At 42.0% G+C, this 72089-nt stretch overlaps 1 protein-coding gene and 1 pseudogene across 1 annotated transcript; both read left to right on the forward strand.

Annotated features, from left to right (window-relative positions):
• Positions 1-21879: 21879 nt before the first annotated feature.
• LOC129653641 (pregnancy-associated glycoprotein 1-like) lies at positions 21880-30690 on the forward strand. Its single transcript, XM_055583381.1, has 9 exons — positions 21880-21923; positions 22981-23140; positions 24124-24241; positions 24340-24464; positions 25658-25851; positions 26774-26890; positions 28554-28695; positions 28783-28881; positions 30577-30690. The coding sequence occupies exons 1-9, from the start codon at positions 21880-21882 to the stop codon at positions 30688-30690; spliced, it is 1113 nt and encodes a 370-aa protein (XP_055439356.1).
• Positions 30691-40537: 9847 nt separating this feature from the next.
• LOC129654159 (pregnancy-associated glycoprotein 1-like) lies at positions 40538-54431 on the forward strand (annotated as a pseudogene).
• The last annotated feature ends 17658 nt before the right edge of the window (positions 54432-72089 follow it).

Consider the following 72089-nt stretch of genomic DNA (forward strand, 5'->3'; position numbering starts at 1 on the left):
TATTTGACTTTTTTCTTGTTTCTTGAGGTATGCCTGGATTGCTATGAACCTTCCCCTTAGCTCTGCTTTTACAGTTTCCCACGGGTTTGGGGTTGTTTTGTTTTCATTTTCATTCATTTCTATGCATATTTTGATATCTTTTTTTTATTTCTTTTGTTATTTGTTGGTTATTCAGCAGCATGTTGTTCAGACTTCCTATGTTGGAATTTTTAATAGTTTTTCTCCTGTAATTGACATCTAATCTTACTGCATTGTGGTCAGAAATGATGCTTGGAATGATTTCAATTTTTTGAATTTGCCAAGGCTAGATTTATTGCCCTGACTGTGATCTATCTTGAAGAGGGTTCCGTGTGCACTTGAGAAAAAGGTGAAATTCATTGTTTTGGGGTGAAATGTCCTATAGATATCAATTAGGTCTAATAGGTCTATTGTATCATTTAAGTTTGTGTTTCCTTATTAACTTTCTGTTTAGTTGATCTAGCCATAGATGTGAGTGGGGTATTAAAGTCTCCCACTATTATTGTATTATTGTTAATTTCCCCTTTCTTACTTGTTAGCATTTGTCTTATATATTTTGGTGCTCCTGTGTTGGGTGCATTTATATTTATAATAGTTATATCTTCTTCTTGGATTGATAGCTTGATCATTATGTAGTGTCCTTATTTATCTCTTTTCACAGCCTTTGTGTTAAAGTCTATTTTATCTGATATGAGGATTGCTATTCCTGCTTTCTTTTGGTCTCTATTTGCATGGAATACGTTTTTCCAGCCCTTCACTTTCAGTCTGAATGTGTCCCTTCTTTCTAGGTGGATCTTTTGTAGACAACATATATAGGCATCTTGTTTTTTATCCATTCAGCCAGTTTGTCTTTTCTTTGGGGTGTTCAACTCACTTACGTTTAAGGTAATTATTGATAAGTATGATCCTGTTGTCATTTACTTTATTGTTTTGGGTTTGAATTTATACACCCTTTCTGTGTTTCCTGTCTACAGAATATCCTTTAGCATTTGCTGGAAATCTGGTTTGGTGGTGCTGAATTCTCTCAGCTTTTGCTTGTCTGTAAAGCTTCTGATTTCTCCTTCATATTTGAATGTGATCCTTGCTGGGTACAGTAATCTGGGCTGTAGGTTTTTGTTTTTGTTTTTCATCACTTTAAGTATGCCCTGCCATTTCCTCCTGGCCTGAAGAGTTTCTATTCAAAGATCAGCTGTTATCCTTATGGGAATCCCCTTGTGTGCTATTTGTTGTTTTTCCCTTGCTGCTTTTAATATTTGTTCTTTGTGTTTGATCTTGTTTATTTGATTAATTTGTGTCTTGGGGTGTTTCTCCTAGGGTTTCTCCTTTTTGGGACTCTTTGGGTTTCTTGGACTTGTGTGATTATTTCCTTCCCCAATTTAGGGAATTTTTCAACTATTATCTCAAGTATTTTCTCTTGGTCTTTCTTTCTGTCTTCTTATCTGGGACTCCTATGATTCAAATGTTGGGGCATTTAACATTGTCCCAGAGGTCTCTGACATTTTCCTCATTTCTTTTAATTCATTTTTCTTTTTTCCTCTCTCTTTCATTGATTTCTACCATTCTATCTTCTACCTCCCTTATCCTATCTTCTGCCTCTGTTATTCTACTCTTGGTTCCCTCTAGAGTGTTTTTGATCTCATTTATTGCATTATTCATTATATATTGGCGCTTTTTTAATTTCTTCTTGGTCCTTGTTAAACCTTTCTTGCATTTTCTCAATCCTTGTCTCCAGGCTATTTATCTGTAATTCCTTTTTGTTTTCAAGATTTTGAATCATTTTCACTTTCATTATTCAGAGTTCTTTATCAGGTAGATTCCCTATCTCTTCCTCTTTGTTTGGTTTGGTGGACATTTATCCTGCTCATTTACATGCTGGGTATTTCTCTGCCTCTTCATCTTGTTTATATTGCTGTGTTTGGGGTCGCCTTTCCGTATTCTGGCAGTTTGTGGAGTTATCTTTATTGTGGAGTTTACTTGCTGTGGGTGGGGTTTGACGGGTGGCTTGTCAAGTTTTCCTGGTTAGGGAAACTTGTGTTGGTTTTCTGGAGGGTGGAGCTGGATTTCTTCTCTCTGAAGTGCAATGAAGTGTCCAGCAATGAGTTATGAGATGTCAATGGGTTTGAAGTGACTTTGGGCAGGCTGTATATGGAAGTTCAGGGCTATGTTCCTGTGTTGCTGGAGAATTTGCATGGTATGTCTTGCTCTGGAACTTGTTGGACCTTGGGTGGTGCTTGGTTTCAGTGTAAGGATGGAGGCATTTGATGAACTCCTATCGAGTAATGTTCCCTGGAGTCAGGAGTACCTTGGTGTTCTCCAGATTTGGACTTAAGCCTCCTGCTCCTGGTTTTCAGTTGTATTCTTACAGTAGCCTCAAGACTTCACCATCTGTACAGCACCAATGATAAAACATCTACGTTAAAAATGAAAAGTTTCTCCACAGTGAGAGATACCCAGAGAAGTTCACAGAGTTACATGGAGAAGAGAAGAGGGAGGATGGAGATAGAGGTGACCAGAAGGAGAAAAGAGGAATCAAAAGAGGAGAGAGCGAGCTAGCCAGTAATCACTTCACTATGTGCTCTCCACAGTCTGGATCCCTCAGAGATGTTCAGAGTTACACAGAGAAGAGAAGACAAGAGGGAGGAAGGAGACAGAGGTCTCCAGGGGGATAAAGGGGAGAATCAAAAAGAGAGAGACAGATCCAGCCAGTATTAAGTTCCCTAAGTGTTCTCCACAGTCCAGAACACACAAAGAGATTCAAAGAGTTGAATAGATAAGAGAAGGGGGAGGGAGGAGATAGAGACAACCTGTTGGAGAAAAATGAGAACCCAAAAGGGAGAGAGCAATTAGGCCAGTGATCTCACTCCCATGCAAAAATGGTTACTGAAGATTGGGTTCTTAAAGGTACAAAGTTGATAAGAAATACCAAAAACCAAAGATTAAAAACCTAGAGTAGAATTTGGATTCTCAAAAAAAAAATATTAAAGGAAAAAACCAAGTAACAAAATTATATATCAGATCAGATCAGATCAGTCACTCAGTCGTGTCCGACTCTTTGCGACCCCATGAATTGCAGCACGCCGGGCCTCCCTGTCCATCACCAACTCCCGGAGTTCGAGTCCATCAAGTCAGTGATGCCATCCAGCCATCTCACCCTCTGTCGTCACCTTCTCCTCTTGCTCCCAATCCCTCCCAGGATCAGAGTCTTTTCCAATGAGTCAACTTTTCACATGAGATGACCAAAGTACTGGAGTTTCAGCTTCAGCATCATTCCCTTCAAAGAAATCCCAGGGCTGATCTCCTTCAGAATGGACTGGTTGGATCTCCTTGCAGTCCAAGGGACTCTCAAGAGTCTTCTCCAACACTACAGTTCAAAAGCATCAATTCTTTGGCGCTCAGCCTTCCTCACAGTCCAACTCTCACATCCATACATGACCCTGGAAAAACCATAGCCTAGACTAGACGAACCTTTGTTGGCAAATTAATGTCTCTGCTTTTGAATATGCTATCTAGGTTGGTCATAACTTTCCTTCCAAGGAGTAAGCGTCTTTTAATTTCATGGCTGCAGTCCCCATCTGCAGTAATTTTGAAGCCCCCAAAAATAAAGTCTGACACTGTTTCCCCATATATTTCCCACGAAGTGATGGGACCAGATGCCATGATCCTTGTTTTCTGAATGTTGAGCTTTTAGCCAACTTTTTCACTCTCCATTTTCACTTTCATCAAGAGGCTTTTTAGTTCCTCTTCACTTTCTGCCATAAGGCAATGCCAAAGAATGCTCAAACTATCGCACAATTGCATTCATCTCACATGCTAGTAAAGTAATGCTCAAAATTCTCCAAGCTATATATATTGCTGAAGCCTGGCTTGGAGAATTTTGAGCATTACTTTACTAGCATGTGAGATGAGTGTAATTGTGTGATAGTTTGAGCATTCTTTGGCATTGCCTTTCTTTGTGATTGGAATGAAAACTGACCTTTTCCAGTCCTGTGGCCACTGCTGAATTTTCCAAATTTGCTGGCATATTGAGATCAGCACTTTCAAAGCATCATCTTTCAGGATTTGAAATAGCTTAATTGGAATTTCATCACCTCCACTAGCTTTGTTCGTAGTGATGTTTTCTAAGGCCCACTTGACTTCACATTCCAGGATGTCTGGCTCTAGGTCAGAGATCACACCATCATGATTATCTGGGTCGTGAAGATCTTTTTTGTACAGTTCTTCAGTGTATTCTTGCCACCTCTTCTTAATATCTTGTGCTTCTGTTAGGTCGATACCATTTCTTTCCTTTATCAAGCCCATCTTTACATGAAATGTTCCCTCGATATCTCTAATTTTCTTTCAGAGATCTCTAGTCTTTCCCATTCTGTTGTTTTCCTCTATTTCTTTGCATTGATTGCTGAGGAAGGCTTTCTTATCTCTCCTTGCTATTCTTTGGAACTCTGCATTCAGATGCTTATATCTTTCCTTTTCTCCTTTGCTTTTCACCTCTCTTCTTTTCACAGCTATTTGTAAGGCCTCCTCAGACAGCCATTTTGATTTTTTGCCTTTCTTTTCCATGGGGATGGTCTTGATCTCTGTCTCCTGTACAATGTCACGAACCTCATTCAATAGTTCATCAGGAACTCTACCTATCAGATCTAGGCCCTTAAATCTATTTCTCACTTCCATTGCATAATCATAAGGGATTTGATTTAGGTCATACCTGAATGGTTTTAGAAAAGGCAGAGGAACCAGAGATCAAATTGCCAACATCTGCTGGATCATCAAAAAAGCAAGAGAGTTCCAGAAAAAGATCTATTTCTGCTTTATTGACAATGCAAAAGCCTTTGACTCTGTGGATCACAATAAACTGTGAGAAATTCTGAAAGAGATGGGAATACCAGACCGCCTGACCTGCCTTTTGAGACATCTGCATGCAGGTCAGGAAATAACAGTTAGAACTGGACATGGAACAACAGACTGGCTCCAAATAGGAAAAGGAGCACGTCAAGGCTGTATATTGTCACCTTGCTTATTTAACTTCTATGCAGAGTACATCATGAGAAACGCTGGGCTGGAAGAAGCACAAGCTGGAATCAAGATTGCCAGGAGAAATATCAATAACCTCAGATATGCAGATGACACCACCCTTATGGCAGAAAGTGAAGAGGAACTAAAAAGCCTCTTGATGAAAGTGAAAGAGGAGAGTGAACAATTTGGCTTAAAGCTCAACATTCAGAAAACAAAGATCATGGCATCTGGTCCCATCACTTCATGGGAAATAGATGAGGAAAGAGTGGAAACAGTGTCAGACTTTATTTTTTTGGGCTCCAAAATCACTGCAGATGGTGACTGCAGCCATGAAATTAAAAGACACTTACTCCTTGGAAGGAAAGTTATGACCAACCTAGATAGCATATTCAAAAGCAGAGACATTACTTTGCCAACAAAGTTTCATTTAGTCAAGGCTCTGGTTTTTCCAATGGTCATGTATGGATGTGAGAGTTGGACTGTGAAGAAGGCTGAGTGCCAAAGAACTGATGCTTTTGAACTGTGGTGTTGGAGAAGACTCTTGAGAGTCCCTTGGACTGCAAGGAGATCCAACCAGTCCATTCTGAAGGAGATCAGCCTTGGGATTTCTTTGGAAGGAATGACGCTAAAGCTGAAACTCCAGTACTTTGGCCACCTCATGCTAAGAGTTGACTCATTGGAAAAGTCTCTGATGCTGGGAGGGATTGAGGGTAGGAGGAGAAGGGAATGACAGAGGATGAAATGGCTGGATGGCATCACTGACTCAATGGATGTCAGTCTGAGTGAACTCCGGGAGTTGGTGATGGACAGAGAGGCCTGGTGTGCTGCAATTCATGGGGTCGCAGAGTCGGTCACGGCTGAGCGACTGAACTGAACTGAACTGAGTATATATATATATATATATATATATATATATATATATAGTCTTTTTTTTTCAATGTAATAGTAGGTTATTAAAATGAAAATTAAAGGGGTTGTAGAGGAGTTAAAAATAAAAAAAAACATATTTAAAGAATGAAAATAGTAAAAATATATCTAGACTTTCTATGGTGTTGTGGACAGTGTGGGGTCAGTTCACTTTCAGATAATTCCTTGATCCAGCTTATACTTCCATAAGATCTATAGGCCCCTTACTATGTTCACTTCAGTTCAGTTCAGTCACTTAGTCGTGTCCAACTCTTTGTAACCCCATGAATTGCAGCACACCAGGCTTCCCTGTCCATCACCAACTCCCAGAGTTCACTCAGATTCATGTCCATTGAGTCAGTGATGCCATCCAGCCATCTCATCCTCTGTCGTCCCTTCCTCTTCCTGCCTCCAATCTCTCCCAGCATTAGAGTCTTTTCCAATGAGTCAACTCTTCACATGAGGTGGCCAAAGTACTGGAGTTTCAGCTTCAGCATCATTTCCTTCAAAGAAATCCCAGGGCTGATTTCCTTCAGAATGGACTGGCTGGACCTCCTTGCAGTCCAAGGAACTCTCAAGAGTCTTCTCCAACACCACAGTTCAAAAGCATCAATTCTTCGGGGCTCGCTTTCTTCACAGTCCAACTCTCCCATCCATGCATGACCACTGGAAAACCCATAGCCTTGACTAGACGGACCTTTGTTGGCAAAGTAATGTCTCTGCTTTTGAATATGCTATCTAGGTTGGTCATAACTTTTCTTCCAAGGGGTAAGCACCTTTTAATTTCATGGCTGCAGTTACCATCTGCAGTGATTTTGAAGCCCCAAAATTAAAGTCTGACACTGTTTCCACTCTTTCCCCATCTATTTCCCATGAAGTGATGGGACCAGAATCCTATGTAGTCGGTGCTAATTGCAGGGTTTTAATCTACTGCACCTGTCACTTCCAGGGCGGCCCCCTCTGTTGTAGCTACTTTTCTGGTCTATTCAGTGTCTAATTTCTTCCCTGTCCCAACGGGGTGAGGGTAGACGATTTTTTTAGGCTCACTTTTTCAGTCACACTGTGGGGAGGGAGGAACACTGCAACCAAATATCACTGGCACGTGTGGGGAGTGATCCCAGTGTCTCGGGCACACTGGATTTGTCCCCGCTCATGGCGTGTGTCCTTCCCAGTCTACACTGCTCAGGCTCTAGGTTTCTCTGCTGGGAACTGTCTGAGGCGGGCCCTGGGTTGCATCCGCTTCCCAGGTCTGAGCCACTCAGGTGACCAGGTGTTTGGCAAGCATGGTCGCTCCTAGTTATTGCCTATCCCATCCCTGCCGCTCAGTTTTCTGGGTGTACAACTGGCACGCCTTTTTAGGCTCATATTGACAGTCCAGAATCCCAAGAAATCTTGGTTAGCAACGAAGCCTGCTTGCAGTTTGGTAGATGATGCCTCTCTGGGGCCACGATTGCCCCCTTCCAGCCCTGGCTGCCCTCGCTCCCTGTCTCTGGCAGGAGATGGACCGGTCCGCAACTTGCTACCTCTGCTCAGTCCTTTGTTCTGTGAGCAGACCTGATGGTATCTTAGTTTAGGGGTTTTCACCGGGGTAGCTATCCTAGGGCCTGGTTTGCTATTTCATGTTAGTTCCCTCAGATTGCCCTGGGGGCATTCAGGCCTGGTCCTTACTCTAAACAATGCAGCCTGCACCTTCCTGCCCAGCCCCCTCTTGTTAGGAACGGATGCAGGTGTCTGTGCTGCTTCCCCACTGGGAGTTACCATTGGGCATGTAATCTGTGGGTTTACATTTTTTATTTATTTTTCCTCCTACTTATGTTGTCCTCTGAGGTTTCAAGGCTTGCCACAGACTCGCCAGTGAGAGTGTTTCCTGGTGTTTGGAAACTTCTCTCTTTTTTAAGACTCCCTTCCCAGGACAGATCTTCATCCCTACCTCTTTTGCCACTCTTTTTATCTTTTAAATTTTTTCCTACCTCCTTTTGAAGACAATGGGCTGCTTTTCTGGGTGCCTGATGTCCTCTCCCTGCATACAGAAGTTGTTTTGTGGCATTTACTCAGCGTTCAAATGTTCTTTTGATGAATTTGTTAAGGGAGAAACTGGTCTCCCTGTCCTATTCCTCCACCATCTTAGGACTTCCCCCGAAATTACGTATAATTCACATGAGATCAATAGGGCCTTGAGGACAATATTTCCTTGCTAGTGGGGAATAGTAAACCTGGTCTAAAGGCTGGTTTCATCTCAGCTTAAAAAGCTTTACAGCAAGCCTTCAAAAAATGCAATTGTTTCCAAGAAATTAACAGTGTTTGCAAACAGTGAAAGGAACAATTTAGAAAAATTAAAAAATATCCAGCATCCAAAGGTAAAGTGACCATATCCACAATCCAATTTAAATTTCTATAAAAATTGTGAAAGTATTTGTCCTAGTTTCATCTTAATTTTGTAAGGTAATTTTCCTCTAATTAAGATAAATAAATAAATTTAAAAAGAAAAAAATCCAGATGTGTAAAGAAGCAATAAAATATGCATACCGAGGAAAATCAATTAGTAAAAGCACAAGTAAAATATATATTACATAAATAGCAGGGAAGGACATTAAAATGCTTACTACATCAATAATGCTTTATTCATGAAGCTGAAGAATATTGAGTATGTTAAATAGAGACATGTAATATAGAAATGCAAAGACTGGGAAAAAATTAATTGTGCATCAGTGAGCTTTGAAGTAACTTTAAGAGTGCTTAAATATATGTAAATGGAATCCCACAGGAAGTGAAAGACAGGAGAATAGAGCAAAGAACTTCATAATTACTGGCTAAAAAATTTCCAGATATGATGAAAGCTTTAAACCCATTAACACAGAAGCTCAATTAAGTCAAGGACAAGAAATATGACAACTATACAAAGGCACATCATAATTCATGGTTTAAGACAATCAACCAAAGAAATGTAACCAGAATGAAAAACAGTCACAGTAGAACAAAAAAATTAAGATGACAGCAAATTAGGCAAATGAAACCATATCTTAAATGCTGAGAGAAACATAATTGACTCAGAATTATACACCCAAGAAAAATACATATCAAAAACAAGATAAAATACTTTCTCAGACATACAACAAATGCAAGACTGCATCACTACCAGCAGACCAATGTAATAAATGTTTCTTAAAGGTCTCAAGTGAGAAGGAATTTAAAACAAAGTGAAAATCTGGATCCACAGGGGGAATGAACATTACCCAAAATGATAAACAGGTAATATGTATTAAAAGGTAAATATAGGGACTTCCTTGGTTGTCCAGTGGTTAAGGATCTGCTTTACAATGCAAAGCATGTGCAAATGGCAAAGTTTTGTTCCTTTGCCAGAGAACTGTGATCCCACATGCCACTGAGCAACTAAGCCTGCATGTCTCAAATAGAGTTCACATGCTGCGAATACTGAGCATGCCCTCCTCAAATAAAGAGTTCCTACCACAAGGAAGATCCTGCATGCCACACTAAGACCCAGTACAGGCAAAGAAATGATAAATAAATACATAATTTAATAATTATCATATTTAATAATGATAGACTGGCAAGTTAAAAATGCATACCATGGATCTTAAAACTACTTAAAAAACAGTTACAGTCAATAAAATGACAAAGGATATAAAAGGGAATCAGAAAAACTACTCAGTCACAGAGAAGTCAGGGATAAAAAGAGACATGGAAAGAAAGAACAAGGGACAAACTGAAGATAAAGAGCAAGATGATCGAATTAAACCCAACTAGAGTTAACACCTCAGATGTGAACCCAGACTGAAGATATAACCAAGGGCCCAGACAACAGCAGATCCCCATACACTGCACTCTGAAGCCAAAAAAGAGCCTTCCAGGCCTCATGGCCCCTTGTGCCTGGGCACAGAACAGCACCAAAAGTTTATATGGAACAGTAAATTAGAAGATTTCAATCATACAAAGTACATCCTCTGTTTATAAAGAAATGGCATTAGAAATCAATGTTCACTAGACAGAAGAAGAATAAAGTGCTAGCATAGTGCAGACCTTCCCTCTTTTACAACTCTAATTCTTCTCAGGAGGGAGCAGATAAATTGACAGGACTTACATCTCTTCAATACTAGACATACTTGACATACATAGACAATACTAGACATTCATGTTTGATTTAAATGGTTCAGTCTCCTCTCTCTTCTCCTGTCTTGCTCATTCTGGGCAACAGGGACTGTTCCTTTAAACCACATCTCAATCACTAAACACAAAGCTGGATGATATTTGCCGAGTCTTTCACATAAACCAGTGAAAACTTGTTTCTTCCTATTTTGCACTCTTGGCTCTTTTCAACCAACCACGGCTCTTGTCCTACCTGCTGGGAATCTGGTCCTCTGTCACTTGCAGCCATGTTCCCATACACCAGGCCTCACACCCAGTGAAATTCCTATTAAGAGTGGCCATAATACATGCAAAAAGGGAAAGAACAGGCAGCTCCTTACTCTCCTCTCTTGTTTCCTTCACTACATACATTCACTGAAAACCTGTGTAGCAAGTTTGTTACATACAAACGTTCAAGTTGAAAACTTTCAAGCATGTAAAAGTGCATTTGCATGTGCAATCATATCAGTTAGATCACAGATCTGACACACATTGTCATGGGCAAATCCAAGACAAGTTGGTGTGCATTTATGTACTTTACTGTACAGAACTGTATGGAGTACAATAGTGCAGGACTTTATTTCAAGACTACGCTGTCTGAAAGGAAGCATAAATGCAGTGGTAATGTAGATGGTACTACTATTCTATTTTTAAAGGTGTGCTTAGTTGCTCAGCTGTGTCTGAATTTTCAACATATGGACTGCAGTCTGCCAGGCTCCTCTTGCCATGGGGATTCTCCAGACAAGAATACTGGAGTGGGTTGCCATGTCCTATCTAGGTACTGCAAGATTAAAAATGTTTTCTTTATTGTGTTTGTTTTTTTATGTATTATTTGTGTGAAAAGTATCATACAGCTATTAAACTGCAGTAACATATAGCCACTTGTCTTAGTTGGCTGTCTAAGTAATTTTGCTGGACTTATGAAGAAATTGGAATTTTTGAACAGCCTTTTGAAATGTAATTTGTTCATACTCAGGGGACTTACTGTTCTACTAAGACCTGTGGATCCAAAAGTGAGTGCATCCCCTCCAGGTCCAAGGAAGTCACATTCTTGGTTGGAATTTTAAGAGGACACGTGAGACCTCCATATTTCTAGGCATTATCAGTTCTTCAAAAGACCTTGATCAGGAGAAACTAATATTAAAGTAGAAATAGTCATTGTGTTTCTACCCACTTCTAGAAAGTGTTGCTAAGTTCTCAATACTGGATCTTGTAATGCTGGTAGACTAGATGGAGAAGTGATGTGAACAGAAATAAGGAAGGTCAGAATGTGAGGTAACAAAGACCAGGTATTTAAAAGCTAAAGAATTGAGAGAGATTTGGGACCTGAGTTGGAAAAGCAGTTTTCAAAACAAATTGGGTCATGTGGTATGTATAATCCTCACTTCAGTCGTTAGGAGATCTCTACTGACCAGTCTGCCTCTATTTTCTGGAGCACAGTTCAGATCCATCTAGCTGTTTTTCATTGCTGTTCCTTCCTCCTGGCTCCCACACTGTGGCCAACTGTTCAGCCTATTCCATTCTTTTTTTGTTGTTGTTCTTTAAGGCGGGTGCTGCAGGCTACCTGCAAAATGATCTATTCTTTGATTCTATTTCAAAACTGAAAATAGTTTGTTATATAGCCATGATCCCAGTAGCTATAGGACTGCACTTCCTACTCACCTGTGCTCTTAGTCATTACAGGTGACTTAGAGATGCAAGCAGAACTGTAAGAGAGATTCCTTGGAAGACTGCTTTCAAGGAGCTGATTTAGCTGAGAGATGGGACTCTTCCCTTCCCTACCTACTTCCTAACTGTTGTCTGGGTTTTAGTTGTGATGGCTGGAACTCCCACAGTTATAGTGGACAATCATGTAACCTTGGAGATAGATAGCATCCAAGCTGTGGTTTGCCCACCTCCAGCTTTGTTTCAGTGGGAGAGAAAAATCAAGTTTATCTTGCTAAGGTTATGGTTGTTTTAGTTTTATGCAATATGCATCCAAACTTAATCCTGATATTACTATGTGTTTAATATGATATAGCCTTATTATTTTGTTGGGTTTAGTGAATATATTTATATTTTGCATTTCTCTTTTTTATTTTATAAATTCATTCATCAACCATTATACCTAAATTGTATAAATGCAAAATTATGATTTTAAGCACGTTTTCCTTTTGATTTTGCATTTTTATACTTTTTTTTAAATCTTCTTTCGATTTATATTTTCTCCATATTTGTTTTCTCCAGTAGCCTGGGCCGTGTCCTCTCTTATAACTTCATCCATATCCATATCTACAGGCCAAAACAGACTGAGAGCTGTGTGGGTAGAACCAAAGAAGAATGAATTACAGAGACATAAATGAAGGGTGGTGGCCTTTATTACTCATCATGAATGTTCTTCAGTAGGTTCACATTCCCCTGCCCTTCTGTGTGCCCATCACCCCCAGGTTTGCCATGACCATGGAAGATACTTTGGCCAGTGGAATTTGAGTAGAGGTGATATGTCACTTACAAATGGAAGCATTAATTTCTGCCCCACTAGCTGGAATGCACATGTAATGACAGGAGCTTGAGCAGCCATATTAGACCAGAGGTAAGTAGCACAGGTGGAAGCTGTGACAAGAAAGAAGTGGGCCCTCATCTCTGTGGAGAGACCTGCACTAACACTATATGACAGAGAATTGAAATTGTATTGTATTTAAGACAATATTACTAAGGTTTTGATTACAGTCGTTGAACTTGTAACCTAACACTCATAATAAAATAACTGATCTTTGTGTTAGCCTTGTCTTGACATTAGGGTCTGAATGAGACAATATCTACTGACATATACTTACAAGTGAGTCAAGTGATAGCCCTGCCCTCTGGAAGCTGTGGTCTAGTGTGGGATTCAGAAACTGAAGCAAGAACAAAGCCACATGGCAGGAAAGCTTCAAGATCCTGCAGGAACCCTTGGGAGGGCAACTTCAATCAGTCCTGATCTCAGGAGGTTGCTTGAAGCAGGGACAGTCCTCTATCAGTCTCCTTAAAAATAGGCCATGGTGCCAAGTTTCATGTAAAAGTTATTTATTTCAAATTACTTCCAGAGTGTTTTCCCTTTTGATCCAGTGCTTAAGATATGCGTTTGAGACCTGGTTTGGTAAGACTGAAAATGCCCCAGGGCAACTAAGCCAGTGGGCCACAACTACTGAGCCTGAGTGCCCTAGAGCCTGTGATGTACATCAAGAGAAACACAGGATTGAAAAGCCAGTGCACTGCAATTACAGAGGAGCCCTTGCTCTCTGAAAATAGAGAAGTCCTGAGCAGCAATGAAGACCTGCTGCTGCTGCTGCTAAGTCACTTCAGTCGTGTCCGACTCTGTGCGACCCCATAGACGGCAGCCCATCAGGCTTCCCCACCCATGGGATTCTCCAGGCAAGAACAGTGGAGTGGGTTGCCACTTTCTTCTCCAATGAATGAAAGTGAAAATTGAAAGTGAAGTTGTTCAGTCCTGTCTGACCCTCAGCGACCTTATGGACTGCAGCCTTCCAGGCTCCTCAGTTCATGGGATTTTCCAGGCAAGAGTACTGGAGTGGGTTCCATTGCCTTCTTCACAATGAAGACCTAGTGCTGCCAAAATTTATATATATATATATATTCTCCCAGAGAAACCACTGAGGTCTCAGTGGAAGCAGGGCATTACAAAGGATGAAACCAGTCTGAGTCTGATATCATGCAAGTCATGGAGAGGGAAGCTACAGCCTGTTTTCACAGGAAACTTGGGATATAAGTTGTGCCTCAAATGTGACCCAACACAAGGCTAGAGGGCTGGGATTTCACTCTCCCACTAGCACCTCCCTCTCATCCTTCAACTAACACCCAACTGGTGTCTCCAAGCCCTTGTATTAAATCTTCCAAAGACAAATCAAAGGTGACACTAGAAGCAAAAGACACCACAGCTCAGGAAAATGCAACTTCAGATAATGTCTAGATTTCTGCACCCAACCTGCCATCTCCAACATCATATCTGAAATCCTGTGAGTCTAAAGAACTCCATGGATCTCTACATGTAAACATTAAAAAAAAATCAGGTTTTAAATTTTATAGGAGTGTAGTTGATTTACAGCATTGTATTAATATTAGTTGTATGGGAAATTAATTGCCTGATACATACACATGTACCCTTTGTTTCTTAGATTTTTTTCCCATACAGGATATTACAGACTATTGAGCAGAATTCCTGTGCTGTACAGTAGGTCTTTGTTGATTATCTATTAAATAAAGTAGCATACATATACTAATCTCAAACTCTCAATTTATCCCTCTCCCACCTTTCCACTTTGGTAACTATAATTCTTGTTTTGATGGAGGGAAGTGTCTAGGCACTTTTTGGATGATGTGCTTTTGAGAGTGCGTGGCCAGGGAAAGCAAGCCTGAGAGAGACTCATTTCAGATGGTGCTGAGTGTTGAAAACGACCCGGCAATGCAAAAACTTGGGAGAAAAACATTGTGGATGTGGGAATTAGCCCGTGCTAAGGACCAAGGTAACCAAGCTTAATAAATGTCTACTCTTCCACTGCCATCCTTCTTTCCATGCTTGGAACTTGGCCTACAGGTCAACCACCATGACCTCATCCCATGCTTCAGTTGTGAATTATCAGTAATGAGACATGTCAACCTTCCCAAGAAGGGAGAACCTGGGGCTATCACGAGACTGAATATGCTCTGAATTCAGGGATGTGTCCTCAAACTGGTTATCACCAGGAGCGTCAGATGTCAGGGACATCAACAATGCCTCTGACTATCTCCATGTACTTGTTCTCAGGAGTAGAAATGCCAAGGAACTGATAGAGCAAAGAAACAAGTAATGACTCTTGTTTCATTTTGCCCCATATGATTCCCACGGTCCTTTGACCATACTGCTCTCTGACCAAAAACTCTTTCCTCTATTCCTTCTTCAAAGATGGCTTGTGAATAACGTCAGCACATGACTGTGAAGCCTGGTGGCTGGAACTCAACTCACAGTCAGTTGGGACCCGGAGATGTCCAGCCTTGTCCTGTGTTTCTGTCCTTTTTCTCCAACCAGATTCATAAAGCAAAGTCCCTATAAAATATAAGGGTGATTGTAATTCTCTCAAGGCCTTTGAATCTCGATGTCTTTAGTGCATCAAGGAGGGAACACATCCCATGAATCCAAGCTAGTCTCAGACCCTGAACTTGCTCAGACAGTGGTTCCCTGAGGAAACATAAGACACATATCTAAATTGCCAGAAGGCTGAGAAGAGACGACTTCTCGCTGTGAATGCAGGTTCATGTTACCCAGTCACTCAAGGGTCTGTCTTGTGTGAAGGAGGAGCGGGAGCTCTGGGGATTCTGAGTTGGGAGTGAGTCAGTCACCACCTGCATGACTGCCTCCTAGGGTTACTACAGCTGGGGCTCTCCCACTGTGTCTGGAAGCCAGAAAGCTTGTAGATTCTTCAGCAGAAACCCGAATTAGGCTGATGAATCATCTCTCCTTAAAAAAACTCTGGGAATAATATATGTCAGGACTCTTAGAAATTTTTTTTTTTTATATTTTAAATTCTATTTAAAATAGGTCATCTTTTGGATGACCTGCCATTTGCTCTCTGGCTTGGGATGATACCTGCAGTTAGCATGGAATCAAAGGGCCTCTGGCAGAGGCTGTCCCTCTCCCTGTGACTCATTAGCAGTTAGTACAGTTCTCTCCCCTCCACATCTTCTGCAGGAATGCCAGCAGGAAGGAAGTGACCTCCAAGTTTAATTGGAAGACTCAAGAAATTCTGGAACTCAGGTAGGCACTATTCTTTTCCCAGTGTTTCTTCCTTCCCTCCTGGGTCCTGTGCAAGCTGCCCACTTCCTCGTTACTGGGTTCTGAATTCCTATTCCCTTCACTTGTAGATATCTAGGCAGTCCCATTTGTGGCTCCATCACTATCCAGTCTCAATCCCTCACCTGCAGATGGCACTAAAGAAGGGAAAACCAAGATGGCTCTTCCCAGTTCATTCTTTCTAAAACTGTCTATATTCCTTTTGCTTCCAGACTTTGTCCTGAATCATCAACATCTTCAGCTAGATGACTCAGCTTAAGAGAGGAATGGAGATGAAGATGGGGAAGGGGCATGGTAAGGGTGTCAGGTGTGGGGGATAGTTTTCAGATGACAAGAGATGTGTTGGAGTAAGGAGCATGTAGTCTTCCAACCACTTAGTTATTGGGGACCTGCCTGAATCTGTTATCTTGGGATCCTCAGGGTATCACTAAGACAGAAACTTCAAAATGGACTTTCTATAAACTTCTTGCTGCTGCAAAGTCGCTTCAGTCATGTCTGACTCTATGCGACCCCATAGACGGCAGCCCACGAGGCTCCCCTGTCCCTGGGATTCTCCAGGCAAGAACACTGGAGTGGGATGCCATTTCCTTCTCCAATGCATGAAAGTGAAAAGTGAAAGTGAAGTCGCTCAGTCGTGTCCGACTCTTAGCGACCCCATGGACTACAGCCCACCAGGCTCCTCCATCCATGGGATTCTCCAGGCAAGAGTACTGGAGTGGGGTGCTTCTTACTGCCAAACAATTTCAAACATGACAAATGTAAGAAAGAAGGGTGTCATTAACCCTATATTTCATCATTTGGCATCAAAAACTACAAAACTAACCTCTTAGTCTCACAAGTTGTCATAGACTGGAGACTATGCAACATCAAGGTGGTGGCCAACTGAGTTCCCAGAAGAAACATTCTTGACTTGCATCAGTCTTTCTCTTGTTGGTATGTTCTCACATGTGGTGGTTGAAGGAAAGGAAGAAGAGGAAGAAAAAGAGAGAAAAAGAGGAAAAGGCTAATCCCATCATGAGGGACCACCATCAAAACCCTATGTCAACCTGGGTACCTCCCAAAGGCCCTACTTCCTAATACCATCACATTGGGAATCAAGTGTGGACACAATTCAATCCATAGCAGCTATGCATAGCATAGCATAGCAGCTATCTGTTTTTTAATCAAGACAGACCATCATTTCATTCTCTTTTTACTCCTTATTTATTTTTCCTGAAGTATTTTAGGGACAAGATGAACATTTCAACAAATGTACATAATGAGTATTTTGGGTAGAATGATAAGATATGAAAAAAATGCCCTTTGGTTCCCTCCAAAATGAACATTTTATATCCAGTCCATATGCAAATTTCCCTGATTCTTAAAAAGCAGATGTCTTTTCACAGTTTATTGAAAGAATGTTTTCCTATGTTGCACTTGGTTGTTCTCCTTTAGGAATAAATAAGTGTTCCTCTTCCAATTTTAATGCCATTTATTTGTTCAGAAACGGAGAGGAAGTAGGGTGGTTTGTCTTACAGAATGTCCCACTATTGGTTTTAGAGAAGGAGTCCACAATACCAGCACAGTAGGTCAGGACCAGTACTAGTCCTTGGTCTATTAGGAATCAGACCTCCACAGCAGGAGGTGAGCTGCAGGTCAGTGAGGCTTCATTTCTATTATAGCAGCTCCCTATCACTCTCTCATCATCCCCAGAAGGGACACCCTAGCTTGTTTTCCTGGAACTTTTGTAGTTACATAACCTATGCTTAATAGAAACAAAAATAACATAAACATTGATGATTATTTTCCTTTCTCAGTGCTCAGAATGGTGAGTTGGTGCCATAGCAGTCTATCACAGTGACAAATTAGATGTTTAGATGTTGCCTATTAACATTTGGACACATTTGGCCAGCTTAAAATTAAATATTAAAAAGCTAAGATCATGGGATGCAGCACCATCCTTCATGGCAAATAGAAGGAGAAAATGTGGAAGCAGTCACAGATTTCTTCATCTTAGCTTCAAAAATGACTGTGGATGCTGCCTGCAGCAATGAAATCAGAGGATGTTTGCTTCTTGGCAGGAAAGCTATGACAAATATAAACAGTGTGTTGAGAAGCAGAAACATCATTCTGCACAAAAAACTGGTAGGTATTTGGCCTTTTCATTTGGATTCCTGAACTTTCTGTCCAGTCCCCATTGGTCTTTGAAGTCGCTCAGCTTTCTGGTCCTTCACAATTCCCAAGATCATTTTGTGCATTTCTTTACCCAGTCCTGAAATCAGCCATCTCTTTAGGATCATATAATGGGAAATGTAGTTAGAAGCTACAAGTTAGACCTCAGAACAGTCACTGTTATCAAGCTGTCACTGCTTCTAGGCTTTACAGTGGTTGGAGGAGGAAATACACATTTTCTTTAAAAATTAAAATAAAAAGGAAAATAATCAGTTGGTACAAACTTATACTTTCAGTTCAAGATTTAAGACAGCAGGGTTTGAACTGAACTTCTATATATTATGTGTGAACCTCTTTTTCTAGCCACTGAATGGCTTACTTCAGAACATTAGTTTTAATCATTGTCCTGCTTTTACCTGTTAACATACATATGATTCTGTCACAATAACAGAAACAATATGTGGAACAATAAGTTGTTGAATTATTGCTCGCCTCAGCCTCAGTGGCAATGCAGATGCATGGTGGCTGCCACGTCAGTGCTAAAGCGTGGTGGAGAGGAACTTCCCCACATCCAAATCAGGGACAGCAGCCAAGAGGAGCTACCCTACTACCAAGGTAAGGAGCAGAGGCTGTGCTTTGCTGGAGCAGCTGTGAAGAGATACCCCACATCCAAGGTAAGAGAAACCCAAGTAAGATTGTAGGCACTGGGAGAGGGCATCAGAGGGCAGACAGACTGAAACCACAATCACAGACAACTAGCCAATCTGTCACACGGATCACAGCTTTGTCTAACTCAAGAAACTAAGCCATGCCATGTGCGATCACACAAGATGGACAGGTCATGGTGGAGAGGTCTGACAGAATGTGGTCCACTGGAGAAGGGAATGGCAAGCCACTTCAGTATTCTTGCCTTGAGAACCCCATGAACAGTATGATAAGGCAAAAAGATAGGACACTGAAAGATGAACTCCCCAGGTTGGTAGGTGCCCAATATTTACTGCAGATCAGTAGAGAAATAACTCCAGAATGAATGAAGGGATGGAGCCAAAGCAAAGACAACACCCAGTTGAGGGTGGGACTGGTGATAGAAGGAAGATTCAATGCTGTAGAGAGCAATATTGCATAGGAACCCAGACTGTCAGGTCCATGAATCAAGGCAAATTGGAAGTGGTCAAAGAGGAGATGACAAGAGTGAACATAAATATTCTAGGAATCAGCGAACTAAGGTGGGCTGGAATGGGTGAATTTAACTCAGAGGACCATTATATCTACTACTGTGGGCAGGAATCCTTTAGAAGAAATGGAGTAGACATCATAGTCAACAAAAGAGTTTGAAATGCAGTACTTGGATGCAATCTCAAAAATGACAGTATGATCTCTGTTCGTTTCCAAGGTAAACCATTCAATATCACTGTAATCCAAGTCTATGCCCCAAAAGTAACACTGAAAAAGCTGAACTTGAACAGTTCTATGAAGACTTACAAGACCTTCTAGAACTAACACCCCAAAAATATGTCATTTTCATTATAGGGGACTGGAATGCCAAAGTAGGAGTCAAGAAACACCAGGAGTAACATGCAAATTTGTCCTTCGAGTACAGAATGAAGCAGAGCAAAGGCTGAAAGAGTTCTTCCAAGAGAACACACTGGTCATAGCAAACACCTGCTTCCAACAACACAAGAGAAAACTCTGCACATGGATATCACCAGGTGGTTGGAACCAAAATCATATTGATTATATTCTTTTCAGCCAAGAATGGAGAAGCTCTATACAGTCAGCAAAAACAAGACTGGGAGATGACGATGGCTCAGAACATGAACACCTTATTGCCAAATTCAGACTGAAATTGAAGAAAGTGGAGAAAAGCACTAGACCATTCAGGTATGACCTAAATCAAATCCCTTATGACTATAAAGTGGAAGTGAGAAATAGATTTAAGGGACTAGATCTAACAGACAGAGTGCCTGATGAACTATGGGCATAAGTTCAGGACATTGTACAGGAGACAGGAATCAAGACCATCCCCAAGAAAAAGAAATGCAAAAAAGAAAAATGGCTGTCTGAGGAGGCAGAGCTGTGAAAAGAAGGGAAGCAAAAAGCAAATGAGAAAAGCAAAGCTATACCCATTTGAATGGGTATACCCATTATAGAGTTCCAAAGAATAGCAAGGAGAGATAGGAAAGCCTTCCTCAGCGATCAAAGCAAAGAAATAGAGGAAAACAATAGAATGGGTAAGACTAGAGATTTCTTCAAGAAAATTAGAGATACCAAGGGAATATAGTTGTTGAATATAGTGTCATGTTTCTTTCCTTTTTTTCTTTTGGTTTTCTTTGGTTTTGTTTTTGATGGGCAATATTTTGTTTTTCCTTAGAAGATATTCCACTCTGCATGTAGATTCATAAGTCTGAATTTTAAAGCCACTTAAATAATGTGTTGTTATAGGTAGCTAGTCAACAACTTGATTCAATTAGATTAATTAGTCTTTGTTCTCAATTTGTTCAGTTCAGTCCAGTCCTTCAGTTGTGTCCGTCTCTTTGCAATGCCATAGATTGCACTATGCCAGGCTTCCCTATCCATCACCAACTGCCAGAGCTTGCTGAAGCTCATGTCCATCGACTTGGTGATGCCATCCACCCATCTCATCCTCTGTCTTCCACTTCTCCTCATGCCTTCAATCTTTCCTAATATCAGGATCTTTCCCAATGAGTCAGCATGTTTACTACGAATTCAGTCTCTTTAAAAATCAACCAACATGAACTAAATTCCTCTCTGTCCCCACTGCACTCCCAAGTCTAGGCCAGAAACAAAAATCTGCAGAGACTGAAGGCTGATTCCAACACATCACTGTGGAGATTTCATTCCCACTGTTTTTTTGGGGAAAAAAAATATTAGTTGTTAACATTAAAATCAGTGGATTGTACATAAATATCCAAACTTCTGATTCTCTTGAAAACATAGCCAACTGGCCTGCTTTCCAGCAAGGGTGAAGTGGAGGAAAAGCTGCACCCAGTGGTAAGGCTTGTGCTGCCCCGATTCCAACATGGCCACCTAGTCCTAGGATCAAATCTCCTTTCTCCTGGGGCCATGAATTTGTGAGAACTAGACTTCTAGCTCTCTTGAGCTAAAGACTATTTTTGTCTTGATCAACTTTGACTTTGAATCCTTTAATCCACAACCTAGCACACAGTTCTTCCTTGTACAGTTGTTGGATGATATAAAATATCTTGAGGATGCATATGACATTTCTTCCAATACTGAAACCATGCAATTGAAGTACTGCTCTGCCCTAAATCTTTGATGCAGCCTGGCATCATAGGTGTCCCTGATGTCTGCCATTAGACCCACTACCTAAGCCAGTTGTGTGTCCCTGGGCTGTCCCTGAAGTCTTCACTTTGCCATTCAACAACTTATCCTTCTAGCAATCACCTCTCCAACGAAGACAGCAATGCACATTTCATGAAGTGTCTAGGAAGATGACATGAAATGACGAGTGTCGAGCATTGCCCCTAGTATCCATTTTCATGATGTCCTTAGCTGTTTTTTCTCCAAGTAGGCAAGGTTCTGTCTTCTTAGATGTCTATGCAGATCAGTTTGATTTTCCAGCCAAGATTCAAAGAGGTTACAGTTCAATTCTCTGTATTCTGAAAAGCTTCAAAGGCTACTTGCCAAGGACACTGATGAAGGTAAAGATTTTATCTAGAGTTTTGTGGGGTTTTTTTCAGATCTTTTAGTGGCCTAAAGGGGAAAACTAGGGTAGGTCAGAGCATATATAACTAGGGGTTCCCAGTCACCACTACATACTACAAACCCAAAGTTCCCTGATTACTTGGAGCCAGGAAAGAAACATGAAGTGGCTTGTGCTCCTCAGGCTGGTGGCCTTCTCAGAATGAATAGTCAACTAAGTATGGGGACTGTAAGCCACATCATATTCCTTTCTCGGATTTTTCTTTTCACCTGATTATTCTTCCACCCATCAGGTTTAGAAGGTAATGAAGTATTTCCCTAAGAATCTTAAAGTTCAACTCTTTATTATGGATAAGTAACTTGCTATAGGAACTGTGGATCCCGAGGTCTTGGTGTAGATTTGGGTTGCACAAATCTTGGGGTCCAGTCATATCATGACCTATTGAAAATGCAACTCCTTGCAACTGTTCAGTGCACAGTCTATGAAGATGTCAATGTGGTACTGTGGAATAGCACTTTTCTACATTTTTTTCAACATGTCCTCTTTTTTCCTGGTCTATGTCTGCATCTCTGTATCACTGTCATTTATTTCTCCATCTCTTTGGAAGTCACTGGGAGTGTGTTTCTCTTTGTGTTGTTTTCTTTTAATTTTTCATTTGACTCATGCTTCCTTCTCAAGCCTCTGAATTTCCCTTACTTGTTCTCTATATCTTGGATTCATCTTTCAACTCTCTCTTCTGTTTCAACTTGGAGAAAGATACACTGTTTTACACTGTTTTATATCGTAAAAGCAGTGTGACCACAGCCAACTCAGAAACCTCTTGCATTTCAAATTGCTCCCTTGTAAAAAAGGATAGAATCCCCCTTCTACCTCCTTCCTTGAGGTTCTATAAGAAGGAATGAGTGGGATGGCAACAACAATGCTAATGGCTGTAATTGTTGAGACTTCCTATTTATCAGGCACCTTATATCCACCACTTCACTTATCCCCAAGATATTCTATTTGGAGGGTTTGTATTGTTACAGTCCACCATTTTACCAAAGGGGAGATTGAGACAACACATTGTCATATATCTTACCCAAGATTACAGAACAGAACCTGTATTGAATTCTATGTTTTTGCCATGGTATATGCATAAAAATCTGATAATAATGTGCTTCATAAAAATGATTAGAAAATATACAGGGCCATGAAAATGACAGTTATACCTAAACACTCAGATCTAATTCTAGCATCTTCTTTGTTTTCTTTGTCAAATGCTCGGTGAAAGAATACCTCTAAGGAGAGTGAAGACCATGAGAAATACCGTCAGTGGAAAAAACGTGCTGAACAATTTGCTGAAGGAGCATGCTTACAGACTGTCCCAGATTTTTTTTCGTGGCTCAAATCTAACTACTCTCTCACTAAGGAACATCATGGATGTGAGTATTTTGGGAGGATGGGGGCCACAATGCCCGCTGGTGCTGTAGCCTAGCACTGGGGCTCATCTGGAGATGCCAGGAGGGATGTTGGGGTTGGGGTTCTTGCAGGAGGCAGAGACAATGGAAAACAGGGACCCCACCCAGAGGAGAAGGCACTCTCATCCTCGAATGTTGGTCTTTGTGATTGGGCCCGGCAATTACCAGGTGGCAGGTAAACATCCATTTCTGTGTCAAAGATGTGTCATTAGTTTGAGGGTGATTGTTCCATTTGAACTAAGTGAGCCACTCAGTTATAGATGAAGAGTGAACCATCACTGATAAAAAGGTAGAACCAACTGCAAAGCAAATGTGAATCCCCAGGTAGAGGAATTCAGTTTCCACAATGCAAGAACCACAGCAGGAAAAAGTTACTGAACCTGTATTCTGAGTATGGCTATAAGAATCATTTTGGTTCCTGTTTTTAGATTAGAAAAAGGGCTTATTTTGTTTTCAAGATGTCTTCAAAAATGCCCATGCCAGCCTGAGAGATAGGCAAGGAGTAAATACATGTCAAATGAAAGGGTCATCTGTGTGGTGTTGATTGGATGTGGTCTGAGTTTAGATGGAGTGGCTGGGGTTGACCAAGAAGGACCTCCTGGAGAAGCGGGTGCTAAGGCTGGGTTTGAAGAGACTATAGAGCTTGTTAAATGAAGGCACCAGGACTTCCCTGGGTGTCCAGCTGTCCTGGAGGCCCAGTGGTTATGCCTCTGGGCTTCCCATGCAGAAGGTACCTCTTCAACGCCTGGTGATAGAATCAATACCCTTCATACAATGTAGCACAGGAAAAATATATCAAATGCAGATACATCTGTGACCAAAGTATGTGAGCTGCTCAGTGGTTAGAAAGTGATCTCAAGAGATATGTGACATCTAGAGGGAGGCAGCAGTGTGGGAATAGAGGGTAGCCAGTTCTGCACTAACCCACTACTTCCTTCTCTCTGTAGATGCTCTACGTGGGTAACATCACCATTGGAACACCCCCTCAGGAATTCCAGATTGTCTTTGACACAAGCTCATCTGACTTGTGGGTGCCCTCCATCTTTTGCAACAGCTCAGACTGTTGTGAGTACAGACACCCCCTACCCAGACCATCCTTCACTTGCCCTGCCACCCTGTTTCCACACTTGGCACCTGATGACACTCATGTCTTGTGTCTGCAGCTGCACACGTTAGGTTCAGACATCTTCAGTCTTCCACCTTCCGGCCTACCAATAAGACCTTCAGCATCACCTACGCATCTGGGAGAATTAAAGGAATTGTTGTTCGTGACACAGCTCGGGGAACAGTGTAACAAATGCTGAGTCAGGACTGGCTATGAAGTGACCACTGCTTGCAAAACAGATGTAGGACCATCTGGCAGGACCCTTCCTAGCCTAACTCCAATAGATATTGGCCATCTTATCCACAGGGTCATGTCTCTGGGGAGGCAGGGCCCATGGTATACATGAGAAAACAAGTTAGCTAACCCAGAGTGTGGCTTGAGGTTTGGACTTGTAGCTCCTCTGCCTATGAGCAGTTCAAGGTTCATTTTGCTGGGAGCAAGAAAAAGGGATAAAAGAACCCACTTTTATATTCACAGACTGTTCCAGGCACGTTCAGGTGATAATTGGTTTAATCCTGCAATGACCTCACACAGCAGTTACTCTGATTAGCTCATGAGACATATGAGAAAACTGAGGTGCATACAGCAAGGGCCTTGCTGAGGTCACACATGTGGTAACCAGTGGAGTTAGGCTGGCTTTTCAGGACTGAAGTTACTGTGGGGTGTTTGGGGCACAGGATAAAACTGATCTGTGGACCCTGGAGGCAGTCAAGGGCTTCAGGTATCCAGAGTAGGAAACTGGGGGCCTGAGAAGTCACAGGGCCTGATAAATGAGTTCTCACTCTAGAGGACCCTTGAGAGTCTAATAAACCTATGGCCTGCTTCCCCCAAAATACTTGAATTGCCCCCCTCTCTCTCTTTCTCCCTCATACACACTCACAGAAATATACACATACCCCTAAAAGTGAATTCCCAAGGCAGTAATTTCATAGAACCCTGCAAGCAAGATTGTGTTTGTGGCTTCTGTCTTCCTGGACAGATGCAGAATCCAGAGTACATTACAAAGAATGCAGTCCGTTTCTGTCATTAGGTCACAGTGATGCCAAAGAGAAGGCTCTCTTGCTCTCGATGGTTTTTTTTATAAAGTGGCACCAGTGGGACCTGGCCTGACTCTTGGTCGCACCACCTGCACAGAAGTCACGAGGCCAATTTGACTCATTCAGGTGGTGTTTTTCAGAGGGGCAGATATTTTAAAATTCACAGCCTCTCACAAATGGAACCCAAATTTCCCTCCCAGCTTGATGTAACTGTCTGTGGGCCACCAAGGACAGAGCCCAGCCTCAATTCTTCTCTGAGCATCTAATGGCAATGCACCCCTGCCCAGTCCTAGCCCCTCTTCACGTATCTATAAGTGGGAGCATCCTTCTCTCCCACAGATTGGGGACCTTGTAAGCACTGACCAGCTGTTCAGTCTAAGCCTGGCAGAATATGGGTTTGAGGGTACACCTTTTGCTGGCATCTTGAGCTTGAACTACCCAAACATATCCTCCTCTGGAGCCATCCCCGTCTTTGACAAGCTGAAGAATGAAGGTGCCATTTCTGAGCCTGTTTTTGCCTTCTACTTGAGCAAGTAAGTCTGAGATCAACAGTCCCTTTCTCCAAATTAACTATAAGATGCTTTCAGTTGCACAAAAGTTATAGAACACTTGATAAAGAAGTATCCTGAGTGATAATCTAACACAAATAACTATGGCCCCAGGGTCCAACTGGCTTCACCCCTGGCTTTTATAAATAAAATTTTATTGGAACACAACTCTACTACTGGGTTCAAGACAAATAAAATGGTCTAGGGGAGTGAGTGAGGAGGAAGGCTAATTGAAGGCAACAGGAAACAAGTTGAAGGAAAAGGCAATATGATTTGCTTATGAATTTGATAAGGAAGGAAGGAGAAGGATGGTGGATATCTTTCCTTCCTCATTAGAATTCCACTGGGAGACCAGGACCAGCTACACAATTTGTAGGAGCCAGTGAGAAACAAAAGTGTGGGACACAAAAGTGTAGGACCCATTGTTCAAGAAATATTAGGCATTTCAAGACAGGGAGAGCAGAGGTGGGGTCCCTTCTGAGTGTGGGGCCCTTTGGACAGTATAGGTCACAGGCCAGTGGAGCCAACTCTGGGTGGCCTGAACCCACACCCTTAGAACTCCCAGGCCTTGATTTTCCTGAAAAATGACAAGATGGACAAGGGGAAATCCAAACACTTCAGCAGCCTGTCCTCTGAGGGTGTCTGAGCACTCAGGTCACTGGAGGTCTAGGGAGTCTTCAGAAGACATAGTGGGTGGAGCCCAGCCAAGTGATTCAGCTTCTAACCTCCTCTGTGCCACTCATTAGCCAGTAACAGACCTCACTCTGGATCTCTATCTCTCCTAGACGCTATTTCTGCATCTGTACATGGGGACCTTATTAGGGCCTTGATGGGTGAACAAGCACAGCTCTAAGACAGTGCTGTTGTTATTGTCTCCCAAGGATTCCCCCCTAACTTGTCTCTACAGATACAAGCAGGAGGGCAGTGTGGTGATGTTTGGTGGGGTGGAAGAACACTACTATGAGGTAGAGCTCAACTGGGCACCATTGATCCAAGTGGGCGACTGGATTGTACACATGGACCGGTAAGCCTCTCCCTCTGAGGGTCAGCCCAAGTGATGCTCCCACTTCTGTATGTGGACACAGGCAGACACACACAAATGCATTCTCAGACACACAGTCACACAGGCATATACACTACCCACAATGACACAGACAGATACACAGACACATGGAAACATACAAGCAGATACACATAAACATACACAGAGACACATAAAAATATGCATAGACAGTCAGAGACACACAAGCACACACAGAGAAATATATAAACACACAAGCACATAGATACACAAACAACCCATGGGTTAATAATCCCCAGGCCTTCTGAGCAAGGCTCTGACCGGGGTCCTGAAAGGGTCAAGACAGGTCTGTTCTGCTTGGAGAGTGCTGTACCCACTGCCCTTTGAGGTGGGGAGCATGGTTAGAGGGCTTTACAGTGTGGTGAGCAGAGGATCAGAGAGAATTTCTCCAGCCTGAACAGAGTTATGATAAGATGACCAAATGTCCAGGGCTACATAGGACATAGGAAGTTCTCAGTACAGATAAATGTCAGTTTAAAAAGAGGGACAGTCCTGAGAAAATGGGGAAAACTAGTCTTCTTTGGGAGCAGCTACGCAGCAGTAGAGGGAGTTTGGCTGCAGTCTTAAGACGTGAAAACATCTAATAAAAAAGACACCGCACATTCTTGGGCACACAGTGGGACAGGGGCTATAATAGAGACTCAGGAAGGTGGGATCCAGGAGTGACCTGAGGACAAGAGGCATAATTGACAGGATTCTGTGTGATACCCTCAGACAAAAGCTGACCTGTCCTTTGGAGTTTCTGTGGGCTAGTCATGTATTTCCTGGCCAGGGTCTCAGGGTCTGAGCTGGTTGTAGGAGCAGTGCTGGGAGACACCCTCTCCCAGAGGAGCACCTCTCTCCCCCTACTCTGAGAATCTGCTGCCCCTGCGAATCTCCATCTTCACTCTGTGTGTGACCCGTTATTTGTTCCCCACCAGATACAGCTCTCTGGAGGTTTCTTATTGTTTCTCAGTCTTCATTCACTCATTGAACAGAGAAGCATTGGGCATCCACTGTGTGCCAGGCACTTTAGGGAGGCAAGGAGAATAAAACTTGCCCTCACATTTAAGAAGGCAGATGTACATGAAGTGACTCATCCACATAGTGAATTTTGGCTTTGGTACATACTAGACATGAGGAGGAGAAGGCAATTGCAACCCACTCCAGCACTCTTGCCTGGAAAATCCCAGGGACAGCGGAGCCTGGTGGGCTGCCCTCTATGAAGTTTCACAGAGTCGTAAACGACTGAAGTGAGTTAGCAGCAGCAGCAGCAGCACACATGAGGAAGGGTCTACAGAGAGTGACCAAGACAGGAGACTGATAAGCACCAGGGGAAAGACTTCCCAAAAACAATACAATTAAGGTGTAACCTGGAAGATGAGAAGAAATTTGCTAGTCAAAGTGGAGTGGAGCCTTCTAGGAAGAAAGATCAGCTTGTGTCAAGGTACAAAAGATCCTGGTGTATTCAAGTACTTCATTCGAGGATGTCAAGAAAGGTGCTGTGTCGAGAGCAAAGGAAAAGAGGGCAAGAGAGGAAGCGCTGTTTAGGAGACATATGGGAAGGGGGCAACTCTGGGGAGACTCAGAGTGAACTTGATGCCCGCTTTCTTCCATTGTCTCTCAGCATCTCCATGAAAAGAAAGGTTATTGCTTATTCTGGCGGCTGCCACGCCATTTTTGACACCAGGACATCAGCGATCGAAGGCCCAAGTACACTGGTCAATAACATACAGAAGCTCATTGGTGCCACACCACGGGGTTCCAAGGTGAAGGCTCATGCACCAGGGTCACTCTCAGTCTCCACACACAAGAAGGATCTCCAGGGCCAACCTCTCTCCCTCTGTCTCTAACAGCACTACGTTTCATGTTCTGTGGTCAATACCCTGCCCTCTATTATCTTCGCCATCAATGGCATCAACTACCCGGTGCTAGCTCGAGCCTACATCCTCAAGGTGAGGGGCCAATACTGAGGGTTGGTTCTCAATCTGGAGCTTGCAGGAACCCTTGGCCTCTGCTGGGACGAGGGCGCCCTCTGGAGGCCATGACACACATTTCAGATGCTGCTGAGCCCTGTGGCTGGGCCAGTGCCTCCCACAAAACCAATCACTTGAGAGTCAAGGGCCGTGTGGGACACTGATCTTCCTGAAATAAATGTGGAGACCCTACATCATGCTGGCATGGTGGGAGTCAGGGAGAGCGGAACACTAAGGTTCACAGTCCAATAAGAGCTTCAATTCAATCTGAACCCTTAGGTGCAAGAACATGGAAGTCAGCTCTAGCGGTCCCTGAAATAGGCCATGTTACAAGAAGAATGGCTGGGGACAGTCCCAGTGTGATTTCCCAGCATAAGTTAACAGTCTTCCTTCCCTTCTCACAGTTTTCCTGGTATGGAAGATAAATTACATGGTCAGCCTAGTTCTCGGCTGTATCTTTCCCTCGCTCCTGCCAGGTGCCTCCTTTGTGAGTTGGGGTACCTGACCCCTCTGTGTGATGTTGGATACTAAGGTGAATAAAGGGTGCACAGTGACTGCTCAGCCCCGGCACAGGGTGGAGGCTTCATGTCAGCTCCCTGCGAGAGTTTAGAGCAGGCTGATGGGCTAAAAGAAGGCTTTGAGGAAGAGAGGAAATTTCAGGAATTCTAAAACCACAAACTCATTGAGCCATATGGAGGGTTGCTTGGTGATGGGAAAAACTGCACTGGATTCCATGCAAATGTCATCTCAAGGTGGTCTGCACTGGGGCACTGGGGACTTACTCGGGGTGATGAGGGCTACAGACTGACCAGTGGGGATGGGGAACCAGAGTACTTTACCCACCCAAGCCTGGAGTGGTCAAAGAGGTTGAGTGTGGGCCAAAGGCGGCTTCTCAGATTTCCTGAGTTAAGTCTTCAAGAACGTGTTGTGGGCTCTGCTCTATTTAAGATGGATAACCAACGAGTTGCTGTGTAGCACAGGGAACTCCGCTCAGTTATATGACAGCCTGGATGGGAGGGGTGTCTTTGGGACCAGGATACCTGGATACATAGAGTTGAGTCTCTTTACTTTCCACCTGAAACTCAGAATATTGTTAATCAGCTATACTCCAATACAAAATAAAGGTTTTTAATAAAGTACGGATTGTGCAGACATAGGAGGAGAACTCACATTCTCTGAAGAGAAAAAAAAAAAAAAAAAAAAAGAGCAGTAGCCAGAAGAAAAGAAACAGGGAGTGAGGGGAACTATGGACACACTTGTTCTTTTCTAAATAATTATATTGAAGTGTGGCTACTCTTCAGTGTTGCATTAAGTTCTCCTGCACAGCAATGTTACTCAGCTATACACATAAAAATATATTTTTTTCTTATTCTTTTTCATGTGGTTTATCACTGAATATTGAATATAGTTCCTTATGCTCTACAGTAGGACTTTGTTGGTTTTCATTCCTCTGTTTCCCCAACTCCCAGTCCTCCACTCACCACACCCTTCCTCATGGCAACATGTCTTGGGCCTCTTTGGTTTTGGATAAACTCTCATATCCCCTGCTGCTGAGAAAACCCCTTGATACTTACCAAAAGAGGGAAATAAAACAAAGAATTGTGCTGGGTCTGGATATTGGGGAGAGTCACCGGTAAGGGCTCATGCTGACTGGTGTGTGTTCTGCGCCCCCAGGATTCTAGAGGACACTGCTACACAACCTTTGAACAGAACAAAGTGAGTTCATCTACAGAGACCTGGATCCTGGGTGATGTCTTCCTGAGGCTGTATTTTTCGGTCTTTGATTGAGGAAATGACAGGATTGGCCTGGCATGGGCAGTGTAAATGCTTGGAGTGGTTCAGGTATCAGTAAGGCCACTCCTAAGACACACTCACTCACACTTTGAGCACTACTTCCCAGGATGCTGGTGAACTGTATTTGGTGCTCTGCACACCCTATTCTCAGTAAAGAATAAAGGGTTTCACTCTTAGTGGTGTGGACACAAACGGTTGCCTCTGTTTGTGTCTGGGAGTGAAGGATCTAGAACCAAGTCTGAATCAAAATGGAGAGAAGCCCTACTCCAACTGGCTTCAAGGAAAAGGGAGACTCATTGAAATGATTCTGGGAATCCAGGACAGAAGAATCAGAGCAAAATACAAATATCTCAGTGACTGGACCCAAGAAATCAGAAGTCATCAATTCTCTCTCACCTTCGCTTTTTCCTTTCCCTCTTCTTTGATGGTCTTAGCCTGACCACTTTCTTCCTTAAGGCTTCTACACCTAGTGAGGGAGTCCAAGCTACCTGCCCTAGGGTTTTAAATCCCAAAGGCATCACCTAGTAAGGAAAGAAGATTGCAAATATCAGAGTACAAGGGTGTTCTATGAATGACCCACCTCAGGTCACATATAGAGACAGCCCCAGATCAGCCATCCTGGCAGGGACATGGGGTCTTATGACTGGCTTCACATGGTCTCTGGCCCTGACCCAGCCACACACATGATTGTCAGTTTCCTCCAGAACTACATGACTGAAGCTGGGGAGAGGCAGCCTCAAGGATAATGACTGGCAGATACTCTAGGCCATGGAAGAGTTTGTGATGACCCACAAACTCCACCACCTCCTCATTAAGAGGAATTATAAGGAGTAATGAAATAGACTCTCTTCATTTCATCTAGGATGATCTTATCACTGGGCTTCTCCTCCAGGGAATTATGGGTGAGGTACTTCATGCAGAGATGGTTTCCTCTTGTTCCCACACTGCAGTCACCAGCTCTCTGCCACATATGCCTGCTCTGTCCCTTCCAGTCCCACTTGGTAAGCATTTGCCCCAGTGGATCCCTGAGCCATCCCCCTCCTCCAGGGCCCAGAATGCCCCTTCCTTGGCCTCCAATGCTGCTGGGGAGTATGCAATGCCTGTACCAGGGGACCCAGGGTATGCAGAGAATTCAGCCTTTCTGAGCTTCTTCCAGGGGTGGAGCTACAAACTATTTGCTTGGAGCTGCCATGGTTAGGCACTGTTGCAGTGGAAGCATCCGTTCTTTCCACCTTGACCCCTCAGTAGATGCCTCAGCTAAGACAGCAGGGGTCAAAGGTTGATCTCCTTTCAGATTGACTGGTTTGATCTCCATATTATATAAGGGACTCTCAAGAATCTTCTAAAGCACCACAGTTCAAAAGCTCAATTTTTTGCCATTCACCCTTTCTTATGGTCCAGATCGCACATCTGTACATGATTACTGGCAAAATCATAGCTGTGACACTGCAGACCTCTATAGCAAAGTGAGTCTCTGGTTTTTAATACACTGTCCAGGTTTTTCATAGATTTTCAAGAATCCTTCCAAGGAGCAAGTGTCTTTTAATTTTGTGGCTGCAGTCAAGGTCCATAGTGGTTTTGGAGCCCAAGAAAATAAAATCTGCCACTGTTTCCACTTTTACCTCATCTATATGCCATGAAGCAGTGCGACAGGATGCCATGAATGTTGAATATATTTTTGTGAATAGTTTTTTAAATGTTGAGTTTTAAGTCAGTTTTTGCATCTCCTCTCTTCTTCAAGAGGCTCTTTAGTTCTTTTTGGCTTTCTGCTATTAGGGCAGTGTCATCTTCACATCTGTGGATGTTTATATTTCTCCCAGCAATCTTATTTCCAGCTTGGGATTTATGCAGTCCAGCATATTGAATGATGTATCCTATATAGAAGTTAAATAACCATAGTGAGAATGTAAACGTTGTCACTCTTCTTTCCCAGCTGTAAATCTTTCAGTTGTTCCATGTCTGATTCTAACTGCTGCATTTTGAGCTAAATACAGACTTTTCAGGAGACAGGCAAAGTGATCTGGTACTCCCATTTCCTTAAGAATTTTCTGCAGTTTGTTGTGGTCCACACAGTGAAAGGCTTTAGCATAGTCAGTGAAGCAGATGGATATATTTTATGGGAGTCCCTTTCTTTCTCTGTGATCCAATGAATGTTGGAAATTTGATCTCTGGTTCCTCAAACCAGTTTGTACATCTAGAAGTTTTCAGTTCATGCTGTGTTGAAGCTTACCTTGAAGGATTTTGAACATTACCTTGCTAGCAAGTGAGATGAAAACAATTGTATGATAGTTTGAACATTCTTTGGAACTGCCTTTTTTTTGGATTGGGATGAAAAATGATATTTTCCAGCACTGTGTCCACTGCTGTGTTTTCCAAATTTGCTGAAATATTGAATGCAGCACTTTTATAGCCTTATTCTTTAGGATTTTTAAACAGCTCAGCTGGAATTCCATCACTTCTCCTAACATTGCTTGTAGTGATGCTTCCTATGGCCCACTTGACTTCATACACCAGTATATCTGGCTTTAAATGAGTGACCCAAGCATCATCCCTATCCCGGTCATTATGACCGTTTTTGTACAGTTCTTCTGTGCATTCTTGCTACATCTTCTAAATCTCATCTGCTTCTGTTAGGTCTTTGACTTTTCTGTCCTTTATTGTGCCCATCCTTGCATGAAGTGTTGTTCTGGTAGCTCCAATCAGCTATCTATACTTTTTACAATTCTATTATATTCCTCTAATTCTTGCAGTGTTCACTTATGAAGACTTTCTTATATTCCCTTGCTATTATCTGGAAGTCTGCTTTCCACTGAGTATATCTTTCCCTTTCTCTTTTGCCTTTCACTTCTCTTATTTTCTCAGCTGTTTTTAAGGCCTCCTCAGGCAACCCCTTTTCCTACTCACATTTATTTTTCTTGGGGGTTGTTTCGGTGAGCAACTCCCATACAATGTTACAAACCTCCACCCATAGTTCTTCAGGCTACCAGGCCTATTCCCTTGAACCTATTTTTCATCTTCACTATAAATTGATAAGGGATTTGATTTAGGTCATAGCTGAATGTTCTACTGGTTTTCCTTATTTATTTCAATTTAAGCCTGAATACTGCTTGCTTCTGCCTAAGCATTGTTGCCACATAACCACCCACCACTCCCAGTGGGTGTGGAGCAAAAACACACAACTTGAGGACTATTACCCTGGGTTTGTGCTTGGCTTTTCATGTGCTTAGCTGTGTGACCTGGATCAAGTCCCTTAACCTCAGTTTTCTCATCTGGAAATTGGGCACCAAGATGATAGTCCCACCTTCTAGATTGCATGTGTGCCTGCTAAGAACAAGTGGCCCTGAGAGGGCTTTCTGTGTTCCTGATTCTGGAACAAATATGAATTATTCTGCCACTTTGGGAGAAGGAAATCTTCTGTTTAGAAGTTATGACTGCCATCCCCAAGGCTAACTATTGATTCAAGCCAAATGACATCTATCTCTGAAACATGACACAGAACTCTGAGCTGATGCATCTGTTTTCTGGGGTCCCAGGAAAGCTAATGATTACTGGCTCAGATTACTCCCTTCCTCAGCCTTACCAGTCAGCCTTTCCTTGTCAACTACTTCTCCCCTGAAATCACACTGCAAGGAGAGTTGTAACACTTTTGGTCTCTTTTCAGTTTCCCACATCTCCAGCATAGCAACAAGTAGCTGCGATGGCTTCTTACATTGCAACAACTATGGCAACCGGTACAGTCCAATCTCAGCCTGTTAAATGAAACTGTCCCCGTTTGGCCCCTCATGTTTAAATTACCTACCGTTACCTTAGAAATCTTCCTATGCTTGCTGTTTAAGGACGAAATATGTGTGGAGCTGATCTAGTTTTCTTTCCCAAACATGATTCCAACCATCCAATGAGGTAACCAGACATTTAGCCATCTAACTACCCACAGGAATGGAGAAAAGCAAACCACCCATTCTACATAGCTTGCCCAAAACAACATTGAAGTGATCTGCTGAAACAATGTGATACATTGGCATGCACACTCCAGAAGGGACACTTTTTCTGGATTTGTTTTCCATCTAGTGCAGAATGTCTACCACAAGTCTCATCCTCCAGCAGCTGGTCACCTAGTTTTTGCACACTCAGTCCGCCCCCGATACTTTTCAAATACCTCAGTAAAATTTAGAGAACAAACTCAGTCAAAACTCTTTTTCATGCAGAAAACAGTTTTTTGTTTTTTTAGAAAACAATATTTGGTAACACATTCAAAATCTGTGCTCCTTGCCTTGGATTCAAGGACATACACCAGAGGATGGGAAGCCTCCTCTTCCACCTAAATCTTCCTCCACTCCGACCAGGACCAGAGCCTTCATTGGACTCTGTATCCTCATTGGTATTGTTCAGTTGCTAAGTCATGTCTGACTCTTTGTGATTACATGTTTGGCAACAAAGAAGACTTCCCTGTCTTTCACTATTTCCCAGAGTTTCCTCAAACTCATGTCTTTGAGTCCGTGATGCCATCTCACAAGCTCATCCTTTTATTCCCTCTCCTTCTGCTCACAATCTTTCCCAGCATCAGCACCTCTTTCAATGAGCTGGGACTTCACATCAGATGGCCTAAGTGTTGGAGCTTCAACTTCAGCCTCAGTCCTTCCATTGAATATTGCTCTACCACTTCCAAAACAAAACTCATGTTTCCAAATATCTAACAATATTGAGCATTGATAAAGTTTAGTAGAACAGGGATCTTGTCCTCTGGGAAGTCCCAGCACTGCCACCCTGCCTTTCTCTTACCATTCTCTCCACCTGGCGTAGAATTATTTCCCTACAGTTTCTCCAGCTTGAAACCACTTGCTGACCCATCATTGTCAGCTGTCCAGGAATTGTTCCTTCCTCCTTCCTTAAAGACTTCTGACTGCTCCCTGATTGTCCTCTGTACATCAGGTCAGTTCAGTCTCTCAGTCATGTTCCACTCTTTGCTATATCATGCAGTGCAGCACGCCAGGCTTCCCTGTCCATCACTAACTCCCAGAGCTTGCTCAAACTCATGTTCATCAAGTTGGTGATGCCACCAAACAATTTCATCTTCTATATGCCACCAAACAATTTCATCTTCTATATAACCCTTTGCCTCCTGCCTTTAATCTTTACCAGCATTGGGGTCTTTTATAATGAGTCAGTTCTACCCATCAGTTTGCCAAAGTAATGGAGGTTCAGCTTCAGCATAGGTCCTTCCAATGAATATTCAGGACTGATTTCCTTTAGGATGGACTGGTTGGATCTCCTTGCAGTCCCAGGGACTCTCAAGAATCTTGTCCAACAACACAGTTCAAAAGCATCAATTGTTTGGTGCTCAGCTTTTTTATGGTCCAACTCTCATGTCCTCTCACGACTTTTGGAAAAACCATAGGTTTGACTATACAGACCTTTGCTCATAAAGTAATGTCTCTGCTTCTTAGTATTCGGTCAAGGTTTTCCATAACTTTTATTCCAAGGAGAAAGTGTCTTTTTTTTTTTTTTTTTTTTTCACAGCTGCAGTCACTATCTGCAGTGATTTCGGAGCCCAGGAAAATAAAGTCTGTCACTGTTTTGATTGCTTCTCCATGTACTTGCAATGAAATAAAGGAACTGGATGCAGTGATCTTCGTTTTTTGATTTGTACTAACCTCATTAAGACCATCCTCAAGAAAATGAAATGCAAAAAGGCAAAATGGTTGTCTGAGGATGCCTTAGAAATAACTTAGAAAAGAAGGGAAGCAGAAGGCTTCCAAGAAAAGAAAGATATACCCATCTGAAAGCAGAGCTCCAAAGAACAGCAAGAAGAGATCTTTTAAGAGCCTTCCTATGTGATCAGTGCAAAGAAATAGAGGAAAATAATAGAATGGGAAATACCAGAGATCTGCTCAAGAAAATTAGAGGTAGGGAAGGATCATTTCATGCAAAGATGGGTCAAATAAAAGAAAGAACTGGCATGGACATAAAATAAGTAGAATATATTAAGAAGAGGTTGAAAGAATATATAGAAGAACTATACAATAAAGATATTAATGACCCAGATAACCACGATGGTGTGATCACTCACTTAGGGCTAGACATCCTGAAATGTGAAGTCAAGAGGGCCTTAAGAAGCATAACTATGAGCAAAACTAGTGGGGCCGATGGAATTGCAGTTGAGCTATTTCAAATCCTAAAAGATGATGCTGTTAAAGTGCTGCACTCAATATGCTAGCAAATTTGGAAAACTCAGCAGTGGCCACAGGACTGCAAAGGTCGTTTTCATTGCAATCCCAAAGAAAGGTGATTTCAAAGAATGTTCAACTACCACACAGTTGCACTCATCTCACATGCTACCAAAGTAATTTCTCCAAGCAAGTCTTCAACAGTACATGAACTGTGAAATTCCATATGTTCAAGCTGGATTTAGAAAAGGCAGAAGAACCAGAGATCAAATTGTCATCATCCATTGGATAATAGAAAAAGCAATAGAATTTCAGAAATATACCTCCTTCTGCCTTATTTTACCATGCAAAAGCCTTTGACTGTGTAGATCACAATAAACTGTGGAAATCTTACAGAGATGGGAATACCAGACCATCTTACCTGCATTCTGAGAAATCTGTATGCAGGTCAAGAAGCAACAGTTAAAACTCAATTTGGAACAGCCCACTGGTTCCAAAGTAGCAAAGGAGTACGTAAAGGCTGTATATTGAATGAATGAAGGGTGGTGGCCCTTGTTACTCGTCATGAATGTTCTGAAGTAGGATCACATTCCCCTGCCCTTCTGTGTGCCCACCACCCCAGGTTTGCCATGACCATGAAAGATACTTCAGCCATTGGAATTTGAGTAGAGATGATATGTCACTTCCAAATGGAAGTATTATTTTCTGTCCCACTAACTGGAATGCACATGAAATGACAGGAGCTTGAGCAGACATGTTAGACCAGAGGTAAGTAGCAAAGGCGAAAGATGTGACAAGAAAGAAGTGGGCCCTCATCTCTCTGGAGAGACCTGAGCTAACATTATATGAAAGAGAATTGATATTGTGTTGTATTTAAGACAATGTTATTTAGGGTTTGATTACAGTCATTAAGCCTGTAACCTAACACTCAGAATAACTGATCTTTGTGTTAGCCTTGTCTTGACATTAGGGTCTGAATGAGACAATATCTACTGACATATACTTAGAAGTAAGTCAAGTGACAGCCCTGCCCTCTGGAAGCTGTGCTCTAGTGTGGGATTCAGAAACTGAAGCAAGAACAAAGCCACATGGCAGGAGAGCTTCAAGATCTTGTAAGAACCCTTGGGAGGGGAATCTCAATCATTCCTGATCTCAGGAGGTTGCTTGAAGCAGGGATAATCCTCTATCAGTCTCCTCATAAATAGGCCATGGTGCCAAGTTTCATGTAAAAGTGATTTATTTCAAATTCTTTCTAGAGTGTTTTCCCTTTTGATCAAGTGCTTAAGATATGCGTTGGAGTCCTGGTTTGGGAAGATTGCAAATTGAGAGGGTAACAGGCAGGAAGGCCAGGGGTCTCCAAACTGAGGAAATAGCCTGCAAGTGTCCAACATTTTTATCTCTCTTAAGTGGCAGGAGGAAACAAACTAGCAATATTTTTTCCTTCTCTATATAAATTTAAAAAGAGATTTCTTTTAAAATACTGTGTTGCCATAATGGCACCTGGTTTCACCTAAAGTTAACTATTCTCAAACCTAGAGATAACCAATGCCTTTTTCTTATGGAAATGTTTGTCTTAAGCTATGTTAATGTACTATGCATTTACCCCAAACTCTGTCTTCAAGTTGGTTCCCCCTCCTGTCTCAGAACCTACTTGACAAACCAGTATATTGTACTCAGTTATTGCTACCCTAATCTATGTAAATGAAATTATTTGTATGGTGATCTGGCCTTCTTCAAGATTCAAGTTAATCATTTTATGGCCCAGGATGAACCATCTGGTGCCAAGATTATCCCAAAATGCATCTTATAGGTGAAGGGCCTGGTGCCAATCTGAGTTTTAAGACATTCCTTTCTTTCATTAACAGACTGCTGCTGCTGCTAAGTCCCTTCAGTCATGTCTGACTCTGTGCGACTCCATAGACAGCAGCCCACTAGGCTCCCCCGTCCCTGGGATTCTCCAGGCAAGAACACTGGAGTGGGTTGCCATTTCCTTCTCCAATGCATGAAAGTGAAAAGTGAAAGTGAAGTCGCTCAGTCGTGTCTGACTCTTAGTGACCCCGTGGACTACAGTCCACCAGGCCCTCCGTTTATGGGATTTTCCAGGCAAGAGTACTGGAGTGGAGTACCATTGCCTTCTCCGTTCATTAACAGACTGCTAGTGACTATATAACTTCCAGCTGAAGACTAGCAGGGGGTACTTTTTTGCCTCCTTCTTATGCCTATTGTCTATTTCCTTTATACTTTAATAAAACTTTATTACACAAAAGCTCTGAGTGATCAAGCCTCGTCTCTGGCCCCAGATTGAATTCTTCCTCTCCAGGGGCCAAGAATCCCGGCGTCTTTGCATGATTCAACAACAACCTTTCAGTATGTCCCAGGGCAACTAGCCGGTGGGCCACAACTACTGAGTCTGAGTGCCTAGAGCCTATGATTTACATCAAGAGAAGCACGGGATTGAAAAGCCAGTGCACTGAAATTACAGAGTAGCCCCTGCTTGCTGCAAACAGGGAAGTCCTGAGCAGCAATGAATATCTACTGCAACCAAAAAAAAAAAATTTTTTTTTTTTAAATTATCCCAGAGAATCCAGTGAGGTCTCAGGGGAAGCAGGGCATGAAAAAGAATGAAACCAGTCTGGGTTTGATTTCATGCAAGTCATGGAGAGGGAAGCTACAGCCTGTTTTCACAGGGAACTTGGGATATAAGTTGTGCCTCAAAAGTGCCCCAACCCAAGGCTATGGAGCTGGGATTTCACTCTCCCACTAGTGCCTCCCTCTTTTCCTTCAACTATCACCCAGCTGGTGTCCCCCCCAAAGACAAATCAAAGGTAACAATAGAAGAAAAACACACCAAAGCTCAGGAAAATGCAACCTCAGAAAATGTCTAGATTTCTGCACCCATTCTGCCATATCCAACATAATATCTGAAATCCTGTGAATCTAAAGAAATCCATGGGTCTCTACATGTAAACATTAAAAAAAATCAGCTTTTAATCTATATAGGAATTTATTTCATTTAAAGCATTGTATTAATATTAGTTATATGAGAAATTAATTCCCTAATACATAGACATGTATCCCTTCTTTGCTAGATTATTTTTCCATACAGGATATTACAGACTATTGAGCAGAATTGCTGTAGTCTACAGTAGGTCTTTGTTGATTATCTATTAAATAAAGTAGTATACAGATATTAATCTCAAACTCTCAATTTATCCCTCTCCCACCTTTCGACGTTGGTAACTATTATTATTGTTTTGGTGAAGCAAAGTGTCTAGGCAATTTATGAATCAGGGTCTGTGCTTGAGAGAGTGCAGTGGCCAGGGAAAGCAAGCCTGAGAGAGACTCATTTGAGACAATGCTAAATGTTGAGAAGGACTCGGTCATGCAAAAAGCTGGGAGAAAAACATTCTAGATTTGGGAAGTAGCCCCTGCTAAGGAACAAGGTAACCAAGTTTAATAAATGGCTACCCTTCCACTGCCAATCTTCCTTCCATGCTTGGAACTTGGCCTACAGGTCAACCACCATGAACTCATTCCATGCTTCAGTTGTGAGTTAGCAGCAATGAGCCATGTCAGCCTTTCCAAGAAGGGAGAACCTGGAGCTATCACGAGGCTGAATATGCTCTAGACTCAGGAACATGTCCATAAACTATTTATCACCAGGAGCATCAGGCACAATGGGCACCACCAATGCCTCTGACTATCTCCATGTACTTGTTTTCAGGAGTAGAAATGCCAAGGCACTGATAGAGCAAAGAAACATGTAATGACACTTTTTTCATCTTGCCTTGTGTGATTCCTACAGCCCTTTGACCTCACTACTCTCTGTCCAAAACTCTTTCCTCTTTTGCTTCCTCAAAGGTGGCTTGTGAATTACCCCAGCATCTGACTGTGAAGCCTCGTAGCTGGAACTCAACTCACAGTCATCTGGGACCCAGAGATATCCAGCCTTGTCCTGTATTTCTGTCCTTATTCTCCAACCAGGTTCATAAAGCAAAGTCCCTAAAAAAAAACATACGGGTGATTGTAATTCTCTTAAGGCCTTTGAATCTCCAAGTTCTATTTGGAGCATCAAAGAAGGAACACATTCCCCTGCATCCAAGCTAGTCTCACACCTCAGCCTCCCTCAGCCAGGGGTTACCTGAAGAAACATAAGACACTTATCTAAGTTGCCAGAAGGCTGAGAAGAGAATGTTTCTCACTATGAATGCAGCTTCATGTTATCCAGCCACCCAAAGGTCTATGTTGTCTGAATGAGGAGCGGGAGCTCTGGGATTTTGAGTTGGGTGTGCGTTAGTCACCACCTGCACGACTACTTCCTGGGGTCACTACAGCTGGGACTTCCCCACTGTGCCTAGAATCCAGAAGAAACAGCCTGCAGTCTTGCTTTCCTGATGCTACAAGAAGGCAGGTGTGCTGATAAAATCAGAACCAGACTTGAGGGCCAAAGGGAAAGGAACTTCCCCTCTGGTGTCTGTAGATATCCGAGAGCTGCCAAGTAGTGGATGCAATTCAGTTTTCTCTCATCTTTCCCTTCCTGGAAGTCTCCTAGTCTGAGAACGAGAGTTCCTGGGTCCCAAGTCTTCACTAACTTACCTGCAGCTTTAGAGTGAGTCATACCCCCCAGGGTTCAGTTTCCCACCTCTTGGATGAGGGAGACTAGACTTGCTCCAGAACACTTGTTCCAGACTGAAGCTCAGTGCTAATCAGTGGAAAAGAGGCTCAGAGGTGTGTGTTGCTGCAGATGCTGAGGCTTCCTCTAGTGGTCAGGGGTTGTAACTCTCTGGTGATGTTCATGGATCCTGGGATCAATCTGGGAGTGGTAGACCACTTGGCACACAGCTGCTGTGACACCGAGGACCTTAGAGGCCTCACCTCCTGGAACTTACCATCATCTGGGTTCTGTGGGATGAGATCAGGTACTTAAAAGTCAGAAGTTACCCATGGGGAAGTTTATAGATTCCTCAGCAGAAACCCAAATTAGGATGATGAATCATCTTTGTTAGAAAACTTGGGGAAATAGATATTCCAGGACTCTTAGACAAATTTTGTAGTATTTTAAATACTATTTAAAGTAGGTTATCTTTTGGATGACCTGCCATTTGCTCTAAGGCTTGGGATGATAACCACCATTAGAGTGGAATCAAAGCGCTCTGGGGGAGGTGGTCCTTCATCCTGTGACTCAGTAGGAGTGAGTACAGCTCTCTCCCTTCCACATCTGGAGCAGGAATTCCAGCAGGAAGCATGTGACATCCAAGTTTAACCCGAAGACTCAGGTAGGTCTCGTCCTCAGGTAGGCACTATTCTTTTCCCAGTGCTTCTTCCTTCCCTCCTGGGTCCTGAGCAAGCTGTCCACCTCCTGGTTCCTGGGTTCTGAATTCCTCCTCCCTTCTCTTGCAAATATCCGTTCAGTCCCACTTGTGGCTTCCTCTCTACCGAGACCCAATCCCTCACAGGCAGACGGCACTAAAGAAGGGAAAACCAAGGAGTGGTCTGCCCAGTTCATTCTTTCTAAAAATGTCTGCATTCCTTCTGCTTACAGACCCTGTCCTGAATCATTAACATTTCCAGCCAGGTGACTCAGCTTAACAGGGTAATGGAGTTGCAGAATGGCGGGGGGTGGGGGGTGTAGTAAGGTTGTCAGATGTGTGGAACGGTTTTCAGATGACAAGAGATGAGTTGGAAAAAGGAACATTTTGTCCTCCAACCACTAATTCACTGGGGACCTGCCTGCATGTCCTATCTTGGGCTCCTCAGGGCATCTCTAAGACAGAAATTTCAAAATGGACTTTCTATAAATTTCTTACTACAAAATGATTTCAAACATAACAAATATAATAAAGAAGAGTGTCAAAAATCCTATATTTTATCATTTGGCATCAATAACTATAAAACTAACCTCTTAGGCCCACAGGTTGTCATAGACTGGAGACTATGTAACATCAAGGTGGTGGCCAATTGAGTTCCTGGTGAAAATATTTTTGACTTGCATCAGTATTTCTCTTGTTGGTGTGTTCTCACATGTGGTGGTTGAAGGGAAGGAGGAAGAGGGATAGGCTAATCCCATCATGAGGGACCACCATCAAAACCCCATGTCAACCTGGGTACCTCCAAAAGGCCCTACTTTCTAATACCATCATGTTGGGAGTCAAGGGTAGACACAATTCAGTTCATAGCAGCTATGCAAATCTGTTTTCAAATCAAGACAGACACTCATTTTATTCTCTCTTTTACTTCTTATTCATTTTTCCTGAAGTATTTTAGGGACGAAATGAACAATTCACAAAATATACATAATGAGTATTTTGGGTAATATATTGGGATATTAAAAAATGCTCTTTGTTCCCCAAAATGTTAACATTTAATATCCAGTCCATGTGCAAATTTCCATGATTCTCAAAACACAGATATCTTTTCACAGTTTATTGAAAGAATGTAGTCATATGGTGCACTTGGTTGTTCTCCTTTAGATGAAATAACTGTTACTCTCACAATTTTAATGCCATTCATTTCTTCAGAAACTGGGTGGAAACACATTGGTTTGTCCTACAGAATGTCCCACTATTGGGTTTAGAGCAGGAGTCCACAGTAACAGCACAGTGGGTCAGGACCAGTACCAGTCCTTGGTCTATCAGAACAAGACCTCAACAGCAGGAGGTGAGCTGCAGGCCAGTGAGTGAGGCTTCATCTGTAATATAGCTGCTCCCCATCACTCGCTTATCACCCCCAGTAGAGACAATCTAGCTGGTTTTCCTGGATCTGTTTGTAGTTACATAACCTATGCTTAACAGAAACAAAAATAGCTTAAATATTGATGTTTATTTTCCTTTCTCAGTGCTCAGAATTGTGAGTTGGTGCCCTAGCAATCTATCAGTGACAAATTAGATGTTGCCTGTTAACCTTTGGACACATTCGGTGCACTTAAAATTAAATATTAAACAAAAACTAAGATCATGGGATCCAGCCCCATCCTTCAGGGCAAATAGAAGGAGACAAGGTGGAAGCAGTGATATATTTCTTCATCTGAGCCTCTAAAACCCCTGTGGATGCTGCCTGCAGCCATGAAATCAGAGGACTTTTGCCTCTTGACAGGAAAGCTATGAGAAACATAAACAGTGTGTTGAGAAGCAGAAACATTATTCTGCCCAACAAACTGGTAGATGTTTGGCCTTTTCATTTGGATTCCTAAATTTTCTGTCCAGTCCCCATTGGTCTTTGAAGTCCCTTAGCTTTCTGGTCCTTCACGATTCCCAAGAATATTTTGTGCATTTCTTTACACAGTCCTGAAATCAGCTATCTCTTTAATAATCCATGCATCATCTCATGGGAAATGTTTTTAGAAGCTACATGTTAGACCTCAGAATAGTCACTGTTATCAAGTTGTCATTGTTTGTAAGCTTTACAGTGGTCAGAGTAGGAAGGACACATTTTCCTTAAAAAATAAAATAAAAATGAATATAATTATTAGTTGGTACAAACGTATGCTTTCAGTTCAAGATTTAAGACAGCAGGGTTTTAATAAATGTTCTTTATGTTATGAGTGAAACTCTATTTCTAGCCACTGAAAGGCTTACTTCAGAACATTAGTTTTAATTCTTGTGTTTCTTTTACCTGTTAACATATATGTGATTCTGTCACAATAACAGAAGCAATATGAGGAACAATAAGTTGTTGAATATACGTTCAGATTTCTTTCCTGTATTTGTTTTGATTTACTTTGGTTTTGTTTTGAATGAGCAGTATTTTTGTTTTTCCCTAGAAGATATTACACTCTGAATGTAGTCATAATTCTGAATTTTAAAGCCACTTAAATAATGTGTTGTTATGGGCAGCTATTCACCAACTTGATGCAATTAGATTTATCAGTCTTTGTTCTCAATTTGTTCAGTTCAGTTCAGTCCTTCAGTCATGTTGGTCGCTTTGCAACGCCATGGACTCCAACATGCCAGGCTTCCCTATGCATCACCAATTCCTGGAGCTTACTCAAGCTCATGTTCATTGACTTGGTTATGCCATCAAACCATCTCATCCTGTCTTCCCCTTCTCTTCCTGCCTTCAATCTTTCCTAATATCAGGGTCTTTTCCAATGAGTCAATTCTTCCCATCAAGTGGACAAATAATTGGAGCTTCAACTTCAGCATCAGTTTTTCCAGTGAGTATTCAGGACTGATTTTTTTTTTTTTTTTTTTTTAGGATGGACTGGTTTGATCTGCTTGCAGTCCAAAGGGCTCTCAAGAGTCTTCTCCAACTCCTTAGTTCAAAGGGCATATATGTGTGTCATTTGTCAGTGATGTCATATTCCCCCTGTTGGAATTTAACCACCAAAACTGAATTTAAACAATGTGCAAAAATGAGTGTTAAGACACAGTGCACCATCTACACACATCTGGTGACTAGGAGAGGCTCCTGTTGCATTGAAGGGATAGTCATTAATAGATCTTATGCAGGAATAGGCCCTGGGAATCCTGGATGAGTCTTTAAATATGATTGTCTTTACTTGGCTGCCACAGTTCTTTTGTCTTCTTTGATCGGGAAGACATTTCAAAAAAAAAATTTTTTTTGTATGTTTGGTTTGGCAGACAAAATTTTTCACTGCACAGACCCTATGAAGAAATTATATCAGAAATATATCCATTTATCTTCAGCAGTTAAATTCGTTGGTTTGTATGTCCCCAGTGATATTTCTTTATAAATATAAAGGAAACACACATGTTCAGTATGTATTCAGTCTCTTTGTAAATCAACCAACATGAATTAAATTCCTCTGTCCCCACTGCACTTCCAAATCTAGGAGAGAAATAAAAACCCACATAGACTAAAGGCTGATTCCAGCACATTGCTATGGAGATTTCATTCCCACTGTTTTTTGTTTGTTTGTTTGAAAAAATTAATTAGTTGCTAATAATAAAATCAGTACATTGTACATAAATATCCAACCTCTGACTTCTCTTGAAAACATGGCCAACTTGCCTGCTTTCCAGCATGGTTGAAGTGTAGGAAAGGCTGCTCCCAGTGCTGTGCTGGGAGCGTCCTGTGCTGTCCAGGGTCCAACATGGCAACCTAGTTCTAGTATCATTTCTCTTGCCTCCTGGGGCCATGAGTTTGTGAGAATTAGACTGCTAGCTATCTTAAGATAAGGACTACCTTTGTCTTGATCAACTTTGACTTTGAAACCTTTAACCCAGAACCCAGAACACACTACTTCCTTGTACGTTTTTTGGATGATATAAAATATCTTGTGGATACATATAACACTTCTTCCAATACTTAAAACATACAGCTGAAGTACTGCTCTGCCCTAAATCTTTGATGCAAACTGGCATTATAGGTGCCCATGATATCTGCCATTAGACCTGCTACCTAAAGCCAGTTGTATGTCCCTAGGCTGTCCCTGAAGTCTTCACTTTGCCATTTGACAACTTATCCTCCTAGCAATCTCCTTTCCAATGAAGACAGCAATGCATATCTCATGAAGTGGCTAGGAAGATGACATGAAACCATGAATGTCAAGCATGGCCCTTAGTATCCATTTTCATGATGTTCTTAGCAGTTTTTTTCTCCAAGAAGGCAAGGTTCTCCATCTTCTTAGATGTCCATATAGATCAGTTTGATTTTCCAACCAAGCTTCAAGGAAGAGATTACAGTTCAATTCTCTGTATTCTGAGAAGCTTCAAAGTCCTCTCGCCAAGGACACTGATGAAGGTAAAGATTTTATGGAGACCTTTGTTTTTTTTTTTTCAGACCTCTTATTGGCATAAAGGGCTAAATTAGGGCATGTCAGAGCATATATAACTAGGGGCTCCAAGTCACCACTACATGCTAAGAACCTGAACTTCCCTGAGTACTTGGAACCAGGAAAGAAGCATGAAGTGGCTTGTGCTCCTCGGACTGGTGGCCGTCTCAGATTGCAGAGTCATGTAAGTATGGAGACTCTAAGCCACATTATAATCATTTCTGTGATTTTTCTTTTCATCTGATTTTTCTATTCATCCAGTTTAAATGGGAATGGAATATTTCCCTGACAATCTTAAAGTTCAACACTTATTGATAAGTACATTGCTATAGGAACTGTGGGTCCCAAGTAACTTAGTGTAGATTTGCATAACTGCACAACTCTTTGGGTCCAGTCATGTCATGACTTATTGAAATTTGAACTCCTTGCAATTGTTCAGTGCACAGTCAATGCAGATGTAGGTGTGGTCCTGTGGAATACCACTTTTCTACATTTTATTTAGCATGTTCTTTTCATTCCCTCTCTACTTCAGTATGTATATGTCTATGTCTGCATCTCTGTATCACTATCATTTATCTCTCCATCTCTTTGAAGGCTCTGAGTGTATTTCTCTCTGTGTTGTTTTCTTTTAATTTTTCATTTGACTCATCCTTCCTCTAGAGCCTCTACATTTCCCTAACTTGTTCCTTATCTTCTGGATTCTTTTTTCAACTATCTCTTGTCTTTCAACTTGGATAAAGATTGGGAGAGCTACTTATACACTGTTCTATATCTGACAAGCAGTGTGACCAGAGCCAATTCACAAACCTCTTGCATTTCAAATTCCTCCCTTGTAAAAGAAGAGAGATATCTCCCTTCTACCTCCTTCCCTGAGCTTTTTTGAGAAGGATACAATGGGGTAGCAACAGTAGTGCTAGTGGCTGTCATGTTGAGACTTCCTATTTATCAGGCACCTTATATCCATCACTTCACTTATCCCCAAGATATCCTATTTGGAGGGTTTGAATCATTACATTCACCATATTACTGAGGGGAGACTGAGACCCCACATGGTTATATGGCCTACCCAACGTTACATAACAGAATCTTTATTCAAATCTATGTCTTTGCCATGGTATATGCATAATTCTGAAAATAAGGTGACTCATAAAAATGATTAGAAAATACGCAGTGCCCTTGCAATAACAGTTATACCTTAACACTGGCAGACAATTGTAGCATCTTCTTTGTTTTCTTTGTAAAGTGCTCGATGAAAGAATACCTCTAACAAAAGTGAGGACCGTGAGATAAAACCTCAGTGAAAAAAACATGCTGAACAATTTCCTCAAGGAACATGCTTACAGACTGTCCCAGATTTCTTCTCGTGGCTCAAATATAACCATTCGCCCTCTGAGCAACATCATGGATGTGAAGTTTTGGGAGGATCATGCTCCAAAGCAGCCCCTGATGCTCTAGCCTAGCACTGGGGCTCATCTGGAGGTGACAGGTGGGAAGTTGGGGCTGGGGCTCCTGCAGGAGGCAGAAACTCTGGGTAACAGTGGCTTCACCTAGAGGAGATGCCACTGTTCATGACACAGTTCAGGTAACAGTGTAACAAATGCTGAGTCAGGACTGGCTGTGGAGCTACCACTGCTTGCAAAACAGATGCAGGACCATTTGGCAGGACACTTCCTAGCCTAACTCCCATAGATATTGGCCATCTTACCCACAGGATCCTGTCCATGGGGAGGCAGGGCCCTTGGTGACACACGAGCAAATGGATTAGCCAACCCAGACAGTGGCTTGAGGTGGGGACTTGCAGCTGCTCTGCCCATGAGCAGTTCAAGGTTCATTTTGCTGGTAGTGAGAAGAGGAGACAAAAGCACACACTTTTATATTCACAGACTGTTCCAGGCACTTTCAGGTAATAATTGGTTTAATCCTGCAACAACCCCACACAGCAGGCGGTCAGATTAGCTCATTTGACATATGAGGAAACTGAGGTACAGACAGCAAGGGCCTTGCTAAGTTCACACATGTGGTAAGTAATGAAGCTGGGCTGGCTTTACAGGACTGCAGTTGCTGTGGGGTGTTTGGGACAGGATAAAACTGATCTGGGGACCCTCAGGGCAATCAGGGGCTTCAAGTATTCAGAGTGGGAAACTGGAGGCCAGAGATGTCAGGGGGCCTGATAAATGAGTTCTCACTCTAAGGGGACCTTTGAGAGTCTAATAAAACCTATGGCCTGCCACTCCAAAGTACTTGAGTAGTTCCCCTCTCTTTTTTTCTCTCTCATACACACTCACACAAATACACACATATCCCCATAAGTGAATTTCCCAGGCAGTAATTTCATAGAACTCTGCAATCAAGATTGTGTTTTCAGGTTCTGTTTTCCTGGAAAGTTGCAGAATCCACAGAACCTTACAGAGAATGCAGTCCATTCCTGTCATTAGGTCATGCCAAAGAGAAGGCTATCTTGCTCTCTATCGTTTTGTCCACAACGGTGCACCAATGGGCCCTGGCCTGACTTTTGGTTGCCCCACCTGGACAGAAGCCACAAGGCCAATTTGACTCACTCAGGTGGTGTTTTTCAGAGGGGCAGATGTTTTAAAATTCACAGCCTCTCCCAAATGGAACCCAAATTCCCCTCCCAGCTTGGTCTAACTGTCTGAGGTCCACCAAAGACACAGCCCAGGCTAAATTCTTCTTTGAGGATCTAATGGCAATGCACCCCAGCCCAGTCCTAGCCCCACTTCACGTATCTGTAAGTGGGAACACTCTTCTCTCCCACAGATTGGGGACCTCATAAGTACTGACCAGCCGTTCCATCTAAACATGGCTGGATATGGGTTTGAGTGTATTGCTTTTGACGACATCTTGGGCTGGAACTACCCCAACGTATCCGTCTTTGGAGCCATCCCCATCTTTGACAAGCTGAAGAATCAAGGTGCGATTTCTGAGCCTGTTTTTGCCTTCTACTAGAGCAAGTAAGTCTGAGATAGACAATCCCTTTCTCCAAATTAGCTATAAGATGCTTTCAGTTGCATGAAAATTATAGAACACTTGACAAAGAAGTGTCCTGAGAGATAATTTAACCCAGGATAACTAGGGACCTACCTTGCATCACCACTGGTTTTTATAAATAATGTTTTATTGGAACACATCCCTGGTCCTGGGCTCAAGACCGGTAACTTGGTCTAGGCGGGTGAGGAAGAAGACTAATGGAAGGCAACAGGAAACAAGTTGAAGGAAAAAGCAATACAGTTTGCTTATGAATTTGATAAGCAAGGAAGGAGAAGGCTGGTGGATATGTTTTCTTCTTCATTAGCATTCCACTGAGAGCCCAGGACCAGCTGTACAATTTGTAGGAGTCAGTGAAAAAAAAAGTGTGGGACACAAAACAAAATGGGGATCCCTTGTTCAAGAAATATTAGTCATTTTAAGATAGGGAGAGTAGAGGTGGGGTCCCTTCTGAATTTGGGGCCCTTTGGACAGTAGAGGTCACAGACCAGTGGAGCCAACTCTGGGTGACCTGAACCCACATCCTTAGCACTCCCAGGGTTTGATTTTTCTGAAAAATGACAAGCTGGACAAGGGGAAAGCAAAAACTCTTCAGCACCCTGTCATCTGAGGGTTTCTGAGCACACATGTAGCAGGAGGTCCTGGGCCTCTTCAGAAGACATAGTAGGTGGAGCCCAGCCATGTCCTCCTCTGTGCCACTCATTAGCCAGTTACAGACCTCAGTATGGTTCTGAATTGCTCCTAGCCTTGATTTCTGCATCTATAAATGGAGACCTTATTAGGGCCTTGATGGGTAGACAAGCACAAACACAAGCTCTCCAACAGTGCTGTTGTTACTGTCCTCCAAAGATCTCCCCTTCTTTTCTCTCTACAGATGCAGGGGAAGAGCAGTGTGGTGATGTTTGATGGGGTGGACAAAGCCTACTACCAGGGAGTGCTCAACTGGGTACCATTGATCCAAGCGGGAGACTGGAGTGTACACATGGGCCAGTAAGCCTCTCCCTCTGAGGGTCAGCCCAAGTGATGCCCCACATCTGTACATGAACACAGGCAGATACACACAAATGCATTCTCAGACACATAGTGACACAGACATATACACCATCCACAACAACACAGACAGACACACAGACACATGGAAACACTTAAGCAGACACATATAAATATGCATAGCTAGTCAGAGACAGGAAAGCACAATTAGAGACACATACAAACACATATACAAACAAACACATAAACACATAGGCAAACAACCCATAGATTCATAATCCCCAGGCCTTCTGACCAGGGCTCTGACCAGGGTCTGAAAAGGGTCCAAAGAGGTCTGTGCAGCTGGGAGAGGGCTGTACCCACTGCCCTGTGAGGCGTGGAGCATGGTTAGAAGACTCTCCAGTGTGATAAACAGAGGATCAGGAAGAATTACACCAGCCTGAACACAATTATAAGATGACCAACTGTCCAGGGCTACCTGGGACCAAGGAAGTTCTCAGTACAGATAAATGTGTTTAAAAACAGGGAAAGTCTTGAGCAAATGGGGAAAGCTGGTCTCCTTAGGGAGCAGCTACCCAGCACTGGAGAGAGGTTGGCTGCAGTCCTACGACTTGAAAACAACTAAAAAAAAAAAAAAAGATACCCCACATACCTGGGCACACAGTGGGGTAGGGGCTATAACAGAGAATCAGGAAAGTGGGATCTAGGTGTGACCTGAAGACAAGAATCATAACCGACAGGATTCTGTGTGATACCCTCAGACAAAAGCTGACCTGTCCTTTGGAGTTTCAGTGGGCTAGTCATATTTTTCCTGGCCAGGATCTCAGGGTCTGAGCTGGTTGTAGAAGCAGTGCTGGGAGACACCCTCTCCCAGAGGAACTCCTCTCTCCCACCATTATGAGAATGTGCTGTCCCCGCGAATCTCCATCTTTACTTTGTGCTTGACCCACTGTTTGTTCCCCACCAGATACAGCTCTCTGGACGTTTCTCATTCATTAGTTTCACAGTCTTCATTCACTCACTAAACAGACAAGCATTGGGCATCCACTGTGTGCCAGGCACTTTAGAGAGGCAATGAGAATAAAACTCACCCTCACATCTAAGAAGGCAGATGCACAAGAAATGACACACACACATAGTGAATTGTGATTTTGGTACATGCTAGACCTGAGAAACAGAGAAGGCAATGCCATCCCTACTCCAATACTCTTGCCTGGAGAATCCCAGGGATGGGCGAGACTGGTGGGCTGCCGTCTATGGGGTCATACATAGTCGGACACGACTGAAGTGACTTAGCAGCAGCAGCAGCAGACATTGAAAAGGGTCTACAGAAAGTGACCAAGACAGGACACTGATAAACACCGAGGGAAAGACTTCCCTGAATCAATGACAATTAAGCTGGAATCTGGAAGATAAGAAGAAATTTGCTAGTCAAAGTGAAGGGTCTCTTCTAGTAAGGAAGACCAGCTTGTGTCAAGATACAAAAGATAATGGTGTATTCAAGTACTGCATTCAGGATCTCAAGGAAGGTGCCATATCGAGAGCAAAGAAGTCAGCCCAAAAGATGAAGGGATGTTTATGAGACAATCAGGAAGGAGGCAGCTTTGGGGAATTTCAGAGGAGCCTTGATGCCCACTTTGTCACACTGTCTCTCAGCATCTCCATGAAAAGAAAGGTTATTGCTTGTTCTGGCGGCTGCAAAGCGCTTATGGACTCTAGGATATCACTGATCCTTGGCCCAAGAAGACTCGCCAATAACATCCAGAAGCTCATCAGTGCCACACCACGGGGTTCCGAGGTGAAGGGTCATGCCCCAGGGTCACTCCCAGTCTCCACACACAAGAAGGATCTCCAGGGCCAACCTCTCTCTCTCTCTCTAACAGTACTATGTTTCATGTTTTGCAGTCAATACTCTGCCCTCTATTATCTTCACTATCAATGGCATCAAATACCCAGTGCCAGGTCAAGCCTACATCCTCAAGGTGAGGGGAGAACTCTGAGGGGTGGTTCTCAAATAGGATCTTGCAGGAGCCCTTGGGCTGTGGCTGGAAGGAGGGCGCCCTGTGCAGACCATCTTGAACTATTTCAGATGCTGCTGAGCCCTGTTTCTGGGCCAGAGTCTGTCACAAAAGCAACCTCCTGAGAGTAAAGGGCTGTCTGGGACACTGATCATCCTGAAATAAATGTGGAGACACCACACCATGCTGGCATGGTGGGAGTCACAAGCAGAGGGGAACACTTTGGTCCTCAGTCCTCAAAGAGTTTCAGTTCAATCTGAAACCTCAGATGCATGAACATGAAAGTCAGCTCTAGTGATTACTGAATAGGCCATGTGACAGGGAGAATGACTGGGGACATTCCCAGTGTGCTCTCCCACCATAGGGATTAACAGTCTCCCTTCGCTTCTTGCAGTTTTCCTGGTTTGTATGATAAATTACATGGGCACCCTAGTTGTCAGGTGCATCTTCCCCTTGCTCAGGCCGGGTTCCCCCTTTGTGACTTGGGATACCTGACCCCTCTGGGGGAGGCTGGTTGCTAATGTGAATAAAGGGTGCACAGTGACTGCTCAGCTCCGGAACAGGGTGGAGGCTTCATGTCTGCACCCTGTGGGAGTTCAGAGCTTGCTGATGGGCTGAAATAAGGCTTTGAGGAAGAGAGGGAATTTCAGGAATTCTAAAACTGTAAACTCATGGAGCCATGTAGAGAGTTGCTTGGTTCTAGGCAAAACTGCACTGGGTTCCATGCAAATGGCATCCCAAGGTGCTCTGCATTGGGGCCCTAGGGACTTACTCGGAGTGATGAGGGCTACAGATTGACCAGTGGGGATGGGGGACCAGAGTTCGTTACCCAACCAAGCCTGGAGTGGCCAAAGAGGGTACTCACCTTTTACTCAAGGGCTGAAGGAAGCTTCCCAGAGTTCCTGAGTTAAGTGTCCAAGAATGTGTTGTGGGCCCTGCTCTATTTAAGATGGATAACCAACAACGAGTTACTGTGTAACACAGGGAACCCTATTCTGTTATATGACAACCTGATTGGGAGGGGTATCTTTGGGACCAGGATACCTGGATATATACAGTTGAGTCCATTTACTGTCCAAGTGAAACTCAGAATATTGTTAATCAGCTATGCTCCAATACAAAATAAAGTTTTTTTCAATAATGTTTAGATTGTGGGGACGCAGGCAGAGAACAGGCATTCTCTGAAGAGAAAACAAGGAGCAGGAGTCAGAAGGAAAGAAACGGAGTGAGGAGAACTATGGACACTCTTGTTCTTTTCTAAAAATTTTATTTAAGTATGGCTGATCTTCAGTGTTGCCTTAAGTTCTTCTGCACAGTGACTCAGTTATACACATAAAAACTATACATTCGTTAAAGAATGTATTTTCTTTTTCATGTGGATTATCACTGGATATTGAATACAGTTCCTTATGCTCTACAGTAGGACTTTTTTTTTTTTTTTATCATTTTTCTGTATACCCAACTCCCAGTCCTCCTCTCCCAGATACCTTTCCTCATGGCAAACACATGTCTTGTCCCGTTTTGGTTTTGGATGAACTCTCACATCCTCTGCTGCTCATAAAACACCTTGATACTTACCAAAAGAGGAAAATAAAACCAAGAATTGTGCTGGGTGTGAATATTGGAGGGAGCCGCAGGTAAGAGCTCAGGCTGACTGGTGTGTGTCTCTGACTCCCCCAGGATTCTAGCAGCCACTGCTATACAACATTTAAGAGAACACAGTGAGTATATCTACAGACCTGGATCGTGGGTGACGTCTTCCTGAGGCAGTACTTCTTGGTTTATGATCGAGGAAGTGACAGGATTGGCCTGGCACAGGCAGTGTAAATGCTTGTTGTGGCTCAGGAATCAGTAAGGCTGCTCACTCACACTTAGGGCACTCTTGCCCAGGATGGTGGTGAACTGTATTTGGTAGGCTGCAAACCCTATTCTCATTAAAGAAAAAAGGGTTTCACTCATAAATGTGCTGAAATAAATCGGTTTCTCTGTTTCAGTCTGGGAGGTGTACAATGATTGGAAAGGATCTAGAACAAAGTCTGAATCAAAGTTTAGGGGAGCCCACGTCCAGCTGACTTCAAGGAAAGGGGAGACTCATTGAAATGACTCTGGGAATCCAGAACAGAAGAATCAGAGCAAATATAAAGATCTCAGTGACTGGACACAAGAAATCAGAAGTCATCGATTCTCTCTCACCTTCGCTCTTTCCCTTCCCTCTTCTTTGATGGTCTTAGCCTGACAACTTTTGTCCTTAAGGCTTCTACACCTAGTGAGGGAGTCCTAGCTACCTGTCCTAGGGTTTATATCCTGAAGCCATCTCCTAGTAAGGAAAGAAGCTCAGAGCCATTAGCCTTCAAGGGTGTTCTCTAAAAGACCCAACTCAGTTCACATGTACAGCCCTAGATCAGCTATCGTGGCAGGGTCATGTTGTCCTATGATTGGTATTACATGGTCATTGACCCTGACCCAGAAGTACACATGATTGTCAATTTCCTCCAGAACTACATGACTGAAGCTGGGGAGAGGCAGCCCCAAGGATACCGACTGGGAGATGGTCTAGTCCATGGAAGAATTTGTGATGACCCACCAACTCCACCACCTCCTCATTCATAGGAATTATAAGGGGTAATGAAAAATTCTCTTCATTCTATCTCAGATGATCTTATTACTGGGCTTCTCCTCCAGGGGAGTTTGGGTGAGATACTTCATGCACAGCTGGTTCCCTTTTGTTCCCACACCCTAGTCAACAGCTCTCTGCCACATATGCTTGCTCTGTCCTTTCCAGTCTTACTTGGTAAGTGGTGGCACCAATGGATCCCTGAGCCATTTCCCTCCTCCAGGGCCCAGAATTCTCCTTCCTTGGCCTCCATTGCTGCTGGGGAAAGTGCAACACATGTATTGGGAGACTCAGGATACACTGAGACTTCAGCCTTTCTCAGCTTCCTCCAGGGATGGAACTACAAACTATTTGCTTGGAGCTGTCATGGTTAGGCACCTTTGCAGTGGAAGCATCCATTCTTTCCACATGGAGACCCTCAGTAGATGCTTCAGCTAAGACAGCAGGGGTCAGATGTTGATTTCCTTTCAGATTGACTGGTTTGATCTCCTTGTTAAATAAAGGACTCTCAAGAATCTTCTCAAGCATCGCAGTTCAAAAGCTCAATTCTTTGGCATTCACCATTTCAGATGGTACAGATCTCAAATTTGTACATGATTACTGGAAATATCATAGCTTTGACACTACAGACCTCTGTACCAAAGTGAGTCTTTGGTTTTAAAAACACTGTGCAGGTTTTTCATAGCCTTTCTTCCTTCCAAGAAGCAAGTGTGTTTTAATTTTGTGGCTGCAGTCAAGGTCCATAGCGATTTTGGAGCCCAAGAAAACAAAATCTGCCACTGTTTCCACTTTTCCCTCATCTATATGGCATGAAGTGGTGAGACTGGATGCCATGAATGTTGAGTGTCTTTTTGTGAATAGTTTATTTGAATGTTCAGTTTTAAGCCAGCTTTTTTCATCTCGTCTCCTTATCAATTGGTCTTTAGTTCTTTGCTTTCTGCTATTTTTAGTGTAGTGTCATCTTCATATCTGTGGATGTTGATATTTCTCCCAGCAATCTTGATTCCATCTTGGGATTTATGCAGTCCAGCATATCAAATGATCTTTCCTACATACAAGTTCAATAACCACAGTGACAATATATACCTTGTCATGCTCCTTTACCAATTTTAAATCTTTTAGTTTCTCCATGTCCGATTCTAACTGCCACTTTTTGACCTACATACAGACTTTCAGGAGACAGGTAATTCTTTTAATAATTTTGTTGTGGTCCACACAGTGAAAGGCTTTAGCATAGTCAGTGAAGCAGATGTCGATGTTTTTTCTGGAATTTCCTTGATTTCTCTATGGTCCAATGGATATTGACAATTTGATCTCTGTTTCCTCAAACCAGTTTGTACATCTGGAAGTTCTCAGTTCATGTATTGTGAAGCTTAGCTTGAAGGATTTTGAGCATTACCTTGCTAGCAAGTGAGATGAGCACAACTGCATGATAGGTTGAACATTCTCTAGAATTGCCTTTCTTTTGAATTGGAATGAAAACTGACCTTTTCCAGCACTGTGGCCACTGCTGAGTTTCCCAAATTTGGTGACATATTGAATGCAGCACTTTTACAGTCTCATTCTTTAGGATGTTTAAAACAGCTCAGCTGGAATTCTATCACCTCCACTAGCTTTGCTTGTAGTGATGCTTTCTAAGGCCCATTTGACTTCATGCTCTAGTATATCTGGCTTTTCGTGAGTAACACCAACATCATCTCTATCTGGATCATTAAGACCATTTTTGTATAGTTCTTCTGGGCATTCTTGATACTTCTTTTTAATTTCATCTGCTTCTGTTATGTCTTTGAATTTTCTGTCCTTTATTGTGTCCATTTTTGCATGAAGTATTCCTATTGTATCTCCAAGTTTCCTGAAGAGATCTATACTCTTTACAATTTATTATTTTCTTCGAATTCTTGCACTTTTCACTTACAAAGACTTTCTTATCTCTCCTTGCTATTCTCTGGAAGTCTGCATTTCATTGGGTAATCTTTCCCTGTCTTGTTTGCTGTTCACTTCTCTTATTTTCTCAGATGTTTTGAAGGCCTCATCAGGCAACCACCATACCTTCTCACAGTTGTTTTTCTTGGGGATGGTTTGGTCACCATTTCCCATACAATGTTACAAACTGTTGGGAGGCACAGTGCAAAATAGCCTTGATGCAGAAGGTCCTTGGAGAAAAGGCGAAGGGCCAGAAGTACCCAAGCATTGTGTACTGATTGCTGAAGAACATTTTCTGCCTTTGGCTATGCTCCACGCCAAGATTTAACAATCAAACATTAAAGACTTTGCTTGAGAAAAATGGGTCATGAGATAAACACATGGACCATTAAGAACACACTGGCCCTTCAAGTATCTTCTACTGATTATACCTTAGCCTTGTATGTGCTCTGCTGGCCATATGCTCTAAGCTCTTTGTTCCCTGCTCCTATAAAAAGGCTTGACTGCAGGAATAAAATTGTCAGTCCTTGCAGAGACTGTCCAAGTGTTGTTCTTTCAGGTTTGCCATTTCCAAGTCCTGAGAAGAAAATTCCCACAGGTGGCGCCTGAACAGGGACTTGATAGGAAGATTAAACAAAGCGGAGAGCCCTGCAGAAAGAGGTAAGCAGGATGGCACAACATAGCAGTAAGATTCCTTTAATTTCTATAATGCATCACTTTTTGAAACAAAATGATATTAATGTTTCAAGAGATCAATTGAACGACTGCTATCATATTTTACTGGAACATAATCCATGGTTCCCAGAGGAGGGGACGCTCGATCTAGATGTATGGAAAAGGGTTAAGAATAATGTTTTGCGAGCATATTGGCAAGGAGTCCGTATTCACCCTCAATGGTGGGTTACATGTTAAGTCATACTGGCTGTCATGAAACAAGTTGAAGGGCATAATGTTGATTTGGAAGTGAAGACTGTTTGGTCTTTACATGAATATGAGCTTAAGGAACAAGATATGCAAGGTGCTTTGAAATACAAGAATGTTAAGCTCAATCAGACACAATCCCTGGAAAAACAGCTTGGAGACGTATGTATACAGGATGTGTCGAAACTGAAACCACTTAGAGCGGAGGTCATTTCATTCAATGGACAGCCTGAATCTAAGGTTTTCCCTTCTGTTCCGCCTGTAACAGCAGTTGCTAACTTTGCTCGTACTAACCACTTCACTCCTCCTCAGGAGATGCCTGCTTGCACTTTCGCTTTTCCAATACAGTTTGATCAACCTGCGCAAGGCCAGAATGCTTGGGCTGGTTTAGATTTTGGTATGTTGTCTAGCTTTAAAAAAGCATGCACTCTGTATGGACCTACTTCTCCTTACTGTGTAGAATTCCTCAGAGGATGGCTGATCATTGGATGCCATATGATTTTTTTCAAGTAGCAAAGATGGTTCTAAATCCTCAACAATTACTTCAGTGGCAAATGTGGGTTGGTGATGAGGCCCAACAAATGATGATTGACCAGCAATCTCGTGGTATCCCCGCCAATTTAACCTATGATATATTCACTGGAACGGGAGCCATGGCCAATATGACTGGGCAATTAGCTAATATTACCCCTTAGATGTTGCAGTTCATTAAAGAGGTTTCTTGCAGAGCATGGGCAAAGGTTGACAGCATTAACTCTGATGGTTCATTTGTCAAGATTACCCAAGGACATAAAGAGGAATATTCCCAATTTATAGGAAAATTAAAGGATGCCGTTGAAAAATCTGTCAAAGATGAAACCTTACAAAATATTATTTTAAAACAACTTGCCTTTGAAAATGCTAACGAGGAATGTTGATCCATGCTTAGACCAATTCAAGAAACTGGTTCTCTTATGGAATATTTGAAAGCTTGTAGAGATATTGGATCTATGTCACATAGAGCAAAATTAGCGGCACTAGAAACTTTTAATGTGCAAAAGGCTGCCAATGCTAAATGTTTTAACTGCTGAAAGGCCGGCCATATGAAAAAACAATGCTGCATGCCAGTGCAAACAGCTAAAAATAATACTACTTCTAATAAAAAAAGGCCCCCAGGAGTTTTCCCGAAATGTAAAAAGGGATTCCATTGGTTGAATGACTGTCCCTCCAAATTCGATAAGGATGGAAATGCATTAACTACAGAGACACAACAAAAACAACAGGGAAACTAATAAAGGGGCTATCTTCTAGCCCCACTACAAAAGGAGGACCCCACATTATGACATTACAAGCAGCTACATCTAAGAGTGCTTGCATTGATATACCTAGTCCTTATGACATGGAGTTAGTAGAATTATACAATCCTCATAAAATCCCCACTGGATATTATGGTCTGATCCCATCTGGAACAGTGGGACTAATCTTGGGATGTAGCAGTTGTACCATGAAAGGTTTAGTAGTGTTGACTGGAGTTGTGGATGAAGATTATGAAGGAGAGATACATGTCATGGTGAATGTCATAAAATTAGGAAATGTATACTTACAAAAAGGGGAGCACTTTGCACAATTATTGCTTTTGCCACATGTCAGACCATTGAGGGCATCTGATAAAATTAGGCAGGGGGTTTTGGGTAGCACCAATCTTACCGCTGCACTATCTACCTTATTAAAGGAATATCAAAAGCCTATGCTTACTCTAAAGATATGGGGAAAATATTTCACAGGTATGTTGGATACAGGAGCTGACATTTCCATTATTAGAACTGAAGAATGGCCCCTTGAATGGCGTAAGACTATGGCTCCTTCCAGACTGTTAGGGGTAGGCGAGGCTGATGCTACACAAACTTTCGTCAGTGCATCCTATTTACAAGCTTATGGTCCTGATCAAATTGTAGCTTACATCAAACCATATATTACCAGTATCCCTATTAATTTGTGGAGAAGGGATTTTCTCAAACAAACAAAAGCCACAATTTCTCTAAATGAGCCTTTTTGATGGGGGCCATTGAGTTAACACTGCTGCATCTCGACTGGGAATCTGATGCCTCAGTATGGACACCTCAGTGGCCCCTGACTAAAGAAAAGTTGGCAGCTCTCACACAATTAGTAAATGAGCAACTACAGAAAAATCATATAGAGCCTTCACTTTCCCCATGGAATTCTCCCGTTTTTGTAATAAAAAAGAAATCAGGAAAATGGTGAATGTGATAGATTTATGAAATATTAATAATACCATGATTCCTATGGGGCCCTTACAACCTGGATTGCCCTCCCCTTCCATGGTGCCAAAAGGATGGTCTGTAATTATTATTGATTTACAAGATTGCTGTTTTACTATACCTTTGCATCCTAAAGATAGAAAACATTTTGCTTTTTCAGTTCCTTCTATAAATCACATGGCTCCTGTTAAAAGATTTCAATGGAAGGTTTTACCTCAGGGAATGATGAACTCTCCTACCATTTGCCAATATCTCATCTCTGTTTTGTTACAACCCATTAGAGATAAATATCCTACTGCTTTCATAATTCATTATATGGATGATATACTTCTTTCCATGGAATCTGAACTCTGTTTACAACAGTTATATGACGAAGTCACTACCACTCTTCAAAATAATGGCCTGCTTGTTGCGCCAGATAAAATTCAATTGAAAGCACCCTTCAATTACTTAGGACACGTTATGGAAGAGCCTAAGATAAAATCTTAAAAAACTAAAATCTCTGTGCATTCTCTATGCACGTTAAATGATTTTCAAAAGTTGATAGGAGATATTAATTGGCTTCGGCCATCCATTGGCATTCCCATCTATGTATTACAATATTTATTTAAAATTTTAGAGGGACCTCCTGACCCTAATAGTCCTAGACAGCTAACAAAAGAAGCGAAAAAAGAATTAAAATATGTTGAAAAACGCATTCAACAATCTTTCTCAACTTGGCTGGATCATACCCAACCAGTTTATTTATATATATTCCCAACCAAACATTCACCTACTGCAATCATAGCTCAAAACAACCCGATAGAATGGGTATATCTACATACTAAACAGACAAAAAAAAATCGTATCATACATTGAGAAAATAGGGCAACTAATTGTATCAGGAAGGAGCCGTATACAAACCTTAACTGGATTTGATCCATATGCAATATATGTCCCCTTGACAAAAAAGGAATTGCAAACGGCCTTACAGTATAACATGACCATGCAAATAGCATTAAGTGATTTTCAGAATATTATCTCATTCCATTTGCCAAAAGGAAAATTATGGGACTTCCTACAATTTACTAAATTTATAGTAACTAATATCATTGCCTCCCAGCCTATTTCAAATGCACCTACCTATTTCATTGATGGCAACAAGAAAGGCATAGCTGGGATTGTCGGCCCTGATATCAAAGAGAAGTTACCCACTACCTATTCTTCAGTACAAAGAGTTGAATTGTATGCTTTATATGCTCTTTTATTTCTTCAACCATTATCCTTCAATGTATATACTGATTCCAAATACCTTGCTTCCCTTTACCCCAATTTTATTACCGCCTTTTTATACAACCTAGATGAAGAATTGTATATTCTCTTTTCAAAGACTCAAGCATTAATTAGATCACATATGGAACCCTTCTTCATTGCACATATATGTGCTCATTCAGGTTTACCTGGCCCCCTGGCTGCAGGAAATAATACTGTTGATAGGATCATAGCTTCTGTCTTTACGTCTGCTATTGACGAACATGCTAATCTTCATACCAATGCTAAATGATTGCCCTTTAAATACCATATTCCCCTCACTGAAGTGAGACATATCATTAAATCCTGTGTGTCTGCACTCCTCTGCACTTATGTACCGCAGTTTTGGTAGTTAATCCTCGTGGGCAACAGCCTAACTCCCTTTGGCAATCAGACTTCACTCATTGCTCCTTAGGAAAGTTTTTTTTTGCTTTTTGTCTCAATTGATACATTTTCGGGTTTTATATGGGCAGTGCCTATCTCTTCAGAATCCAGCAAACACACCATTTCTGTGCTTTTACTCACCTTCCCTGTTATGGGGATACCTTCAGTCTTAAAAACAGATAATGGGCCTGCATGAGAGGTATCTCATTCATTTCATTTATTTCTAATGGAATGGAATATAACACACATCACGGGGATACCCTATAATCCCTAGGGTCAAGCAATTATTGAAAGAGCCCATTGTACTCTTAAAACTCATTTATTAAAACAGAAAGGGGGAATATGGAAGAGAAGATACACTTCTTATCCTATGAACCCTCAATTGTTATTATTTTTAACTCTTTATTCCTTATTTTTTTTAAAAAATTTAATAAAAGATAGTTCTGATACTCGTGAAGACAGACATTTTGCAGAGGAAAACAGTAAGAAACTGTTAGAAGCCAACACACCAATATGGTATAAACAGTTTAATCAATGGCTGCCAGGAATCTTACAACTCCTGGGCAAAGGTTACGGTCTTGTCATTGCAGATGGAAAAGAAATCTGGGTTCCACTTCACCATGTCCATTACCAAGAAGGACCCCGAGACTGGATCCCCCGACAGGTGACGCAGCTGATGCGAAGGGTCTCGTCAATGACTATAGAGGAGCCAAAGAGAAAACGTCAACATCTGAACCCCTACCTGACCCGGGCTCAGGTGCACCTCAGCCAATTAGTTGCAGACCTTAAGAACAAAGACTGAGTTCACTCAAAGAAGAATGAATTCAACCACTACACTGCTGTCAGGTTCAAGACAACAACATTGACTCCTGCTGCATTGGAGCACTTTGCCAATGTGTATGGGACTGCAAAAGTCTTAAAACCTCAAAGCTATACCTTTTATACAATAGTACAGGTTATATCCAATCTTGTGTGCACTCCCTGTACATATTTATTGTAGGTAACTTTGATATTGATCTTTCTGCTGATTGTTAACTGTATAGCATATGCCTTGTATACGTGTTTAAACCATACTATTTCACATCATAATGTCAATATTGCAATAGTCAAGCAGAGATCTAAATTGTGGCTTTCTGTTAACCTCACAGAACCATGGACCAACTCTGTGTTTCTCTCAGTTCTGTTCAAAGATGGCTTAAAGAGGTCAAAGCGCATAAGAGGATGGGTTATTGCTAGCATTCTTAGTCTAATATCTATTGTTACAGTAGGAACCCTATCTGGTATGGCACTGAGATACCAGATTTAACTTGGAATAAAGTTAAAGCACATTTGCTGGATCTCATGGATAACTGAAGTTTGGACATTAACCTTCTAAAACAGCAAATTGCTAATTTTCAAATTAAAATATCTAAGGAATTGTATAGCACCCAATTTTATGATACTTTAACCAAAACATTATCCTCCCTGGATCCCAGAACTTGGTTTTCAGGAGGCAACGTTTTTATATATGTGTTAATTGCTCTGATTTTTCTGTCATTGTTTATAGGATACAGATGTCTCTACTCAAGACTCCATGCCTCTCACAATGGAGTCCAACTAGCAGCTGCTGTGCTTAAACTAAAAACAAAAGGAGGATATGTTGGGAGGCACAGTGCAAAAGAGCCTTGAAGGAGAAGGTCCTTGGCAAGATTTAACAATTAAGCATTAAAGACGTTACTTGAGAAAAATGGGTCATGAGATAAACACATGGGCCGTTAAGAACACACTGGCCCTTCAAGTATCTTCTACTGATTTTACCTTAGCCTTGTACATGCTCTGCTGGCCGTATGCTCTAAGCTCTTTGTTCCCTGCTCCTATAAAAAGGCTTGACTGCAGGAATAAAATTGTCAGTCCTTGCAGAGACTGTCCAAGTGTTGTTCTTTCAGGTTTGCCATTTCCAAGTCCTGGGAAGAAAATTCCCACACAAACCTCCATCCATAGTTCTTCAGGCTACCAGACCTAATCCCTTGAATCTGTTTTTCATCTCCACTGTATAATCACAAGGGATTTGATTTAGGTCATAGCTTAATGGTCTAGTGCTTTTCCTTACTTTCTTTAATTGAAGCCTGAATATAGCTTGCTTCTGCCTAAACAATCGTGCCAGATTACCACCCACCACTCCCAGTGGGTATGGAGCAAAAAACACAATTTGAGGACTATATTTGGAAGTGAGAAATAGATTTAATGGACTAGATCTGATAGACAGAGTGCCTGATGAACTATAGACAGAGGTTCATGACATTGTACAGGAGACAGGGATCAAGATCATCCCCATGGAAAAGAAATGCAAAAAAAAAAAAAAAGGCTGTCTTAGGAGACCTTACAAATAGCAGTGAAAAGAAGAGAACCACAAAGCAAAGGAGAAAAGGAAAGATATAGGCATCTGAATGCAGAGTTCCAAAGAATAGCAAGGAGAGATAAGAAAGCCTTCCTCAGCAATCAATGCAAATAATAGAGGAAGACAACAGAATGGGAAAGACTAGAGATCTCTTCAAGAAAACTAAAGATACCAAGTAACATTTCCTGCAAAGATGGGCTCGATAAAGGACAGAAATTGTATGGACTTAACAGAAGCAGGAGATATTAAGAGGTGGCAAGAATGCACAGAAGAACTGTACAAAAAAGAACTTCATGACCCAGATAATAATGATGGTGTGATCACTGACCTAGAGCCAGACATCCTGGAGTGTGAAGTCAAGTTGGCCTTAGAAAGTATCTCTATGAACAAAGCGAGTGGAAATGATGGAATTCCAGTTGAGCATTCCAAATCCTAAAAGATGATGCTGTGAAAGTGCAGAACTCAATATGTCAGCTAATTTGGAAACTCAGCAGTGGCCACAGGACTGGAAAACGTCAGTTTCATTTTAATCCCAGAGAAAGGTAGTGCCAAAGAATGCTCAAACTACCACACAATTGCACTCATCTCACACACTAGTAAGGTAAATTCTCCAAGCCAGGCTTCAGCAGTATGTGAACTGTGAACTTCCAGATGTACAAGCTAGGTTTAGAAAAGGCAGAAGAACCAGAGATCAAATTGCCAACAACTGCTAGATCAACAAAAAAGCAAGAGAGTTCCAGAAAAAACATCTATTTCTGCTTTATTGACTATGCCAAAGCCTTTGACTGTGTGGATCACAATAAACTGTGGAAAATTCTGAAAGAGATGGGAATACTAGACCACCTGAACTGCCTCTTGAGAAACCTGTATGCAGGTCAGGAAACAACAATTAGAACTGGACATGGAACAACAGACTGGTTCCAAATAGAAAAAGGAGTATGTCAAGGCTGTATATTGTCACCCTGCTTATTTAACTTATATGCAGAGTACATCATGAGAAATGCTGGGAAGAAGCACAAGCTGGATTCAAGATTTATGGGAGAAATGTCAATAACCTCAGATATGCAGATGACACCACCCTTATGGCAGAAAGTGAAGAGGAATGAAAAAGCCTCTTGATGAAAGTGAAAGAGGAGAGTGAAAAAGTTAGCTTAAAGCTCAATATTCAGAAAACTAAGATCATGGCGTCTGGTTCCTTCACTTCATGTGAAATAGATGGGGAATCAGTGGAAACAGTGTCAAACTTTATTTTGGGGGGCTCCAAAATCGCTGCAAATGGTGACTTCAGGCATGAAATTAAAAGACGTTTACCCCTTGGAAGGAAAGTTATGACCAACCTAGATAGCATATTCAAAAGCAGAGAGATTACTTTGCCAACAAAGTCCGCCTAGTCATGGTTATAGTTTTTCCAATGGTCATGTATGTATGTGAGAGTTGGACTGTGAAGAAAGCTGAGCACCAAAGAATTGATGCTTTTGAACTATGGTGTTGGAGAAAACTCTTGAGAGTCCCTTGGACTGCAAGGATATCCAACCAGTCTATCCTAAAGGAGATCAGTTCTCAATGTTCATTGGAAGGATCGATGCTTAAGCTGAAACTCCAATACTTTGGCCACCTCATGAGAAGAGTTGATTCATTGGAAAAGACCCTGATGCTGGGAGGGATTGGGGGCAGGAGGAGAAGGGAATGACAGAGGATGAGATGGCTGGATGGCATCACCGACTCAATGGACATGAGTTTGAGTGAACTCCGGGAGTTGATGACAGACCGGGAGGCCTGGTGTGCTGTGATTCATGGGGTCGCAAAGAGTCAGATACGACTGAGCAACTGAACTGAACTTACCATAGGTGTGTTCTGGCGTTTCACATACTTAGATGTGTGACCTTGATCAAGTCTCTTAACCTCAGTTTTCTCATCTGGAAAATCAGTACCATGATGATACTTCAACCTTTTAGATTGTGTACATGCATGCAAAGAACAGGTGGCCCTGAGAGGGCTTTCTGAGTTCCTGAGTCTGGAACAAATATAAATTATTCTGCCACCTGGGGAGAAGGAAATCTTCTCTTTAGAGGTTATTCTTGACATCCCGAAGGTTAAATACTGATTCAAGCCAAATGACATCTATTTCTGAACCACGACACAGAACTCTGACTGAGACGATGCTTCTGTTTTCTGGGGTCCCCAAAGAGCTAATGATTATTGTCTCAGATTACTCCCTTCCTTAGACTCACCAGTCAGCATTTCCTCCCCAACTACTTCTAGCCTGAAATCAACTGTAAGGATAGTTATAAGGCTTTTGGTCTCTGTTCGGTTTCCCACATCTCCAGTGTAGCAATAAGTAGCTGTTATGACTACTTGTCATAGCAACAACTATGGCAAACTGCACAGTCCAATCTCAGCCTGTTAAAGTAAACTGTCTCCATATAGCCCCTCATGGTTAAAATATCTACAGTGGCCTTAGAAACCTTCCTATGCCTGCTGTTTAATGAGGAAATATGTGTGAGCCTGATCTAGTTTGCTTTCCCAAGCATGATTCCAACCATGAATTGAAGGAACCAGACATTTAGTCATCTAACTACGCACAGGAATTGACAAAAGCAATCCACCCATTGTGCATTTCTCGCTTACCTCAAAACAATATTGAAGTGTTCTGCCACAGCAATCTGATATATTGGCATGTACACTCTATACGGGACACTTTTCCTCTGAATTCGTTTTCCACCTTGTGCAGAATGTCTACCATGAGCCTGGCCCTCCAGCAGCTGGTCACCTGGTTTTTGCAGACTTATCCCACTCCAGATCCCTTCCACATCTGTCAGTAAAATCTGGAGAACAAATCTAGAGAGTCAAAGCTCCCACTTCTGCAGAAAACAGCTTTTGTTTCTTTTAGAAAGCAGTGTTTGGTAACACATTCAAAATCTTATGCTCCTTGTCTTGGATTCAAGGACTTGTACCAGAGGGTAGGAAGCTTCCTCTTCCACCTAAATCTTTCTCTACTCCCACCAGGGCCAGAGGCTTCACTTGACCCTGTGTCCTCACTGGTATTGTTCAGTTGCTAAGTCATGTCTGACACTTTGTGATTACATGTATGGCAGTAAAAGAGGCTTCCTTGTCTTTCACTATTTTGTGGAGTTTCCTCAATCTCATGTCCATGGAGTCGGTGATGCCATCTTATCATCTCATCCTTTTGACACCTCTCCTTCTGCCAACAATCTTTCCCAGCATCAGGGTCTCCTCCAATGATCTGGCTCTTCACATCAGGTGGCCTAATTGTTGGAGCTTCATCTTCAGCATCAGCCTTTGCATTCAATATTGTTCTACCACTTCCAAAACAAAACTCATGTTTCCAATCACCTAAAAATATTGAGCATTGATAAAGTTTAATAGAACAGGGATGTTGTCCCCTGGGAAATCCCAGCACTGCCGCCCTGCCTTTTTCTTACCATTCTCTGAACCTGGTATAGAATTGCTTCCCTATAGCTTCTCTTGCTTGAAAAGGCCTACCAACCTATTATTTCCAACTATCCAGGAACTGTTGCTTCCTCCTTCCCCAAAGACTTCTGCCTGCTCCCTGATTGTTCTCTGTACATCAGTTCAGAGGATGTGCTATATCATGGGGTGTAGCATGCCAGGCTTCCCTGTCCAATACCAACTTCTGGAGCTTGCTCAAACTCATGTTCATCAAGTTGGTCATGCGATCCAACAATTTCATCTTCTGTCTTCCCCTTTGCCTCCTGGCTTTAATTTTTCCCAGCATAGGGGACTTTTCTAATAAGTCAGTTCTTCCCATCAGGTAGCCAAAGTATTGGAGGTTGAGCTTCAGCATCGGTCCTTCCCATGAATAATCAGGACTTATTTCCTTTCGGGTGGACTGTTTGGATCTCCTTGCAGCCCAAGGGACTCTCAAGAGTCTTGTCCAACACCAGAGTTTAAAAGCATCAATTCTTTGGTGCTCAGCTTTCTTCATGGTCCAACTCTCACATCCATCACAACTTCTGGCAAAACCATAGTTTTAACTATACAGACCATTGCTGGTAAAGCGATGTCTCTGCTTTTTAGTATGCTTCCTAGGTTCTTCATAGCTTTATCTTCCAAGATTCAGCATCTCTTTTTTCACAGCTGTAGTCACTATCTGCAGTGATTTTGGAGCCCAGGAAAATAAAGCCTGTCACTGTTTTCATTGTTTCTACATGTATTTGCCATGAAGGAATGGAATGGGATGCCCTGATCATTGATTTTTGATCTGTACATACCATATCAAGAGCATCCCTAAGAAAAAGAAAATAAAAAAGTTTGTCTGAGAAGGTCTTACAAATAACTTAGAAAAGAAGAGAAGCATGAGCAAAGGAGAAAAGAAAGACATACCCATCTGAATGCAGAGTGCAAAAGAATAGCAAGGAGAGATTTTTAAAAAGCCTCCCTAAGTTATCAGTGCAAAGAAATAGAGGAAAACAGCAGAATGCGAAAGACCAGAGATCTCTTCAAGAAAATTAGAGATAAGGAGGGAACATTTCATGCAAAGGTGGACACAATAAAGGACAGACATGATATGGACCTAACAGAATCAGAAGATATTAATAAGAGGTTGAAAGAATACATAGAACTGTACAAAAAAGATATTAATGATCCAGATAACAATGATGGTGTGATCACTCACCTAGAGCTAGACATCCTGAGATGCACATCAAGTGGGCCTTCAGAAGTATCACTAGGAGCAAAGCTAGTGGAGGTGATGGAATTGCAGTTGAGCTATTTCAAATCATAAAAGATGACGCTGTTAAACTACTGCACTCAGTATGCTAGCAAATTTGGAAAACTCAGCAGTGGCCACAGGACTGGAAAGGTCATATCCATTCCAATACAAAAGAAAGGCAATTTCAAAGAATGTTCATCTCCCACATAGTTGCACTCATCTCACATGCTACCCAGGTAATTTCTCCGAGCAAAACTTCAACAGTACATGAACTGTGAAATTCCATATCTTCAAGCTAGATTTAGAAAAGGCAGAGGAACCAGAGATCTAATTGCCAACATCTGCTGGATCATAGAAAAAGCAAGAGAATGGCAGAAAAACACCTACCTCTGCTTCATTGACTTTGCAAAAGCCTTTGACCGTGTGGATCACAACAAACTGTGGAAAACCTACAGAGACTGGAATACCAGACCATCTTATCTGCCTTCTGAGAAATCTGTATGCAGGTCGAGAAGCAACAGTGAAAACTGAACATAGAACAAAAGGCTGGTTCCAAATCAGGAAAGGAGTATGTCAAGGCTGTAAATTGTCACCCTGATTACTTAACTCATATGCAGAGTACATCATGAGAAATGCCCAACTGGATGAAGCACAAACTGGAATCAAGAATTCCGGGAGAAATATCAATAACCTCAGATATGCAGATGACACCACCCTCATTGCAGAAAGTGAAGAGGAACTAAAGAGTCTCTTGATGAAAGTGAAAGAGGAGAATGAAAAATCTGGCTTAACCTCCCCATTCAGAAAATGAAGATCATGGCATTTGGTCCCATCACTTCATGGCAAATAGATGGGGAAACAATGGAAACAGTGAGAGACTTTATTTTTTAGGGGCTCCAAAATCACTGCAGATGATGACTGCATCCATGAAATTAAAAGATGCTTGCTCTTTTGAAGAAAAGCTATGACAAACCTAGACAGCATTTTTTAAAGCAGAGACATTATTTTGCTGAAAAAAATCAGTATAATCAAAGCTATGATTTTTTGAGTTGTCATTTATGGATGTGACAACTGCACCGTAAAGAGTGGTAAGTGATGAAGAATTGATGCTTTTGAACTGTGGTGTTGGACAAGACTCTTGAGAGTCCCTTGGAATGCAAGGAGGTCCAACCAGTCAATGCTAAAGGAAATCAATCCTGAATATTCATTGGAAGGACTGAATCTGAACCTGAAGCTCCAATACTTTGGCCAACTGATGTAAAGAACAGACTCATTAGAAAATACCCTGTTGCTGGGAAAGATTGAAGTCAGGAGGAGAAAAGGACTACAGGGGATGAGATGGTTGGATGGCATCACTGACTCGATGGACATGAGTTTGAGCAAGCTTCCAAAGTTGGTGAAAGACAGGGAGGCCTGGCGTGCTGCTGTCCATGGGGTTGCAAAGAGTTGGACATAACTGAGCAACTGAACTGAATTGAACATACCCCATAGCAAATACTATTTGTAATTGGCACGTTCCTCTAGCAAGACTTGGGCTCCCTAAGGCCCCAACACATATCCCCAAACACGTCTGCAACCATGAACAGAAATCAGTGCTTAGCATTCACAAGGCATTCAGTGAATTCTGATTGCAGGGGGACCTCCATTTTGGTAGACATAGAGGAGCAAAGGACACATTTATCCTCCTGTCTCAAACAACTCCAAAATAGACAAGATAAATGAAAGAGTATTTTTTTTATATCAAACATCTGGTAGCAAAGAATGGATTCCTGGCAGGGTTAGGGAGCAAACAGGTGAGTTCTACAACTGTATCAACTCTGGAAACAGATTCCAACACATACATGGAGGGGGTATTTAGGCAGAGACAAACAGTCTCCCCAAGAATAGAGATTTGAGACTCTAGATAGTTAAGAGTTCACAGGAGAAAGCTACACAGATAGAACTGTGGGAAGGTACAGATGATACCCCTCCAGTTTTCAGTGGAGAGTTGATAGTACTGGTCAGAATTGTAGGGAACAACCCTTGAGCCTCGAATTGAGCCAAGTCTAGTTGTGTCCTCACCCACCAGAGTGGAAATTATTCATAAATCCCATAACATCAGTAGGGCCTTGAAGACAATATTGCCTTGCTAGTGGGGAATAATAAACCTGGTCTAAAGCCTGGTCTCATCTCAGCTTAAAAATCTGAACAGAAAGCCTTCAAAAAGTACAACTGTTTCCAAGAAATTAACAGTGTTTGCAAATAGTGCCAGGAATAATTTATAATAATTAAAAAAATCCAGCATCCAAAGGGTAAAAATGACCACATTCAACATCCAATTTAAAATTTCCATATAAATTGTGAAAGTATCTGTCCTAGTTCCTTCACAAATTTGTAAAGTAATTATCCCCTGATTAAGATATATAAATTTAAAAATAAAATTTCCAGATGTGCAAAGAAGCAAGAAAATATCCAAAATGAGGGGGAAATCAACCAGTAAAAACATGCTCAATCACTGCAAACAAATCCAGATGATATTTGCCGAGTCTTTCACATACACTAGTGAAAAATCGTTTCCTCCTCTTTTGCACTTTTGGCTCTTTTCAACCAACCATGGCTCTTGTGCCACGTCCTGGAATCTTGGTCCTCTGTCACTTGCAATGATGTCCTAGTTCCATCAGTATATTGTAAAATAAATATCCTCAAATTAAAATAAACAAATTTAAAATGAAAAAAATTCCGGATGTGCAAAGAAGCAAAAAAATATCCATAATGATGGAAAAATAAATTAGTAAAAACACAGTTAAAATATACATTACATAATTAGCAGGGAAGGATATTAAAATGCTTACTACAGCAATAATCCTTATATTCCTGAAGCTGAAGAGTATTGAGTATGTTAAATAGAGACATGGAAAATAGGAATGGAAAGAATGTGGGAAAAAATTAAGTGTCCATCACAGGATTTTGAAACAACTTTAGGAATACTAAAATATATGTAGATGGAATCCAACAGGAAGTTAAAGACAGGAGAATAGAGAAAAGA

The sequence above is a fragment of the Bubalus kerabau genome, chromosome 5 (assembly GCF_029407905.1).
Source record: "Bubalus kerabau isolate K-KA32 ecotype Philippines breed swamp buffalo chromosome 5, PCC_UOA_SB_1v2, whole genome shotgun sequence".
Lineage (NCBI taxonomy): Eukaryota > Metazoa > Chordata > Mammalia > Artiodactyla > Bovidae > Bubalus > Bubalus kerabau.

What these genes read in the sequence shown, in the direction of transcription:
- LOC129653641 (XM_055583381.1), top strand. Translation starts at nt 21,880, where the DNA reads ATGAAGTGGCTTGTGCTCCTCAGGCTGGTGGCCTTCTCAGAATG. An exon ending in CACTAAGGAACATCATGGAT is followed by an intron (nt 23,141 to 24,123) that starts GTGAGTATTTTG and finishes TTCTCTCTGTAG; the next exon opens with ATGCTCTACGTGGGTAACAT. An exon ending in TTTGCCTTCTACTTGAGCAA is followed by an intron (nt 25,852 to 26,773) that starts GTAAGTCTGAGA and finishes TTGTCTCTACAG; the next exon opens with ATACAAGCAGGAGGGCAGTG.